The sequence below is a fragment of the Orbicella faveolata genome, unplaced genomic scaffold (assembly GCF_042242905.1).
Source record: "Orbicella faveolata isolate gen_17 unplaced genomic scaffold, um_ofav_v1 contig_34, whole genome shotgun sequence".
Lineage (NCBI taxonomy): Eukaryota > Metazoa > Cnidaria > Anthozoa > Scleractinia > Merulinidae > Orbicella > Orbicella faveolata.
This window is the reverse complement of record NW_028301563.1, coordinates 15,505,001-15,571,887: the sequence shown is the minus strand read 5'-3', so window position 1 is coordinate 15,571,887 and position 66,887 is coordinate 15,505,001. Positions and strand designations below refer to the sequence as shown.

At 39.9% G+C, this 66,887-nt stretch overlaps 4 protein-coding genes across 8 annotated transcripts in view; all 4 read right to left on the bottom strand.

Moving 5' to 3' along the window:
• Positions 1 to 2,396, bottom strand: part of LOC110062857 (interferon regulatory factor 5-like) — a 5,523-nt gene extending 3,127 nt beyond the window's left edge. The window contains exon 1 of the mRNA XM_020769806.2: positions 1,714 to 2,396. Coding sequence (XP_020625465.1) covers positions 1,714 to 2,125 — 412 coding nt within the window. The 5' untranslated portion in view covers positions 2,126 to 2,396. The remainder of the gene's footprint in view (positions 1 to 1,713) is intronic.
• A 7,350-nt stretch (positions 2,397 to 9,746) lies between these two features.
• Positions 9,747 to 33,135, bottom strand: LOC110062863 (uncharacterized). Of its 2 annotated transcripts, XM_020769810.2 has the most exons (12): positions 32,465 to 32,567; positions 16,332 to 16,461; positions 15,520 to 15,660; positions 15,122 to 15,228; positions 14,735 to 14,810; positions 13,997 to 14,031; positions 13,386 to 13,461; positions 13,191 to 13,225; positions 12,598 to 12,673; positions 12,468 to 12,502; positions 11,939 to 11,997; positions 9,747 to 11,275 (listed from the first exon to the last, which is right to left on the bottom strand). In XM_020769810.2, the coding sequence occupies exons 1-11, from the start codon at positions 32,564 to 32,566 to the stop codon at positions 11,974 to 11,976; spliced, it is 837 nt and encodes a 278-aa protein (XP_020625469.2). In that variant the 5' UTR covers position 32,567; the 3' UTR covers positions 9,747 to 11,275; positions 11,939 to 11,973. The 2 variants fall into 2 exon arrangements, 1 of the variants encoding a protein (XP_020625469.2); XR_016210095.1 differs by lacking the exons at positions 9,747 to 11,275; positions 11,939 to 11,997; positions 12,468 to 12,502; ... (2 more) ...; positions 13,386 to 13,461; positions 13,997 to 14,031 and having other exon boundaries at positions 15,556 to 15,660; positions 32,465 to 33,135.
• Positions 33,136 to 34,771: 1,636 nt separating this feature from the next.
• Positions 34,772 to 43,900, bottom strand: LOC110062856 (uncharacterized). The gene is made up of 8 exons (XM_020769804.2): positions 43,111 to 43,900; positions 40,283 to 40,404; positions 38,543 to 38,693; positions 38,307 to 38,407; positions 37,842 to 37,878; positions 37,695 to 37,729; positions 37,071 to 37,146; positions 34,772 to 36,202 (listed from the first exon to the last, which is right to left on the bottom strand). Exons 1-8 carry the CDS (start codon positions 43,490 to 43,492, stop codon positions 36,045 to 36,047), a joined length of 1,062 nt encoding a protein of 353 aa, XP_020625463.1. The 5' UTR covers positions 43,493 to 43,900; the 3' UTR covers positions 34,772 to 36,044.
• Positions 43,901 to 54,754: 10,854 nt separating this feature from the next.
• Positions 54,755 to 66,887, bottom strand: part of LOC110062855 (uncharacterized) — a 31,637-nt gene continuing 19,504 nt past the window's right edge. For all 4 annotated transcript variants that reach the window (XM_089298920.1, XM_020769801.2, XM_020769802.2 and 1 more), the window contains 6 exons: positions 65,855 to 66,028; positions 64,735 to 64,862; positions 64,106 to 64,197; positions 63,095 to 63,204; positions 62,478 to 62,550; positions 54,755 to 61,228 (listed from right to left, as the gene is read on the bottom strand). In XM_089298920.1, the coding sequence (XP_089155046.1) occupies positions 56,652 to 61,228; positions 62,478 to 62,550; positions 63,095 to 63,204; positions 64,106 to 64,197; positions 64,735 to 64,862; positions 65,855 to 66,028 (5,154 nt within the window). In that variant the 3' untranslated portion in view covers positions 54,755 to 56,651. The remainder of the gene's footprint in view (positions 61,229 to 62,477; positions 62,551 to 63,094; positions 63,205 to 64,105; positions 64,198 to 64,734; positions 64,863 to 65,854; positions 66,029 to 66,887) is intronic.

The window sequence follows — 66,887 nt, the reverse complement described above, 5'->3', positions numbered from 1 at the left end:
GAGAGAGAGAGAGAGAGAGAGAGAGAGAGAGAGAGAGACGACGTGACGTGACGTCAGAGTTTGTGGAAGCGATAAGTCTGTCTAAGATGTTGATTGTGTAGCATTTCTTGGAAGGATTTGACATCCAGTTTAGGGAAGTGATCCAGGCCATCTGACTTTACTTTCTATTGAAAATTTTAGGAGAAAGTTGCTTCCAATTCTTGCTGTTGCCATACTTTCGTCGTCGTTGTCATTTTTTTTTTTTACCCTGGTCCCAGAGGTTTTTCTTGATTTTTCTCCGCATAAGATGTGATAGCCGCGAAGCGGCGAACACGAGTCGCGCAGCGGCGACTCGTGTTCGCCGCTTTGCGGCTCTGCTGTCTCATCTCATGCTGAGAAAAATCAAGGAAAACCTCCGGGACCAGTTTACATTTTTTTTAAGCCTTGGCGGTTGACGAGGAAACGATCAAAAATAGAATATGCTTTCATCTCTTTAATTTTGCATATTTTCAAAGACAATATACTAATCCTCTTATTTTAATTCGGCTTCTTAAGAAGCAGTGTCAAAGATCGTAAATATTTTGTCGCAGAAAATTTATTTTGGGGTTTTCTTGAAAATCGCTTTTAGCAGCAAACTTGAAATAATTCTGTGACGATCCCCAGGTCTTCGTGGTTGGTGGTGCAGACATCTGTCAATGGACAAAACCTTCTTATCATTTCCTGTAGGATGTTTATTCACACAAACATGATGAGATAAAAAATCGATGCGAATTTCTCTTTGTCCAGTAAATATAAGAAAAGTATTGATTTTAACGTGAATTAAAATTTGCACCAAGAGACTAACTTAAACTGAGAAGGAGAGAGAAAATTAATCTTCGACGACACTTGCGCGAATTTTCTAGGAATTTAATATATCCTGTTTGGCTGCTAGCTGGTCACAAGACCCATCAACAAAACAAAGATATAAATATAATCAGGGTGTGGAGGGTGGGACATCAACTTGTCATTCGTTTAAAAACGCTCGGTTTGCAATTTTTTCGGTAAACAACTAAATTTACCAAGTAAGCATTTTTTGGATTTTGTCAGGTACTTTCCCTGTGATGGGTTCAAACAAATAGTGGCCCTACCTCTATACGACGGCGACGGCAAAGACGACGCCTCTTATAAAATGTATGAATATTTTACTTCAAATTCTCGATCTATCTAGAGTGTCTGTCTAGCTGTAAAAAACTTTCTCCTGCCAAATACGACGCGAATGCTTTCAGTTCCGTATAGAAATGCGAAAAATTAGGAGTAGCGGGCCATGCACGCGGTCTTAAAAACACTCGAACATTGGTCGCATTTCAAGAGGACGGTGACGAAATGTACAAAGGCGCACTGTGCTCGTGACGATCCATGGTTCTTCTCATGAAGCTTCTCCGTGAAAGTGCTTTTGTTGTAGTTACCGTTGTATTTTGAGTAAAGTCCCTTATGTCGACGATACTTTTAGCATAAGAAAGCGCAAGAAAGGCTTCGAAGCGGATTTCTCCCAACAGTGTGCTATGCGTCATTTTATAAATGTATTCCTGAGAATTCTGCTACTTTTATTTTCTTTGTTACTGAGACCGACCCCTCCCCCCCGTCGCCCTTAATTAGTTACCTCTTGTGATCACGGTTTTCCAAGAAAATCAGTCTGTTTTTAATACCGAAAAGTGTGGAATCTCAATCAGCTGTGAATATGTTTTTCAAACTTACTTTTTTCTTCCTTTCCAAGCTCGTTCTGCCCCTTCTTTACCTTGCCTTTGTTTTTCAAACTGTAGATCTTATACCTCTTGGGTCCTCGAGGGGAGCTTTCTTCGCGAACTTCGATTTCTTTGAAATCGGGAAGAGCATTCAACGTGCATCTAAAGTTCGTTTTCCACTTGATAGCATCAGGTCTCCGGTCTGTCGGATTGTATTTTCCAGAGTAAATAGCCCACTGACGAAATATTTCAACATCATTTAGGTTCCAGTTTTTGTGAGATCCGTGCACCCAGGGTATTTTGAACAATCCTCGTTCTCGATCAATCCACTGCACCCCTCTAATTTCGCCGGTGTCAAGCCTCTCAATCAACCAATCTTTGAAGCGCAATCGCTTTTTTCCCGAAGGTTTACTGTAATCGTGCATGATGTGTCGTCGTTCTTTGCCTTGTGGAAATTATATCCAGCCAGTCAACTGAAAAATCGAATTCTTTAATGAGTCAAGTCTCGATGTTCATAAAGTATCTTGGCGCCCCCTCAGATAAAACCGGAAGTTCACTCTGTTTAATCCAAAACTGAAAGTTAGATATAACTTCGCTTTCGTTTTTAGTGGTGAATTGAATCGCGGACTGGATGTTGTGCGCACTTGGCGATGTAGACAGTGCTTTATAAGTCTGACAAACATCTGCTGATGATAATAATAACAATAATATAAGTGACGGGAAAAATCCCATCTTAAAGAGGGGTTTTTCCCTTGTGTTTCGGATTTCATATGTCTGTCGTCTAAATCATTTGAATGTTTGTTATAAAGCAGAAAAGTAGATATTTAAATTTAACATATTTACCCGAAACTCTATGCACTTTATTTTGCTTCACATGGAGATATTTAACAGCGAATCCCGTTTTCAAATTTAAGGCCATACTGATATTTTCTCTCCTCTTACAACCAGCTGTTTATATATTATCACGACATACATCGTTGCATACATGCGTTATACCTGCAAGGGGTTTTTCCCTTTTTTTTTCCCCTAAAAACTCGTTTATTCAAGTCGACCCGCAGTGACATAATATAGACAGAAAATAAGATGAATTGTTTTCGAAATGCTAGGGTTGGTTTCACGTTTCCCTGTGGAGCCTTTAATTTTGGTTATTTTTCATAATATCTGTAAAATTCAGTTTTCAGCAATTCGGCTAAAATTGAAACAGACTGCAAGAATTTTTGTATATGCAAACGCAAGCTCTTTTGTTGATTCACCAAATGTCTAAGGTGATTCAGGTGTTTTATTTCGTCGGAAACTGTTCATCGCACACGCTCAAAATCTCCATCGTATCCATTTTTGATGATAGAAAAGCGCCTTACTTTAGTCGAGGAGTAAAAGATGTCCTCCGAAGAACAAATTTACATAAACTTTGTCAATGTAAAATGCAAATAGGAAGTTATCATAGGAGCGACAAGCTGTGGCTGAACTAGTGGCCAACCCCAACTTAAAATCCGGGGGAATCCCCGAGAAATCGAAAGTTTACACACGCCAATGGTATTCTCTCAGCTTTACGTCGCTAGACAAATGCTTTTAATGATATCGCACCTCTAAATCCCCGTGGTAGAGCGACGTTTTTCCACGCCATCGAGACTTTTGTATCTTCGATGAACGATTAGATCCACACCAACGATTTGGCTCAATGCCCATATTTACAATCTATCACGCTGACTTATTTTTAGTTATTTTGACCTCTTGTGGTCACGCGAACCCTCCCATTTCGTTTTGTTTTTTAATCACCCACTTTAGATAGCTTGTATCTGCCTCAGCAGATCAGTTTCTCACAATTTATGTGGTCAGCAAGACAGACCATTTAAAAAAGTATCAAATGATAATAGCGAATTGGATTGTTGCGTGAAAATAAAATGCAGATTAAAAATTAGAAATCCAGAATGATTTTTGCTCAGATTTAAATTTAATATCCCTCTTTCCGTTCGTGTATTCGACTGATTAAGCCTACAGTAGTCGACCTTTCATCTTTTTGGTTGAATATTAAAATAAACATGCATATGCCCTGGCGTTGGTTTTCAACAGGGCTTAATTAATACCCAGGATTGTGTTGGCATGAATTTAGCAAAACACTTTCAATCTAATAGGCGATATCTGTATTTTCAGCATTGAACAGAGCTTAACATTGTCACAAAACACATTTTCGACATTCCAGTTTTTTTCAGCGGTACACATGAGGATGATTTTTGTTTAGAGAGTGGGGTGCGAGAGGGGGGAAGGGGACAGACCCCTTTAAAACGCACCGGATTGGGAGGTCTTCATATTTTCAATATGTTATTGAACTGAATGTGAATGTCACAAAATTATTCAATCTCAAAGTGGCTCGCTATGGTTTTACAACCGCACGCGCGCTGAGGACGAAAGCTTTAGTAATCTGCGCGCGCTCAGGGGAAAACATCAGTGTTTTTCAATACATGACAACAAAAAGCAACACTGGCAAAGAATTTTCTCGCGTTTCCTCCGGTGAAATTCCGTGAAATTTTGCAGACTAGTAATAGGTATTTACTTTAGTCGGGGCACGCATTTGTTTGGACATTTTTAAAGCCACAATTTTAACAGAGAATGATTGTAATAACACACTATTTCATGGCTGCTTTATGCACTTGATACGTTTAAGAGAATTGGGTGTGAAAGCGAATGCAAAACAAGCTTTCCAAAATATAACACTAGCCCACACAACGATAAATGATTTCTTACGTGGAAGGAGCCACCCCGAGGAATTTGACTGCTACTAAAAAATAATTATAATAACAATTTTTCCCAACAAAATAAACCAAAGAGAAAAACGTAACGTTTTTTTTATCAATCAACATTGGAAAAAATTTAATTCCTTTAAGCTGCAAAATATTGATGTTGTTGTGGGATTGGGGGCAATCCCCTAGTTAAATTGATGATATTTATACTGCTACGTGTACGCAGACAAATTCAGAAATTGATTAGTTCCCGTGAGAACTTGCTTCGTCTGCACATTGTTTTAAGATATATTTTGTTCAATAATTTTAATTAAACCTTAAAAATGCATAAAATATTCCATAGTTTCGCTTAAAGTTTCTACAATAATTATACCCAAGAATATTGCTGATTGATTTGCCGAGCGACTCAGCCGATGCGTCTTATCTCGGGTTTTACGTTTATATTTCAAAAAAAGCTTCCATAAGGCACCTCATAGTGGCTTTCAATAGTGATAGATTGATTCGCTGAACGAGAGGAATAGTGGGTAGAAAAGCAACTGTAGTCAAAAGTTCTACAGGAAATTGTTTCTCTTGAGAAAGGATCAACTTAAATATGCAAATAATTCTTTAGTTGTATATTGACTTAAAGGTTCATTTTTTGCTGACAAAGCACTTTCTTACAATATGGCGGAAACCCACCGATCGGAGACGATTTTGCTCAACTTTAAACCCAAATGCACATCGTTTGCCGTTGAGCTAGGATCTAGGAGCTCATTTCAACTTAACTAGTTCAAGGTCGCCGAGCATTTGTAATCCAGTTTTGCTTTTTGTGCTCATGTTGACGTCATAAAACCGAAAAACACTAACGTTTTCCTTTGAGCGCGCGCAGTTTACTTGAGCTTTCGTCCTATACGCGCGTGCAATCATGAAACTATAGGGAGCCACCTTAAACAATAAAAATACAAAGCCAGAATGCATTTTATGTATTTATCTATTCGTCATTCAATTATTAATTAATTTAAATCGTTGTTAAATTATTAAAGGAAAGCTTGTTTTGAGGGCAGGATATTATAATCGTGAGATATTTCAGGGTAGTAGAAAAAGAGCTTCTTGGTTTTCTATTTCAGTACTGATCAAATTCTACATTCTACTTACATTAGGCAGCCTATACTTTAGAAGGGAAACTAAAGTTTATTCATAATTTTATTGAGAACATCATTTTCGGGACTTTTCCAGCTGTATTTACCGTTACCTTGGTCACTCTTGGTCACTCTTCGTCAATCGAGATAATGAAGTAAAATCGATGTCTAATTTTTAAAATCACCATTCGTGGAAATAGCCATTCTAGATTCCATAACTTATCAGGATTTTGTTGTCTAATTTTTCAGTTAATTCTTGTTCATTTCGTCGAAATTCGGCTGTTTAATTGAAATTCATATCTCGTTCACACTTCGCACAAAAGTGGAAAGAAATGTGTACATTTTACAAATAACACTATGGTGTCTCCTTGGATATGTTTAAACTTGAGAGCACGTACAGATAAATGATATTGAACTAGTCTTGTTTAGAATTTGGGAAAGGCCCACCCACGAAATCTTTTTCTTGTAACACTTATGTCGTAAGAAATATTTAACAACAACTTTAATCTTTAAACTTAGAGTGATCCTTAAGTTTTAATTGATGGAAACAAACATTGTAATTTTTATATTTCTCGCGTCGCTTTATCTTGGTCAACCACTTGAAAATTGATAGTTAATATCTAGGACGAAAATCTTTTAGTCACTGCGTATAGCTTTGAAGGAAAATATGCTAAGTAGCTTTGCGCGTAATGGCAGTGGTACTTTATGCGAATTGCGCATGTCGTGACGTTAGCATAAAATTAATGAATTGACGGTTTGACAGTGATCTGATGCATCATGTGGTTGTTCCCATAAAAGAAACGTGAGAAGGGAACTCGTGGTAGTTATTGTAAACAGTCAAGAGCAACAGTAGAAAGATGTTGTAATTACCGTACTGGAAGATTATGGTTGGCCATTCGTTTCAAAATTACGACAGGGTATACGCGGGTTTTTCTGCCTCGTTTACTTGTTTACATACGTTACGTATGGGCTTTAAGCTCATATATACGACCATTTAGATGGCGTATATACGCATTTATAACATAACTAAAGCAAAGCGCGCGCTCTGATTGGTTAATTTAGCGTCTACTATTTGCCCATGGGTGTACGCTGCTGACGTGCGTGCTAATGTTCACAAAGCAAATCTTTTGACAGACATTGTTTCCAAAGTAATGGCCGACGTCCTTCTCCCAGAAATGCGAAACTGTCTTCACAGTTGTGTGAAGATGAAACTTTATCGAGTTATTGGTGTGCAGTCGGTTGTCATGAATGAATTTTTGCGCGCTTGTTTTCTCTTGTCATGTAAGACTACAATTTTTTGTGATGTAGCTCAATAAAAGGACTTCTGTTGTTCCAATGTTATGTTATAAAACAAATGGTAAACGCCATAGCGTGTACTATTGAGTTATGGATGCACTTGGGAGGTTTGCTAAGCACTCAAGAAGCTAGAGTCGCACTCGGCTATCGCCTCGTGCGACTCTTACGCTTCTTTCGTGCTTAGCAACCTCCCGCGTACATCCATAACTCAATAGTACACGCTATGGCGTTTACCATTTGTTAATTTTAAAGGGCCACATATTTGCGTAAATTCAAGCGCGGGGATATGCGAAATAAATGCCCAAATATACGCGCCCTACAAGGACCCATATATACGCGTGCTAAAATGCGCGTATATGCGGGTCTCGTAAATTACGTTGTATATGTCAGCACGAAATGTGCCTTTTAAGAGAATGACTGTTCGTGTATGATAGCAATGAAAATTACTTTAACTAGAAATCGCCAATATGGCGGCAGTGGCAAAATGCCTAGTCTTGGTCTATCTGCTATTTAATGTTTCTTACTGCAGCTCTCTCACATTAATTGATGTGTCTTGTCTTTTATTTTTGAACGTGTCAGTGACCAACACGATAGCATATGCTTCTTTGGTCACTGAGCACATTTTGTTTTGGTTTTATTATTATTATATTTTCCTTATTTTAATTAATGAATTTTTTGTAATAGTGTGCGATAGTGAAATATGTCTGTAAATAGTGTCAATTAATAAAAAATCTGAAATCTGAATCTCCCTTGAATGAACTTCTAGAAACAGTTATGCTTCTTTTGAATGACTGTTCAAGATTTTATCCTAACGCTAGGAAAACGACGAAGCCGTGATAACAAGCGCCAAATGCGGCGTAGCCACGAGGAGCCTGGGGGTTCTTGCTGGTTTTCGCGGTTTTGTCGCTTTGTGCGCTCGCGCTCAAATTGCTTTAAAAAATTGCTAAACCGCCAAGCTACGCAGGCAAATCCTTTAGTTGACTCATTGGACAGAGGTACCAAGGCAAATGCTGAGAGGATACGGGCTCTAGAATCGCTGGTGAGACAAATGCAATATTTACTACTTAGATGGGAAATGTTTGCATTAAGAGCAGTTTCATGCACCTCAGCGTATTCCCATTAGGGCTTTGCCAACTGTATCAGCTTCTAATGGAAGAGTGGGTCCTACAGCCTATGATATATCAATACCTCAAGGGGAGTTTTAGGAAACAGACTGTGATTTTAGTGTGTGTCCTTTTGGGTCTTCACCAGTTAATTCATCTGGTTGGGTGTTATCATCAAATGTATCCCTGACAGCTAGTATTTCCAGTATTACATATATCTTGTAAAATCATTGCGTTCACCCATATTGGTTGTGCGTACAGCATGGTTATTCCATGCCTCAACCAGGAGGTTTAACTGTTGTTAATTCTGGAAAGAAATATGTAATACAAACAGAACAGATCGATTATGCTGGTCGATTCCAGGATGCCATTTTCTTCCATCTGGTAGAACAGAGTGTAGTAGAACCGACCGACTTCAATAAAGACTTCTCTCCAGAGAAGCTCAATTCACTGGTTGTGTACAGACAACCCAGCAATTTTGCTTCCCCTATTAAATCTCCTGTGCCATAGCATAGCTCTTCCTACCTCTAAATTTTCATCCCCTTCGTCTGAACACACTCTAGGGGGCAATCCATAACTTTGCACAGCAGCTAAGAATAGAGCGAGCCCAGTCGCAGCAGAATTGTTTGTTGCACAACTTAAAGTCTAAAGCCCTGTCAAAACTACCAGGTATTACGAACCTTCAACTGATAAGGCAGTGTAGTCCATCAATGTGCCAGAGGGAATTAGGTCCCCTGACGCTGTCAACACGCCTTGTGATGGTATTGAACCCCCTCAAATCAGACACTGCTGGGTCAGTTTGGAAAAAAACTTTCCCTTACACGCCGACGCTGAACATTGATATTTCTACTTCGCAAATGACCCAGCATGATACTGATACCAGAATTGAAAAACCCACTTTAGTCTTATTTCTCGAATCGTCAGGGCCGGGTTGTTCGAAAGCCGGCTAACGTAACCCAGGATTAAAAGTTAACCCAAATATAAATTTTTGTCTATAAGAATGTTTTCCACTGCTTATGCTTTGTGTAGTTTGAGATTACTCAAGTTCAAAACTTAGCTACAAACATTTCCCGTCTATGCAGTAAGTATTGAATTTGTCTCACCAACAATTCAAGAGGCAGAATTCTCTCAGCATTTGCTTGGGCACCTATGTCCTAAACGGTGAACAGAATCCAAAGCAACTTCACGACGAACGATCAAGTTCTCTGCCATGTTACGATTACCGTAAGGATAAAATCTTGAACAGTCATTCAAAAGACGCATAACTGTTTCTAGAAGTTCAGTCACTGGGGGAGCTGCAGTAACAAACATTAAATAGCAGATAGACCAAGACAAGGCATTTCACCACTGCCGCCATATTGACGATTTCTAGTTAAAGTAATTTTCATTGCTTTCATACACGAACAGCCATACTCTTAAAAGGCACATTTCGTGCTGGCATATACGACGTAATTTACGAGACCCGCATATACGCGCATTTTAGCACGCGTATATATGGGTCCTTGTAGGGCGCGTATATTTGGGCATTTATTTCGCATATCCCCGCGCTTGAATTTACGCAAATATATGGCCCTTTAAAAATGCGTATATACGCGATCTAAATGGTCGTACATATGAGCTTAAAGCCCATACGTAACGTATGTAAACAAGTATACGCGGCAGAAAAAGCCGCGTATACCCAGTCGTAATTTTGAAACGAATGGCCAACCATAGAAGATCATTGGAAAGAAAAAAAAATGTAGTAACCAAAGTAATGAGAGTACTGGAGTGAGCTGCTAATTCACCCAAAGGTGGCTTCAACATTTTCCGACTTTTTTTATTCAAACAAAAAACAGTAAACCAGTCATCGCTCGATTTTTCATGCCGAATTGAGTAATATACAAAGTGTCATAAAAATCTGTTGCAAACTCATGAAAATTATTTAAAATATACACCTTCTACATTCAAAGTGAGGGGGGATCAGCTTTGGTCATGTAAACTATTTCGTTGTATTACACATAAGAAAATTCTGATCGATAGCTTTCATTTGAATGATCACACACAGCTTGGGTTATGTGCAGAGTCCAGCACGCATTTACTGACCCTGAGAGTGATACGGTTGACTGTTTTTGACCTGACAGGCTTTGAAAGCCAGTCAGGCGAATGAACTCTAACCAAAATCTCACGATATAACATTACTTTATCTTTCTTTAAGAAAGCTAAGAGTCCAACGTTTGTAAAACAAACACTGTCTCCAATAAGAGACTGTTGAGCTTTGGTTCTGGCTACACATAAACAGTACTACATGTGTAGCTGTCGTAATAAGCACGTCATTTATGCCGTTTTTGAAGGACTCAAGTCAGCCTCCGTCATTTTCGATGCCATCGAAATTATTGATATTGCATGCATGGTCAAGCGAAATCTTGTAAAAATTGTTTTACTGCAAGTTGTGTTCCTGACAGCATATTTAATTATCTTTAGTATAGTGTCATAATAATTTCCTTCGTTTCGAGACGCTCCGAACAAAATATCACATCCAAACTATCGCAAAAACAAAGGTGTGGCTGACTAGGGCCCTTTAAGGTGTCCTCTTGTGGGAGGTTAGGAGGAAGCTAAATCGATTCTTTGACCTAAGCTTACTAGTCTTAAGATGTATGAACATAAGTTCGTATAGTGTGATCGTACGGGTGAGTGTAGTTCTGAAAAGAACTGTTGTTGGTGACTGACGTTTCGACAACCTGAGCGGAAGTCATCTTCAGAGTCAAGTGAATAGTGTTTGTCAGTCGATGATCTTATAAGTCTGGTCCGTTGAACGTGATTGGTCAGTATAGCCATGATGGTATTGGCTGAAAGACTCGTGTAAAGTTTGTCATCAGTCATTGGTGGGTTTCGATCCGTCTATTGTCTACAATAGACAAACACTATTCACTTGACTCTGAAGATGACTTCCGCTCAGGTTGTCGAAACGTCAGTCACCAACAACAGTTCTTTTCAGAACTACACTCACCCGGACGATCACACTATACGAACTACTGATACTCCTGGGTTCAAACCATTTACTATGTATGAACATAAGTTTCCTTTGATTGATGAGGTTGACTGTACTTGATTAATCCTCCTTAAGAGTTCTTTACAGCGACGTTTTCAAACTCAACACGTGAGCACGTGAGAGTTCCTTATCGTTGCTTAAAATCTGTCAGTGATGTCATCTCCCTAGTGGAGACGGTTCAAGCGAAGCGAAGCTACCTACTCATTCCCATTATAAGATTAATTAGACAAGCCTTCAGGATCAGCCGTAGTTGCATTTTTCTCTGTTGGAGTGGAAGCATCGTCTGATTAATCTATGAGAGAGAAAAAGCAACATGTTTTCTTGTGAAATAGGATTCAGCTATCGCTCCGTGTACAAGTACTCACTCTTTGCAGAAAACCTAGATGGAACGTATATTAACTCGAACAATGGCACGAATTTCTGAAACATTAGCTAATTTAACCGAATTAAGAGCAGCACTTGAAAGATAAATTCTGAATATTTCAGATGACTCGTTCCAATTAGGAAATGTGCAGCATTCCGGCCAAGAAAGCCTGTAAACAGGCTCCCTCTGGTAGGGTCTGACAGCGGCTAGAATGGGGTCAAGAAGGAACTGGCGCCTATCGTGTACTTAACCCAAATATACACCATTACTCACTCTGTGTTTCATTTGGCTATTCAAGAAGAAAACATAATGTGAAAGAATTCTTCGCCTCATCCTCGACTAGAGAGCCTGCTCACAGGCTGACCAAGACTGCCGTTAGGATTGAGAATCATTTCTAAGATTTCCACATTTTCAGCTAAATAACAAACGCCTTAAAGAAACTACAAGATATTACAAACTTATAACTTGATGCCAAAAAGGTTGGGAGTCTAATTATTCGCGCGGTTACTCTTACACTGAGCGTTAATCAATTTTAACAAGTAATAAAGTGTAATTCAAGATAATTATTTTGCTCATTTTTCTTTAATTTACCTTCCTCATTTGATTCCTCCGTGTCGCCCAACTCTTCAGTCTGACATTTTATCCACCAGCTAGAGAAGGGAGGGAAGATACTATGGTTATTGAAAGGCGTGTCAGGCTATTGGAAACGGGTTCGAAAAGGCATATGAATAAGGCTGGTGGCAAAACATTGAATTAGTTAGGCACTTTGTCATGTTATCTTATTGTCAATGTTCATAAATGAAACATGATCGCGTTTTAATTAAAAGACCATCAAACAAACAAGTTCCACTAGAAATTACAACAAAACGACAACAGCAAACTATGGTAATAAAGGGTGCGTTCCTTTGAGATGATCTGGATCAGGATGAATAATCTAAGATTACTCAGATCATGGTACATCAAAGGAACCGATGAATCCAAGACCAGAGTGGCTTAATCGGTTCCTTTGATGTACCATGACTTGAATGATCCTGATACAGATCACACCAAAGGGACGCACCAAAAGACAACAACAACGACAGTTCATCAACAATAAGACCAAATTAGGGCTTCGTCTTACATCGATAATTTCTTGATCGCTGGGCATCTCGTCTTCTGCAAAAGTCATTTCAAAATGTTTTAAGTTTATGGTTACAGATTTATTAAGTGTATTTCAACATAATTATCTTGATCATTCTTCTTTTATTTACCTTCATCTTTTGATCGTTCCTTGCCGTCCAGCTCCTCACTTGAAGAGCTATTCTGGTCTGACATTTGATCTACCAGCTAGAGAGGAGAGGGGAAGACATTATGGTTATCGACAGGCGAGTCATGATACTTGAAAAGGGTCAGGGAAAGGCATATGAATAAAGCTGGTGGCAAAACAGTGAATAAGGTGGGCACTTTCTCACGTTATCTATTGCCGATGTTCTTAAATGAAACGTGGTCCCGTTTTGGTAAGAAAACCAATAAACTAGCAAACAAAAATTAATCAAAACCTCCTCCCAATGGTAGCGAATAAAAAAGTTCTACTAGTAATTACAACAAAAACGATAACAATAACAGCAACAAACTATAGCAATAAAGGGCGCGTTCATCTGGGGTGATCTGGATCAGGATCAGTGATGCAAGATTACTCAGATCATGGTGCATCAAATGAAGGAACCGATGAACCCTAGACCAGAGTGGATTCATCGGTTCCTTTGATGTAGCATGATTTGAGAGATCTTGATCCAGATCACACCAAAGGAACGCATCAAAAAACAACAACACAATAAAAGAACAAATTAGAGCACTATCTTACATCGATGATTTCTTGATCGTTGGGCTCCTCGACTTCTGCAAAAGTCATTTCAAATTATCAAAAGTAAGTTTATGGTTATGGATAAATACGTTACAAATTAATTCATCATAATTCCTCTTCTAAGGGTCAATCAATTTAAACAACCAGTAAAGTGTAATTCAAGATAATTATTTTGATCATTTTTCTGTTATTTACCTGCCTCATTTGATCCCTCTATGCCGTTCAACTCTTCAAATGAGGAGCTACTCTGGTCTGACATTTGATCTACCAGCTAGAGAGGAGAGAGGAAAGCATTGTGGTTATAGACAAGTGAATTGACACTTGAAATGGGTTAGGGAAAGGCATATGAATAAAGCTAGTGGAAAACAGTGAATTAGGCGGCGCTTTTTCAGGTTATCCCTTGTCGATCATTGTTCTTAAATGAAACATGGTCCCGTTTTGATTAGAAAACCAATAAACTAGCAAACAAAACTTAATCAAAACCTCTTCCCAGAGACAACGAATAAACAAGTTCCACTAGAAATTACTACAAAACAACAACAACAAACTGTAGCAATAAAGCGTGCATTTATTTGGGGTAATCTAGATCAGGATCTGTGGGCAAGATCACTCAGATCATGGTGCATTACAGGAACCGATGAATCCTTGATCAGAGTGGATTCATCGGTTCCTTTGATGTACTATGATCTGACTGATCTGGAATCACTGATCCTGATTCAGATCACACCGAAAGAACGCACCAAAAGGCAACAACGTAAACAACGACAGGCCAACAACAATAAGACCAAATCAAGGCATCATCTTACATCAATGATTTCTTGATCGCTGGGCATCTCGTCTTCTGCAAAAGTCATTTCAAAATGTTTTAAGTTTATGGTTACAGATTTCTCTGATTTCTTGCTTTTTCAACACTCTTTCCTTCCTTACCCCTGTTCCCCGAGAGACATCAAAATCTGAACAATAATTAAATAATGATAATGAAAAGATTTTCCTTAACATCAGTTAATTAACCAAATTAAGAGAAGTACTCAGTTCAAATTCGCACACACGAGTGGGAACAGGAAGAATTGCTAAATGGAACGGAATATTTCTGATGACTCGTTCAAGCTAGGAAAAGTGCAGGACTTCAAAATAGCGGCCTGCGGACAGGTCCCGGCTCGCAGGGTCTGGCCGCGGCGGCGCGGCTGGAAGAGCCAAGATGCAACTGGCGCCTATCGTGACTTCGTACTTGGCCAATAACTCATATATACATCATTACTCACTATGTGGTTCATTTCGCCGCTTGAGAAGAAAACATAATGTGAAAGAATTCTTCGCCCATCCTCGACTACAGAGCCTCTTCACATGCTATCTAAGACCGCCTCCAGCTAAATGATGAGCGCTCAGTTTTAAGAAACTACAAGCTTATAACTTGAAACGAAAAACGAAGGAGCGTCCTAATATTTGCACGTTTACTTTTTACACTAAGCATTTACTTATTAAATTTTTACTAACAATCAAGAACAATTCAAGATAATCATTTTGATCATTTTTCTTCTATTTACCCTCCTCATTTGATTCTTCCATGCCGTCCAGCTCCTCAGGTGAAGGTCGAGAGTCTGCAGCCATTCGATCTACCAGCTAAAGAGGAGAAGGAGAGACATTGTGGTTACAGACAGGCGAATTGGCGCTGGAAAGGGGTTAGGGCAAACAGTGAGGTGGGTACATATAGGTCAGCTCTCAGGTTATTTAGTGTTTATTGCAACGTAGGGCGGTTTTAATAGGAAAACCGATAAGCAAAAATTAATCTTAACATATTCCCAGTGGCAGCGAATAAATAATTTGCACTAGAAATTGCTATAAAAACGACAACAACAACAAAAAACTATAGTAATAAAGAGGACAACAACGACGAGTCAATGACAATAAGACCAAATTAGCCATCATCTTACATCGGTGATTTCTTGAGCGTTGGCCAGCTCCTCTGCTGTAATTGTCCTTTTATGGTTACAGATTTCTCTGCTTTCTTGCTTTTTCACCAGTCTCTTCGACTGCACCCCTGTTTCCCGAGAGACAACAAAATTTGAATTCTAACCACACCATGATGAATACAATATTTTCTAGTCTACCTCTGCGCTATTTGCGCTATATAGCAAAAAGAAAAAAAATCTGCCCTATATAGAGCAGCTGGCGTGTAAATTACGATGATGCATAGGGAGAATCACTATAATGATCTTTGTCAAGCTTTCAAGCTATTAAGTGACAATCCCGAAACGCAGTGGACTTCCACTTAATGCATATAATGGCGACTGTACTGTTAGTCTTCAATCAACTTCTTCCTAATTATTACCCTCGGCTCTGCCTTCAGTTCCACTTTCTTCTGCACCTTCGTCTGCGAATTTTTCCAGTTCGGGTTTCTCGACATGTTGGTCTACTGCCATAGCATTCCAAGCCGCCAAGAACCAGTGTGTATGAGGAAAAGGGAACATCCCTGTAAAATAAAGTAGAAGACACTGTATGTAAGCTCGGGCTAAAAGGCATTAGTTATGTAACTCGAAAAAGTTGCCGAAACACTCGTCCTTGGCTCCAGTTCCACAGTATTTCTCGCGTTCTCCCAAACCTGCTTTCACTCGTTCTTTCAAAACTATACGAAACATGGTTTTTATTTATCGACGCCAACACAGGTGGCAGCAGAGAATACAACAGAGACGCGGCAGCCGATCGAAAAAAAAAAAAAAAAAGACAAAAGTCGAACAAGAGTTCAATAAGGGAAAAATAAATGAAGTGTGTTTGAATCAAAATATCAAACGCGTGAGACCCTTTTTACCACATTTCCAAACATCGAGAAGAGAGTTACGACAAAATACGGCGCAAAGCAGAGTAAGTAAATTAAAATGGATTGAGAAAGGTCATTTGGGGCGAGAGGAAGAGCAAATTCACTGTGCCTGCGAGATAGAGGGTTACACATGACGTTGAGGAGCTCAACGATTTCTTAACATGCCTTCAAAACGTAAGCTTGCCATCAGACTGTACAACATGTATTTAGGCGACGTGACCGAAGCATCGGTCCAAGCAGTTGTTCCTTCCACCGAATGGACTTCACCAGTACCACTAGAGGCCACTTCCTTCCCCGGAATTCACCCTACGAGGTTGGCTCCCTACCTGTTGATTTTCCCAGCACAAGTGTCTCGAATGCAGGGTAGGCTGAGTTTGGACGAGCTCGAGTAACCAACGAAGACTTCTGTAATGCAGGTTTTGTGATAGGTCCAGGATCCATCATTTCGTCTACCATCTGAAATAAATAGAATCAGAATGAGTAATATGACTTTAAATCTTTAATTGTTAACACGGAGGGAGGAAAATCCCAGCATTAGAAAGATCCTATGATACTATGGGCGTTCAGCTGATAAACCTTGTTTATCACTGTTATTTGTGTTATATTTTAGTTAATCCAGCTTCAGTTAAGAAAAAGAGTTTTTGATACACCGAATGTTGTTTTGCGATACGTTCAGATCAGAAAATGACAAACGCTTAGGGATTCATAAGGGACAAATACATTCCGACATATAATTTTGCTTTGGTTTTCAGTAAAACCCTCTTTAATTTTATGTCAGTTGTTTTCTTTGAAAATTATTTAAGATAGCTGGCCTTTGTCGTAAGACCCTGAAAAAGTTTCAAAACCCATGTAACAGACTCACGACGAAATCTTGACACTTGTTGCCAAATCTGAGCGTCGATCAATTTGAAAATTCATTACTCAAAATTTAGATACACTCAAACCGCTCGTTATGGACACCTCTAAATTATGGATATTATGGTCAGTCCCAGCGAAACCAGAATTCATTTAATCTCTTCCTCTATAATACGACCACCTCTGTAACAAGGAAACTTCTATATTATGGATAATTATTATGGACAGTCCCAGAGAAACCAGAGTTCATTTAAGGTAATTCCCTCGAAATAAAACTGCACATAGATTTTTGCTCAAACTTTGTCCAATGAATATTTATCGTATGAGAACTTAAATTATAAAATAAAAAAGGGGGGGGTTGCCCATGCTCGTTAAGGAGCAGTGAGGCATTGAAAATGTCCCATTTTAGCGTTATTAAATGCTTATTACAAGAGCGCTTTCCAAGTTATTGTAAACTCTTTGTGAGCCCAGACTCATGAAAACACGCCTCAAACTACAGCCTGAATACTTGTGTCGGGCACAAATAAACTTTTTAAGTTTGATTTTGACAGACTGCTGAGTCTGTGTTAAAATATTTGAACCAAATTGCTTGACAAGGCTATCAAACTGCAAAATAGAAAAGACTACAGCGCAGCTGCTATTTTTCTTATTTATTCAATTTCGAAACATAGAAATCAGATCAGTCTTTTCGCACGCAAAGCTAGTGATTAGTTGATTAAACTGACGGGAAAAAAAAATTTGGGGTGCCCGGGCTCGTTAGTGAGCTATAGCCATTTTTCAACTGACAGAACTCAATATCAAGGCAAATAAGCCACGTTTTCAATGTGCTGGTGCACGAACGCGCGCTAATGACGCCATAAATTATGCGCAGTAAGGATGCGCAATGCAATACTGAGGAATGACCTTAATCTCTTCCTCTATAATACGACCACCTCTGTAATAAAGAAACCTCTATATTATGGATAATTATTATGGATAGTCCCAGAGAAACTGCCATGAATGGTTAAATAAATCCCAGAGAAAACAGAATTAATTTAATCTCTTCTTCTGTAATACGGCTTTCTCCATAATAAGGACACCTCTACATTATGAAAAATTAACGGAGTCCCAGAGAAACCAGAATTTACTTAAATTCTTCCTCTAAAATACAGACACCTCTATAATAAGGACACCCCTATAATAAGGACAACTCTATATTCTGGATAAGTTTTATGGACAGTCCCAGAGGAACCAGAATTCATTTAATCTCTTCCTCTATAATACGACATAATAAGGACACTCTTATAATAAGGACACCTCCATAATTAGGATACCTCCATAATAAGGACATCTCCATAATAAGGACACCTACATAATAAGCACACCTCCATAATAAGGACACCTCTATAATAAGGACACCTCCATAATAAGCACACCTCCATAATAAGGACACCTCTATAATAAGGACATCTCCATAATAAGCACACCTCCATAATAAGCACACCTCTATAATAAGGACACCTCCATAATAAGGACACCTCTATAATAAGGACACCTCCATAATAAGGACACCTCCATAATAAGGACACCTCCATAATAAGGACACCTCCATAATAAGCACACCTCCATAATAAGGACATCTCCATAATAAGCACACCTCCATAATAAGCACACCTCCATAATAAGGACACCTCCATAACAAGGACACCTCCATAATAAGGACACCTCCATAATAAGCACACCTCCATAACAAGGACACCTCCATAACAAGGACACCTCCATAATAAGGACACCTCCATAATAAGCACACCTCCATAATAAGCACACCTGTATAATAAGCACACCTCCAAAATAAGCACACCTCCTTAATAAGGACACCTCCATAATAAGCACACCTCCATAATAAGGACACCTCCATAACAAGGACACCTCCATAATAAGGACACCTCCATAATAAGGACACCTCCATAATAAGCACACCTCCATAATAAGCACACCTCTATAATAAGCACACCTCCATAATAAGGACATCTCCATAATAAGGACACCTCCATAAAAAGGACACCTCCATAATAAGGACTCCTCTATAATAAGGACACCTCCATAATAAGGACATCTCCATAATAAAGACACCTCCATAATAAGCACACCTCCATAATAAGGACACCTCTATAATAAGGACATCTCCATAATAAGCACACCTCCATAATAAGCACACCTCTATAATAAGGACACCTCCATAATAAGGACACCTCTATAATAAGGACACCTCTATAATAAGGACACCTCCATAATAAGGACACCTCCATAATAAGGACACCTCCATAATAAGGACATCTCCATAATAAGCACTCCTCCATAATAAGCACACCCCCATAATAAGGACACCTCCATAACAAGAACACCTCCATAATAAGGACACCTCCATAATAAGCACACCTCCATAATAAGGACACCTCCATAACAAGGACACCTCCACAATAAGAACACCTCCATAATAAGCACACCTCCATAATAAGCACACCTGTATAATAAGCACACCTCCAAAATAAGCACACCTCCTTAATAAGGACACCTCCATAATAAGCACACCTCCATAATAAGGACACCTCCATAATAAGGACACCTCCATAATAAGCACACCTCTATAATAAGCACACCTCTATAATAAGCACACCTCCATAATAAGGACATCTCCATAATAAGGACACCTCCATAAAAAGGACACCTCCATAATAAGCACACCTCTATAATAAGCACACCTCCATAATAAGGACATCTCCATAATAAGGACACCTCCATAAAAAGGACACCTCCATAATAAGGACTCCTCTATAATAAGCACACCTCCATAATAAGGACATCTCCATAATAAAGACACCTCCATAATAAGCACACCTCCATAATAAGGACACCTCCATAACAAGGACACCTCCATAATAAGGACACCTCCATAATAAGCACACCTCCATAATAAGGACACCTCCATAACAAGGACACCTCCATAATAAGGACACCTCCATAATAAGCACACCTCCATAATAAGCACACCTGTATAATAAGCACACCTCCAAAATAACCACACCTCCATAATAAAGACACCTCCATAATAAGCACACCTCCATAATAAGGACACCTCCATAACAAGGACACCTCCATAATAAGGACACCTCCATAATAAGCACACCTCCATAATAAGCACACCTCTATAATAAGCACACCTCCATAATAAGGACATCTCCATAATAAGGACACCTCCATAATAAGCACACCTCCATAATAAGGACACCTCCATAATAAGGACACCTCCATAATAAGGACACCTCTATAATAAGGACACCTCTATAATAAGGACACCTCTATAATAAGGACACCTCCATAATAAGCACACCTCCAAAATAAGGACACCTCCATAATAAGGACACCTCTATAATAAGGACACCTCCATAATAAGCACACCTCCATAATAAGGACACCTCCATAATAAGGACACCTCTATAATAAGGACACCTCCATAATAAGCACACCTCCAAAATAAGGACACCTCCATAATAAGGACACCTCTATAATAAGGACACCTCTATAATAAGGACACCTCTAAAATAAGGACACCTCCATAATAAGGACACCTCCATAATAAGCAAACCTCCATAATAAGGACCCCTCCATATTAAGGGCACCTCTATAATAAGGACACCTCCATAATAAGCACACCTCCATAATAAGGACACCTCCATAATAAGGACACCTCCATAATAAGGACACCTCTATAATAAGGACACCTCCATAATAAGCACACCTCCATAATAAGGACACCTCCATAATAAGGACACCTCGATAATAAGGACACCTCCATAATAAGGACACCTCCATAATAAGCACACCTCCATAATAAGCACACCTCTATAATAAGGACACCTCCATAATAAGCACACCTCGATAATAAGGACACCTCTATAATAAGGATACCTCCATAATAAGCACACCTCCATAATAAGCACACCTCCACAATAAGGACATCTCCATAATAAGCACACCTCCGTAATAAGCACACCTCCATAATAAGGACACCTCCATAAGGACAGCTCCATAATAAGGACACCTGCATAATAAGCACACCTCCATAATAAGGACACGTCCGTAACAAGGACACCTCCATAATAAGGACACCTGCATAATAAGCACACCTCCATAGTAAGCACACCTCTATAATAAGCACACCTCCATAAGAAGGACACCTCTATAATAAGGACACCTCCATAATAAGCACACCTCCATAATAAGGACACCTCCATAATAAGGACACCTGTATAATAAGGACACCTCCATAATAAGGACATCTCCATAATAAGGCACACCTCCATAATACGGACACCTCTATAATAAGGACACCTCCATAATAAGCACACCTCCATAATAACGACACCTCTATAATAAGGATACCTCCATAATAAGCACACCCCCATAATAAGGACACCTCCATAATAAGCACACCTCCATAATAAGGACACCTCCATAATGACACCTCCATAATAAGCACACCTCCATAATAACGACACCTCTATAATAAGGATACCTCCATAATAAGCACACCCCCATAATAAGGACACCTCCATAATAAGCACACATCCATAATAAGCACACCTCCATAATAAGGACACCTCCATAAGAAGGACACCTCCATAATAAGGACACCTCCATAATAAGGACACCTCGATAATAAGGACACCTCCATAATAAGGACACCTCCACAATAAGGACATCTCCATAATAAGAACACCTCCATAATAAGCACACCTCCATAATAAGGACACCTCCATAAGAAGGACAGCTCCATAATAAGGACACCTGCATAATAAGCACACCTCCATAATAAGGACACGTCCATAACAAGGACACCTCCATAATAAGGACACCTTCATAATAAGCACACCTCCATAGTAAGCACACCTCTATAATAAGCACACCTCCATAAGAAGGACACCTCTATAATAAGGACACCTCCATAATAAGCACACCTCCATAATAAGGACACCTCCATAATAAGGACACCTGTATAATAAGGACACCTCCATAATAAGGACACCTCCATAATAAGGCACACCTCCATAATACGGACACCTCTATAATAAGGACACCTCCATAATAAGCACACCTCCATAATAACGACACCTCTATAATAAGGATACCTCCATAATAAGCACACCCCCATAATAAGGACACCTCCATAATAAGCACACGTCCATAATAAGCACACCTCCATAATAAGGACACCTCCATAAGAAGCACCCCTCCATAATAAGGACACCTCCATAACAAGGACACCTTGATAAGAAGGACACCTCCATAATAAGCACACCTCCATAATAAGCACACCTGTATAATAAGCACACCTCCAAAATAAGCACACCTCCATAATAAGGACACCTCCATAATAAGCACACCTCCATAATAAGGACACCTCCATAACAAGGACACCTCCATAATAAGGACACCTCCATAATAAGCACACCTCCATAATAAGCACACCTCAATAATAAGCACACCTCCATAATAAGGACATCTCCATAATAAGGACACCTCCATAAAAAGGACACCTCCATAATAAGGACTACTCTATAATAACCACACCTCCATAATAAGGACATCTCCATAATAAGGACACCTCCATAATAAGCACACCTCCATAATAAGGAGACCTCCATAAAAAGGACACCTCCATAATAAGGACTCCTCTATAATAAGCACACCTCCATAATAAGGACATCTCCATAATAAGGACACCTCCATAATAAGGACACCTCCAGAATAAGGACACCTCCAGAATAAGGACACCTGCATAATAAGGACACCTCTATAATAAGGACACCTCCATAATAACTACATCTCCATAATAAGCACATCTCCATAATAAGGACATCTCCATAGTAAGGACACCTCCATAATAACGACACCTCCATAATAAGCACACCTCCATAATAAGGACACGTCCATAACAAGGACACCTCCATAATAAGGACACCTTCATAATAAGCACACCTCCATAGTAAGCACACCTCTATAATAAGCACACCTCCATAAGAAGGACACCTCTATAATAAGGACACCTCCATAATAAGCACACCTCCATAATAAGGACACCTCTATGATAAGGACACCTCTATAATAAGGACACCTCTATAATAAGGACACCTCCATAATAAGCACACCTCCAAAATAAGGACACCTCCATAATAAGGACACCTCTATAATAAGGACACCTCCATAATAAGCACACCTCCATAATAAGGACACCTCCATAATAAGGACACCTTCATAATAAGCACACCTCCATAGTAAGCACACCTCTATAATAAGCACACCTCCATAAGAAGGACACCTGCATAATAAGGACACCTCCATAATAAGGACACCTCCATAATAAGGACACCTCTATAATAAGGACACCTCTATAATAAGGACACCTCTATAATAAGGACACCTCCATAATAAGCACACCTCCAAAATAAGGACACCTCCATAATAAGGACACCTCTATAATAAGGACACCTCCATAATAAGCACACCTCCATAATAAGGACACCTCTATAATAAGGACACCTCCATAATAAGCACACCTCCAAAATAAGGACACCTCCATAATAAGGACACCTCTATAATAAGGACACCTCTATAATAAGGACACCTCTAAAATAAGGACACCTCCATAATAAGGACACCTCCATAATAAGCAAACCTCCATAATAAGGACACCTCCATATTAAGGGCACCTCTATAATAAGGACACCTCCATAATAAGCACACCTCCATAATAAGGACACCTCCATAATAAGGACACCTCCATAATAAGGACACCTCTATAATAAGGACACCTCCATAATAAGCACACCTCCATAATAAGGACACCTCCATAATAAGGACACCTCGATAATAAGGACACCTCCATAAGGACACCTCCATAATAAGCACACCTCTATAATAAGGACACCTCCATAATAAGCACACCTCGATAATAAGGACACCTCTATAATAAGGATACCTCCATAATAAGCACACCTCCATAATAAGCACACCTCCACAATAAGGACATCTCCATAATAAGCACACCTCCGTAATAAGCACACCTCCATAATAAGGACACCTCCATAAGAAGGACAGCTCCATAATAAGGACACCTGCATAATAAGCACACCTCCATAATAAGGACACGTCCGTAACAAGGACACCTCCATAATAAGGACACCTGCATAATAAGCACACCTCCATAGTAAGCACACCTCTATAATAAGCACACCTCCATAAGAAGGACACCTCTATAATAAGGACACCTCCATAATAAGCACACCTCCATAATAAGGACACCTCCATAATAAGGACACCTGTATAATAAGGACACCTCCATAATAAGGACACCTCCATAATAAGGCACACCTACATAATACGGACACCTCTATAATAAGGACACCTCCATAATAAGCACACCTCCATAATAACGACACCTCTATAATAAGGATACCTCCATAATAAGCACACCCCCATAATAAGGACACCTCCATAATAAGCACACCTCCATAATAAGGACACCTCCATAATGACACCTCCATAATAAGCACACCTCCATAATAACGACACCTCTATAATAAGGATACCTCCATAATAAGCACACCCCCATAATAAGGACACCTCCATAATAAGCACACATCCATAATAAGCACACCTCCATAATAAGGACACCTCCATAAGAAGGACACCTCCATAATAAGGACACCTGCATAATAAGGACACCTCGATAATAAGGACACCTCCATAATAAGGACACCTCCATAATAAGCACACCTCCATAATAAGCACACCTCTATAATAAGGACACCTCCATAATAAGCACACCTCGATAATAAGGACACCTCTATAATAAGGATACCTCCATAATAAGCACACCTCCATAATAAGCACACCTCCACAATAAGGACATCTCCATAATAAGAACACCTCCATAATAAGCACACCTCCATAATAAGGACACCTCCATAAGAAGGACAGCTCCATAATAAGGACACCTGCATAATAAGCACACCTCCATAATAAGGACACGTCCATAACAAGGACACCTCCATAATAAGGACACCTTCATAATAAGCACACCTCCATAGTAAGCACACCTCTATAATAAGCACACCTCCATAAGAAGGACACCTCTATAATAAGGACACCTCCATAATAAGCACACCTCCATAATAAGGACACCTCCATAATAAGGACACCTGTATAATAAGGACACCTCCATAATAAGGACACCTCCATAATAAGGCACACCTCCATAATACGGACACCTCTATAATAAGGACACCTCCATAATAAGGACACCTCCATAATAACGACACCTCTATAATAAGGATACCTCCATAATAAGCACACCCCCATAATAAGGACACCTCCATAATAAGCACACGTCCATAATAAGCACACCTCCATAATAAGGACACCTCCATAAGAAGCACCCCTCCATAATAAGGACACCTCCATAACAAGGACACCTTGATAAGAAGGACACCTCCATAATAAGCACACCTCCATAATAAGCACACCTGTATAATAAGCACACCTCCAAAATAAGCACACCTCCATAATAAGGACACCTCCATAATAAGCACACCTCCATAATAAGGACACCTCCATAACAAGGACACCTCCATAATAAGGACACCTCCATAATAAGCACACCTCCATAATAAGCACACCTCAATAATAAGCACACCTCCAGAATAAGGACACCTCCAGAATAAGGACACCTGCATAATAAGGACACCTCTATAATAAGGACACCTCCATAATAACCACATCTCCATAATAAGCACATCTCCATAATAAGGACATCTCCATAGTAAGGACACCTCCATAATAACGACACCTCCATAATAAGCACACCTCCATAATAAGGACACGTCCATAACAAGGACACCTCCATAATAAGGACACCTTCATAATAAGCACACCTCCATAGTAAGCACACCTCTATAATAAGCACACCTCCATAAGAAGGACACCTCTATAATAAGGACACCTCCATAATAAGCACACCTCCATAATAAGGACACCTGCATAATAAGAACACCTGTATAATAAGGACACCTCCATAATAAGGACACCTCCATAATAAGGCACACCTCCATAATACGAACACCTGTATAATAAGGACACCTCCATAATAAGGACACCTCCATAATAACGACACCTCTATAATAAGGATACCTCCATAATAAGCACACCCCCATAATAAGGACACCTCCATAATAAGCACACCTCCATAATAAGGACACCTCCATAATAGGGACACCTCCATAATAAGCACACCTCCATAATAACGACACCTCTATAATAAGGATACCTCCATAATAAGCACACCCCCATAATAAGGACACCTCCATAATAAGCACACGTCCATATTAAGCACACCTCCATAATAAGGACACCTCCATAAGAAGCACCCCTCCATAATAAGGACACCTCCATAACAAGGACACCTTGATAAGAAGGACACCTCCATAATAAGCACACCTCCATAATAAGCACACCTGTATAATAAGCACACCTCCAAAATAAGCACACCTCCATAATAAGGACACCTCCATAATAAGCACACCTCCATAATAAGGACACCTCCATAACAAGGACACCTCCATAATAAGGACACCTCCACAATAAGCACACCTCCATAATAAGCACACCTCAATAATAAGCACACCTCCATAATAAGGACATCTCCATAATAAGGACACCTCCATAAAAAGGACACCTCCATAATAAGGACTCCTCTATAATAACCACACCTCCATAATAAGGACATCTCCATAATAAGGACACCTCCATAATAAGCACACCTCCATAATAAGGAGACCTCCATAAAAAGGACACCTCCATAATAAGGACTCCTCTATAATAAGCACACCTCCATAATAAGGACATCTCCATAATAAGGACACCTCCATAATAAGGACACCTCCAGAATAAGGACACCTCCAGAATAAGGACACCTGCATAATAAGGACACCTCTATAATAAGGACACCTCCATAATAACCACATCTCCATAATAAGCACATCTCCATAATAAGGACATCTCCATAGTAAGGACACCTCCATAATAACGACACCTCCATAATAAGGACACCTCCATAATAAGGACACCTCCATAATAAGCACACCTCCATAATAAGGACACCTCCATAATAAGCACATGTCCATACTAAGGACACCTACATAATAAGGACACCTCTATAATAAGGACACCTCTATAATAAGGACACCTCCATAATAAGCACACGTCCATAATAAGGACACCTCCATAATAAGGACACCTCCAGAATAAGGACACCTCCATAATAAGCACACCTCCATAATAAGGACACCTCTATAATAAGGACACCTCCATAATAACCACATCTCCATAATAAGCACATCTCCATAATAAGGACATCTCCATAGTAAGGACACCTCCATAATAACGACACCTCCATAATAAGGACACCTCCATAATAAGGACACCTCCATAACAAGCACACCTCCATAATAAGGACACCTCCATAATAAGCACATCTCCATACTAAGGACACTTCCATAATAAGGACACCTCTATAATAAGGACACCTCTATAATAAGGACACCTCCATAATAAGGACACCTCTAAAATAAGCACACCTCCATAATAAGGACATCTCCATAATAAGGACACCTCCATAATAACGACACCTCTATAATAAGGACACCTCCATAATAAGGACACCTCTAAAATAAGCACATCTCCATAATAAGGACACCTCCATAATAAGCACACCTTCATAATAAGGACATCTTCATAATAAGGACACCTCCATAATAGCGACACCTCTATAATAAGGACACCTCCATAATAAGGACACCTCCATAATAAGGACACCTCTATAATAAGGACACCTCTATAATAAGGACACCTCCATAATAAGCACACCTCCATAATAAGGAGACCTCCATAATAAGCACACCTCCATAATAAGGACACCTCCATAATAAGGACACCTCTATAATAAGGACACCTCCATAATAAACACATCTCCATTATAAGCACATCTCCATAATAAGCACATCTCCATAATAAGGATACCTCCATAATAAGGACACCTCCATAATAAGCACATCTCCATAATAAGGACACCTCCATAATAAGGACACCTCCATAATAAGGATATCTCCATAATAAGGACACCTCGATAATAAGCACACCTCCATAATAAGCACATCTCCATAATAAGCACATCTCCATAATAAGGACACCTCCATAATAAGGAGACCTCCATAATAAGGACACCTCCATAATAAGGACACCTCCAATATAAGGACACCTCTATAATAAGCACACCTCCATAATAAGCACATCTCCATAATAAGCACATCTCCATAATAAGGACACCTCCATAATAAGGACACCTCCATAATAAGGACACCTCTATAATAAGCACACCTCCATAATAAGGACATCTCCATAATAAGGACACCTCCATAATAAGCACACCTCCATAATAAGCACATGTCCATAATAAGGACATCTCCATAATAAGGACACCTCCATAATAAGGACACCTCCATAATAAGGACACCTCCATAATAAGCACACCTCTATAATAAGCACACCTCCATAATAAGGACATCTCCATAATAAGGGCACCTCCATAATAAGGACACCTCCATAATAAGGACACCTTCATAAAAAGGACATCTCCATAATAAGGACACCTCTATAATAAGGACACCTCCATAATAAGCACACCTCCATAATAAGGACACCTCCATAATAAGCACACCTCCATAATAAGGACATCTCTATAATAAGGACACCTCCATAATAAGGACACCTCCATAATAAGGACACCTCCATAATAAGGACATCTCCATAATAAGGACACCTCCATAATAAGCACACCTCCATAATAAGGACACCTCCATAATAAGGACATCTCCATAATAAGAACACCTCCATAATAAGGACACCTCCATAATAAGGACACCTCCATAATAAGGACACCTCCATAATAAGCACACCTCCATAATAAGGACACCTCCATAATAAGGACACCTCTATAATAAGGACACCTCCATAATAAGCACACTTCCATAATAAGGACACCTCCATAATAAGCACACCTCCATAATAAGGACACCTCCATAATAAGGACACCTCCATAATAAGGAGATCTCTATAATAAGGACACCTCCATAATAAGGACACCTCCATAATAAGGACATCTCCATAATAAGGACACCTCCATAATAAGCACACCTCCATAATAAGCACATGTCCATAATAAGGACATCTCCATAATAAGGACACCTCCATAATAAGGACACCTTCATAATAAGGACACCTCCATAATAAGCACACCTCTATAATAAGCGCACCTCCATAATAAGGACATCTCCATAATAAGGGCACCTCCATAATAAGGACACCTCCATAATAAGGACACCTTCATAATAAGGACATCTCCATAATAAGGACACCTCTATAATAAGGACACCTCCATAATAAGCACACCTCCATAATAAGGACACCTCCATAATAAGCACACCTCCATAATAAGGACATCTCTATAATAAGGACACCTCCATAATAAGGACACGTCCATAATAAGGACATCTCCATAATAAGGACACCTCAATAATAAGCACACCTCCATAATAAGGACACCTCCATAATAAGGACATCTCCATAATAAGAACACCTCCATAATAAGGACACCTCCATAATAAGGACACCTCCATAATAAGCACACCTCCATAATAAGGACACCTCCATAATAAGGACACCTCTATAATAAGGACACCTCCATAATAAGCACACTTCCATAATAAGGACACCTCCATAATAAGCACACCTCCATAAGAAGGACACCTCCATAATAAGGACACCTCCATAATAAGGAGATCTCTATAATAAGGACACCTCCATAATAAGGACACCTCCATAATAAGGACATCTCCATAATAAGGACACCTCCATAACAAGCACACCTCCATAATAAGGACACCTCCATAATAAGGACATCTCCATAATAAGGACATCTCCATAATAAGGACACCTCCATAATAAGCACATCTCCATAATAAAGACATCTCTATAAGAAGCACATCTCCATAATAAGGACACCTCCATAATAAGGACATCTCCATAATAAGCACATCTCCATAATAAGGACACCTCCATAATAAGCACACCTCGATAATAAGGACACCTCTATAATAAGGACACCTCCATAATAAGCACACCTCCATAATAAGGACACCTCCATAATAAGCACACCTCCATAATAAGGACATCTCTATAATAAGGACACCTCCATAATAAGGACACCTCCATAATAAGGACATCTCGATAATAAGGACACCGCCATAACAAGCACACCTCCATAATAAGGACACCTCCATAATAAGGACATCTCCATAATAAGGACATCTCCATAAGAAGCACATCTCCATAATAAGGACACCTCCATAATAAGCACATCTCCATAATAAGCACATCTCCATAATAAGGACACCTCCATAATAAGCACACCTCTATAATAAGGACACCTCCATAATAAGCACACCTCCATAATAAGCACACCTCCATAATAAGGACACCTCCATAATAAGCACACCTCCATAATAAGGACACCTCCATAATAAGGACACCTCCATAATAAGGACACCTCCATAATAAGGAGATCTCCATAATAAGGACACCTCCATAATAAGGAGATCTCCATAATAAGGACACCTCCATAAGAAGGACACCTCTATAATAAGGACACCTCTATAATAAGGAGTCGGAGTCAGTAGCAAGCTATATGTCCATTAGCCCACAAACCTGAACTATTTATCTGTCAGATCAAATGCGCCAGCCTCTGTATAAAAGAAGAAAAAAAAAACATCTGCATCTAGCTCTTTTAAACAAAACAGTCAAAATGACGGCTATGAATACAAGAGAGCCAGGAACCTGCCTGCGCTCCGCACGAATAGAGCTTATCACTGTTTTGGGAGCCATCTTGACGGTTAGGCAACAAGTGTTATAAATTTCAGTGCTTGTATGGGAATCTAATGAATTCTGAACAATGTATGATTAGTTAAGTATAGATATACTAGGCAAAAATTGCAATAACCGAACTTCAGGGATGTTAGCTTCCCCCGGCGCGTTTTTGATTCGCCAAACATTGGTTTATATTTTCCCCCGAACTTGCAAAGCCACTTGCATATCAAAAACGCGGCTGAACGCTTTCTAGTTTGGTCAATTCGGTCGTGCTTCCTGTCCGCGAATATGGCTTCTAACACCCTGATAAGGTCTATGCACTCTCAGTCTACAAGTACTAAAATCTGCATGGCAGATTTGGTTACTCCTCGGAGTTCATGCTGTCAGTATGGTATCCCTGAGGTTAAGCGCTTGGGAGGAAGTGAAAAACAAGTTTTTCTGTTCTGGCCAGCGGTAGGAGGCTGACCAAAGGAATGAAGGTCAGTCTGTGAGATCACAGATTCATGGCGTCACAAGTAAAGAAAGATAAACCTGACTAACAGGTTTTCTTTCCGGATAATTTCTTGGAAAGATTTCATCTCCAGTTAGACAAGTTTTACCATCAGAATTATTGATTAACATGGCCGTCTTGGTATCGATATTTTCTCGAGAAAATTGATGCTGGTCATTGTAAAACAACACTAATCTAAAACTTTTGCCTTTTTTTCTTCTGTGTGGGGAAGAGGAAAAGATAAATTTAGACCCTTTGTTACTGGATATTTTCAAACCGAATAATATAAATTCTCTTATTTCAATTTTGCTTTCCTTCAGGAAAAGCATCTGCAGCTAATGTACAGAACCTCCGTCTTGTGTCCGGTAGGATGTTGAGTTGAACGTCAAATAAGAAAAGTCAGTGAAACATCGACGTGAATTTCTTGTTGGCGCCTAATGCGAGCAATGTTTTGCTGCCACTTTTATTAGAATTCGGATCAAGCGGCTGGTTTTTGTCAAGAAGCCGCTTGAGAATTGACCCTTGAGGACTTTGCGAAATTTCTAGGAATTGTCGAATCATTGACAAAACAATGACAAAAATATAATCAGGGTGTGGAGGGTGGGGCATGAAGTGGTCATCTTGCGACATGAGGATGTCACAAGAACGTCTGATGTTACATTTCGACTGGTGTGCATTTTTTTGTGGTAAATAAATTATTTCATCAAGTAAGCAAACTTTTTTCCCCTGGTACTTTCCCTTTCACGAGAACTTTATGGGAGCGACAAACTTGAAAAGTCAAACATTGAAAATTAAAAGGTAACAAGGGATTTAAAGATGAATTCTCTCAAGCTGCGTGCTGTAGATGCTTTCTTAGATATGTTTGTGAGAATTTCGAATGCATGTAAACAAAAATATATAATATAATAGAGTACTTTCCCTGCTTCATTTGTTCCTTTTTGCTAAGAAGCGTCCCCCTTCCCGTCCTGTCCCCCGTTAGTTACGTCTTATGAACACTTTTCTGAGAAATCCAGATGGGTTTTGTAAACAATGTAATACCGCCACGCGTGGAATTTCAATTATATTAGCTGCAAGGATGTTTTTCAAGTTGAAACTTACGTTCTTCCTCCTTCTCACACCCACTCCGCTCCTTCTTTCCCTTGGCGATGCTTTCCAAGCTGTAGATCTTGAACCTCCTGGGCCCTTGAGACGAGCTTCCATTGCGCACCTCTTTGAAATCGCGAAGAGCATTCAACGTGCATCTAAAGTTCGTTTTCCATTTTCTGGGATCTTGTGTATCTCTGGACGGTTCGTACTTTCCGGAGTAAATAGCCCACTGGCGAAATATTTCAACATCGTTTATATTCCATCTTTGGTGAGATCCGTGTACCCAGGGTATTGTGAATAGTCCTCGTTCTCGATCAATCCACTGCACTCCTTCGATTTCCTTGCTGTTAAGTCTATCGATCAACCAGTCCCTGAATCGCAATCGTTTCTTTCCCAAAGGTTTACTGTAATCATGCATGGTGCTTCTTTACCTCTACGCTGCGTGGAAAGCCGGCCAGACAACTGAAAAATGAAATCCTTGAAATTAATCAAGTCTTGATATTCTGAGAATCACTGGTGATATCGGATCCAACCGGAAGTTCATACGCTTTTTTCCTCAACTGACTGAATTGAAAATTCGGCTTATTGAAGGAAGCTAAATCGCACATAAGACCCTTTGCCGCGCTCCGTGCAACAGACTGTGTTTTATAAGGTCTACACGCGATATATTATATCGATATACATCTACTTTATGGGATTAGGGAAAAGTCCCTTTCTTTATAATAAAAGGGGTTTTTCCCGTCTCTGTTTGTCAAGAGTTAGTCTGCCATTTAAATTATTCATGTGCAGTAACGTAAAGTAAAGTAAGCTAAATATCTTTATCTGAATCCCCACAATTTTTATTTTGCTTTACATATACTATTTAACAGTAAACTCCGATTCAAAATTTGTGACCATACTGATATTTTTCGACTTCAAGTGCAGTTGTTTACGTGAGTAATATTGCATTCGTTATGCATAATTAATTAACATTTTAAGAACAAGTTTATTCAGGGCACGAAAACAAAACATATTTAACTCTAGAATAAGATTTTTTTTTTTTTTATACAATGCAAGGAGGGATTTCGATTTTTTCTGTCTGCAAGCCATAAATTTTGTGAATAGAAAATTTTAATGCCCTAAATTTCAGGTCTCTGCTTTTCATTGAGACATAAATCAGCACTGTAAAAGATTTCAGTCTCAAATCACCAAAATAGTTTTCCCGTTATTTGTTGTCTCGAAAATTGTTCCCCACAAACGCTCGATTTCCCGCCTTCTTCTATTTTTGTCGAGTGTAAAGCGCCTTAATTTAGTCGACGAGTAAATGTTGACTTTCGATGTACAAATTTGAATATCCATTCCTAAAAATGCAAATGAATTATCACAGCAGCGACTGGCTGACAGGTGGCGGAAAAGCACACTTAATCCGGGGAATCCCCTAGATTTGTATACATTTACGTAGGTCGATAAAAAGTTTAGTAAAGCGACTTTATTGCTCGTGTTCGAGGTTTTACATCTTAAATGTGATGCAGGCTTGATCTACATGAATGATTTTGAACAATGTTTATATATTTACTCAATTTGACGCGCTGACGTGATTTTAGTTATATTGACCTTTTGTGGTCACAAAGCCTCCCACGCACCGCGACCTCATCCACTGACTCAAAAGTAAGAACCACACTGTACAGCATAACAAACAGTACCACGTGAACGTACTCCTCCGTAGCTTTCACTTGAATGGTTACACACTGCGGCTTCATCCACTGACTCAGAAGTTAGAACCACCTTGCACGCCATAATAAACAGTACCACATGAAAGTACAGCTCAGGAGCTCTCATTTGAATGGTCACACACTGGGTTTCATCCACTGACTTAGAAGTTAAACCCACCCTGTACAGCATAATAAGCAGTACCACATGAAAGTACAGCTCTGTAGCTCTCATTTGAATGGTCACTCACTGGGTTTCATCCACTGACTCAGAAGTTAAACCCACCCTGTACAGCATAATAAACAGTACCACATGAAAGTACAGCTCAGTAGCTTTCATTTGAATGGCCACGCACTGTGTTTTTATCCACTGACTCAGAAGTTAAACCCACCCTGTACAGCATAATAAACAGTACCACATGGAAGTACTGCTCAATAGCTTTCATTTGAATGGTCATATAGTAGGGTTTCAATTTGATTTAAAAGATAGACCACTGTTTCATGATTGGACTGAATTGAAGCTCGACATTAGCTGAGTACTAGTTTTTTCAACGATTGTAAGTAAATTGTATATTTGACTTGATGTAACTGTCGACACTTCTACGAAATTAAAGCTACGTCAGTCATGATGTAAATTAAAACAAAATCACTTTATTTCATAAGACTTATACTCCTTAAAATAGAGTTGATTACTTTATTCCTATTGTCACGTTTGAAAATTTGCACCGATAAAACTTCAACAAAACATGTCAGACTGATATCGAGGTTAAGAAGAAGCGATATCTTCTACGCTGATTCGGTCATCGCAACATCAACAAAATAGTGAACAGTTAAAATCATTTCTACGCTAACTTCTAAAGAAAAAATGACTTTTGTTACGCACACTTTTGACCCTACAGCATAAAAGCTTCTTAAAAAACTAACACGCACAAAATATAGATTCGTTTTTTATATTTTTAAAAGTACTAACCACTCGTTTTAAAACAGGTTTTGTAAAAACGATTTATTTCTGTCAATATGCATAGCATGTATGGTTCTTTGATGGAAAATTAATTATGGATGCCCAGAGACGAGTTTCCAAATGATTTTTGCTTCTGAATGCCAATTCATTGGCATTCAGGAGTGTTGTTGATGTAAGATTACGTTTTGCGTCAAATTGTGAACAAAACCTGATTGCTAGTACTCTAGAGTGATCCCATAGATCAGTTTATTATGTTTTACCTTCCATCTTTACTTCCAGGAGTGACCAGATTCATAATGTGAGATAAAGTGTTAGTTTTATAATAGTAGTACCAAATAAAAGTACTGTTCAGCGGCTTTCATTTGAATGGTCACCCACTAGAGTTACATCTACAGACTTAAGAATTGGATCTACAGTTGTGCAGTATAATAAACAGTACTAAATGAATGTACTCCTCAATAACTTTCATTTGATTGGTTGAACACTAAGGTTTCATCCACAGACTTCATAGATCGACACATATTTACTGACCCTGGAAGAGGTAGGTGTAAGCCTACAACTTAAGCGAATGAACTCTACTAACAATGTTACATTACTTTTTCTTTCTTTACCACTATTTATCTTACATGATACAATAAAATTTGTGCAAAAGAAACACCACCTCCTGATAAGAGGAAGGTTAGCTATAGTTCTGGTCACGTGAAAACTCTACTCGTTTAAACGTCCAAAGAGGTACGTGCAGTTTGTAATTAAGGTGTCCTCTTAAGGCAGGTTAGGCAGACTTGAAGTCCAATAGTTCTTTGACCGAAGCTCATTGCATCGGTCTTAGACAGTGTGAAAATACGTTTCCTTCGATTGCTGAACTTGACTACACGTGTATAATTCCCTGTAAGAGTTCTTCACTGGGACGTCTTCAAACCTTGCAGAGTTTGTTATCGTTTTTTCATGACCTGTTGATGACACTTAAAATCTCCCTAGTGGAGTCTGGAGTCAAGGGAAGGGAACTTGTGTACTCATTCCCATAATCAGATGAGCCTTCAGTCTTCAAAACCAGCCGTAGAGGGGGACGCTCTGTTGGAGGAGAAGCATCTTCCGAAAAATCTATAAAAGAGCAAAATGAATATGTTTTCTTGAGAAACAGGCTAGAACAGTCACCCCGTTTATATCACGGGTGCTCACTAGTTGCAGAAAATCCAGTTAACGCGTAACGGCTTTTACGTACGCATACAACAGCATACAAATGGAACTCATGATTTGTTTCAACCAGGAAAAGGGCATCACCCCAAAATTGGCGCAAAGCTTCCAAGCCCTTGCCAAAATATCCACATTTTGGGGCTAAATGAGAAGACCTTGAAGGCACCTTGGAGCACCTTGGAGGCGCATAACTTGAACCCAAAAAAATGGCGTGCAGTTTTTTGAAATCTGTTTACTCTTTATATTTTTATTGTAGCGTCATTCATCCCTAATGACAAGTAATTCGATATATATATATATATGTATATATATATATATGTGTCTGAATTTATGAAAACTGTGTCAAATTTGGGGCAAAAATTTCGCGCCTGCCTGCCGGCGATAGCGGTGCTTGAAAAGCCAGGGAGGCTTCCTTCAAGGAGGGTTGGGGAAGATAGCTGGGACCTGGCTACCAGCTGATACCAAGCGGGACCGCCACGCCCTTACCCCAGGGTGGTGGGGTGGGTCACAGAGAGAGGCATTTTCCCCAGTTAAAACTGCTCATTTTCTTTGCAGAACAGCCTTGGCCAGCAATGCCCTGCAGCCTTAGGGGCCGGCAGCCAGCCAACCAGACACAAGCAAGATGGGTGAGTAGGCTGTGTGTTGACAGAGTACCTGTGGTTGATTGAGTGAAAAAGCCTGTGTATTTTCTTGGAAAAGTGTCAGGGCGGTTGTGTTGAAATTAGCACGGTTTTCATAAATCCAGACATATATATGTTAATTATTTTACACGTACCCTCCTCATTTGATCCCTCCATGCCGTCCAAATCCTCAAGTGAGGAGCTACTCTGATCTGACATTTGATCTACCAGCTAGGGAGGAGAGGGAAACACACTTCGGTTATATCCAGGCAAATTGAAATTGGTAGCGGGAAGGGCATACAGAGGAAGAGTACGAATAACAGTTGACGTTTCATAAGTAGAGGCACGGTGGCCTCATAGTTGTTGCGCTCGCCTCCGTATCGAGTAGTCCCTGGCCGGGGACATTGCGTTGTATTTCTGGGCGAGACACTTTACTCTCCCAGGACCTCTCTCCACCCAGGTGTATAAATGGGCATCGGCAAATTAAATGCTGGAGGGTAACCCTGCAATGGACTACCATCCAATCCTGGGAGGAGTAGAAATACCCGTACTCGCTTCATGCTACTGAACCCGCGGACACAAGCACCGGCCTGATGGAACACTTGGCTCGTATGCAGACTTCACACTTATTTTTTATTGGTATAGCGTATAGGAGGCCAGTTCAAACACGTCAAAAAGGGCATAAAATTACTCAGTGACAGAGTCTCCGAAAATCACACTAATACATGCAGACTATAAAACAGCAACAATAACATCAATAAACCAGAGCATTAACTTACATCGATGATTTCTTGATCGCTGGGTACCTCATCTTCTGCAAAATTCATTTCAAAGCAGGATAAGTATATGGTTAAAGATCCTAACGTTTCAAAGAACAAGACTTGCAGTTCAAAGAACCTATAAGGCAAGCTTAATCAGTATCTCACCTTCTTTCACGATGACCTTGGCACCTGCTGGGGAACTCTGAAAAATACATTTAAAAACCATCTCACATTTATATGATATACCTTGCGACCATTTCCAAGTAAAACACACAGTTTTCATGAGTGTTTCGTATTTGAACCGAAATGCCTTGATTTTTGTAATTTTGTGATTTCAAACTCCTTTTAGAATTAAATATTGTCTTATCAGCTAACTAGTCTTCACAGAGGAAACACGTCCTTTCCAGGAACAATTAGAATGCCAGGTAGCCGAGAAAAACTATTTAGCATTAGAAAACTCTCCCACTCAGTCCTTCAGTAGTACAAGTAAATGTACAGCTCTGGTGCTTTTTGACAAGAGAACCCTGGAAACGATTTTAGGCATTTCACGTGACTTCAGTCAGTAAATACCCATTTTTTTCACTAGATGTTTGACGATTTTTAACGAATCATTTTTAATAAGTACAATACCTCTTCTAAGTCAACAAGTTCCCGAGAACATGATGCCATCATGTTATCGCCTGGAGACAAAGGTTCTTGCTTAATTCCTGGTTGAGTCATAACTCCAATGTCTGAGAAAAATACGAGACAAGAAGACGCTTCATTAGTATTTTAACTACTTTGATTCCATTTCAAACTTCTAAAATTCCACTTACTGGCTAGGTACTCAGTACAATAGACAATTAAAGGCTTAGTGCATGACGTACCTTTCATCTCGGGTCTTGGGTCGAACCACGTATTCATGTAGTCATGATCAAGCAGATGTGGCCAGGCGTGGAATGTTGGCCAGAATCCAAAGCCACTGAATGGTGGTTTACTACCCGGCAGGGGGTAGTATGGAGCCTTTCTAGGCTGTTCCTAAACAACGAGAAAAAGATTAGCGCCTCTGCTAGGCTGCTACAGGAAGTCTGAACCGCCAACTTCTTTTCATTACCTAAAGGACTGTTGTTGCGAACAAGGCGTACGCCTCACTTCTTTATTGAATCTTTTCACATAGCAGAACGAGAGACCTGACTACACTTGATCAACGCCTTTTAACAAAGCGTGAAATTTCGTTTGCGGTGAAGCGATGAAACTTTCCGCTGATTCTTGTACCTACTCGCTAATTTCGTGTTGTGACAGAAAAGTAGAGAGTGCAAGGTGGCAGTCAAAGAAGAAATAACAAAAAAAGTTAACAAAAACAAGTGTTCTTTAATAGGTGGACGATTTCTAAGAACGACATGGCATGTGCCGCAATAGCTATATATATACTGACTGCCAGCTTTGATTGACAGCTATGATTGATAGGAATGGATCAAACTTACATAGATCGAAAGCTCTAGATTGTGCTTATTGTTCCTATAACAACCAAGACAGGTTTCCAGTCGCGAAAAATTAGCCCAAATATCGATCCATTGCTAGTTTTAATCTTTGTTTCTCCTTCGTAAGAAGCGATCTTCCTCCTGTCATTGTTCTGACCTCGGTTAAGGAAACTAAGTATCCTTTCGATTGATAACGAAATAGTTTCGAATGTTGCAAAACTGGCAGCTTGACAGTCTTGACTGACACGTGTCTGTTGACTCAACACCTAAAAGAAACTGAAACGGTCTGAAACACGACTTACGCTATAAGCATTGTGGTTGCATTTTCGCATTGCTAAGACTGACACAAACAAACCTCGGCTAAAGGAAGCGAAACTAGTTTTGCGTTCGAACCCCGAAACGTCAAGCTTTCGTTTTCTTCTTTCAGTTTTACCCACCTTTGTCTTGAACAGTGATCTTCAGCAAACATTTAATCCAATTCTTTTAGCACTCGTTCAAGAAATCTTCGGTTAAATTAGAAGTCAAAAGCAATTTCTCATTGCCAAACTGTGAACAGATTCAAGAGTCTGCTTTGACTCCTTCAGACGCAAATTCCGTACCCCCAATGGTAAAGTTTCTTGGAAATCAATCCGTAAAATTGAACGGAAGTTGCCGCAGGTTGTTTACTCGGGCAAAACTGACAATTCCTTGAGAGATAATCATTGCTCTTTTAGTTTGTTGAGTAAAACTTACTCAGATTTAGTTACCTTAGAGAACGCTTGCCTGGAAGTTCGGTTGTTTCAACCCAAATTCATTGAACGTTTTACGATCTTTCGGACATATACTGTACTTTTTTCGATTTGCCTAAATAGGATTTTCTTCCTTCATTATTTTTGGTCGCCCCATCAGTAAAGATTAAACGATTATTATCGATAATTTTACATATACACTTGTTAGAAAGGTTCATAAAACCTCGGATATATCAGGCAAAAATTAACATGATACGAAATGGTAATGCGGCTCAGGTATTTCACTATCTCGGGCGCCCAATTCACAGCTTTCCGAGTATACAATACATACAAAAGCTACTGTAAATTTAATTTTAATATGCAGTCTCTTGAATTTCTTCGTTTGTCCCCACTTTGTTTTAAGAGTGGTATCACCTACCCCTGGAGTTGCTCTCTTCAATCTCGCTGGCTCTGGTTCCCTCCTCGCTCTTTTCGCAGCTGTGTGATCTCTGGATGGTGGCGTTACGTTTGTGTTGGTAACCGCACTGGTAGAGGCGCTTGCTGCAAATTAAAGAGCAGCAAATTACTGATAGAAAGATATCAGAAATTTTCCAAACTCTTTTGCGCAACCCACAGATGCTTCGCAATCCATGTGCAACATTCATAGCCAAAACCCGACTCAACCCAGATTGTGGAAAAGTTAGAAGATTGAGAACATCTACGAAATGAAACAAGGAGACAACATGTCCATTCACTTTCACATTCGTGTGTTGTTCAACTCTATTCCATCACCGGATCCATGATTAGTACTCGATATGTAACCTGATCCCTCCTTAAGCCCTCGTTTGAATTTTTTCTTTTACTTTAACTCATTCGTCATTCTACCCTTTACAATGTTAAAAAGAAGTATGAAAGTAACTTTCAGGCCAGACTACACATAAATTCAAACATAACACTGTCCATATAACACTCAATGCTTCAAGCAGCCGTGAATAAGGCAAAGCCCTCGTAGATGTGATGTGCTTTACGGATGTTCAGCGAGGCTGATATGCATGCATGTTCACTTGAATTTTATCCTAAATAGAGACAACTAATTCCTAGGTCCGACAAAGGAAGTGGTCAAAGAATACTCAGAGGGTCCCGTTTCGTTTGTTAGTGTATTCTGGTCGTTCCAGCTTCACGCTTGCTTGACAAGCTAAGGTAGCGCTCCTATAGTCAACAATTCATGACAAGTGGTGAACTCTAAACATAATTTGCCGACAAATGATAAAGGACTGCTCGTGTTATATTCCGGCATGGACAATGGGGTGTCTGGTTTTCCGGTCTTTTTCTGCAAATTTCATTCGCACTTGAAGCAGGTCATAAGCCTTTGTAATCTAGTCTGAAATACCCAATTCCGCATTACAAGAGCTATTCCCGATATCATGATTCCATAATCATTTGATAAACAGGAACAGTTCAAAGCATTTAGCGTACCGCGCCAAAAAAAAATTATTACCATGGAAGTCTCACCGTCAGCACATTAGTAAAATCATTGGAATCACCTAAAGTGGAGCTGCATACACTTAAAGTAGTTCAACTTAATATATTTTTCCGCATTCTCCGACTTCAAATGGAGGTCGCAGTATAGCGAAATGATTCTTCCCTCGTGTTCCTTAGAACTCGAGGCAAAATTCTTGTAAAGGTATCTCAAACGGAATTTCTGTAATGAAATCTCGCAAATATTTGAACTGCTTTTGCTTAAAGTAAAACGATGCGACTTGTCTTCGAAGATTCAACTGTGGGGTTTGATACGGACTTCTTACACTTGCACTCCACCTCTCTCAAAGCAAGATCGATCTCCTTATAACATACAGATATGACTACTTTTAAGCTTCTGGAAGAGAGAATGTGGATATTTGTAACGCGTTTCTCTTTGGACTAGTGCAGAATGTGGTTTTACTTGAAAACCTGTCTGTCTGGTGTTTAAGTTGAGCCATCATGATGACCTTATATTAGTGGCCCTCTGTGCGTTGTATCTATATTATTTTTACAATATGTGTTTGAGAGCAGCTAGGGCAAAGCATCTCATATTTATTCTCAATTTTCACAGGAAACTTATTAGTCGATGCATTTTTTACCCGCCATTTCTTGGTAAGCTCAAAGAACAACAAATGCCGAATAAATAAGTCATTGACCGCCTGACGCCAAACCGGATCGAATCCCGGTATTGCATGCTGATATCGAAAGAGTCTTCAAGACTTTCGAACCTTTCGGTTTCAAATTAAATTCTCATCACGGCCTATTTGCATCGTCAAACTATGCACGAAAATTGTCTCCAAAGGACGGTCTGTTCGTCAAACTGTGACGCTTTCCGAGAATATTCCCACACCAAACAAAAAAAACTTCCCTAAACTAGACAAAAGCCCCTTTTTCTTCAGCTTTCAGCATATTGTGCTAAAACTGCCGAACATTACTCGTTGAAATTTAGAGTCAGAATGCTTGCTAAAACCTGATTTCATCAGAAACCGAAGTCTGTAGCTCTCTCGTGTTTGCTGAACTGGTCCGCGGGTTAACTGTGCTTGATCAGTTTTTTTAGGGCGTCACCGATGACGCCCTGATCAAGTTTTTTTTTTCGCGGAATCGATATAACGAGGATGTTCACAAACTCCGAATAAACTAACGATGATAAAACTCCCTTGATCTTAACACTTTAGCAAAATTCCCCCCTTCAAATTATTACGGTTTCGTTTAAACGACTTCACCAGTGCTTTAACGATATGCAAATTACGTAATTCGAAGCTTTTTCTCGGAAATGCTATCGTAAACGGGTTTTTGCCTATTTCTGGGAATTGGCCATGCTTTGTTGACTTCGATTTATTCTTTTCGCAGCGTTCTCACAAAAATAAGCCTCGAATCCTTGCTAAGATTAAACTCATGATTGTAGCATGTTGTAATTTAGTCGTTCTGAGAACTTCCGCTAAGGATAAACACTAAAATTGGCGGAAATTTGTCGAGAAGTCGGTTTACAGGTCACGGGTTCCAGATCTGCACAAGAGCGCGCACAAATTCTATTGACGTTTTTGTTTTCGACAATGATTTCCTTCGGTTTAAACACACAATCTCTAAAATGAAACATTTGTCTCATAGAACTGCCACAACATCCGTGAATAAACAGGTTAAAATTTTGATTCGGTAAGCACTCTTCGCCTTCTTATTGATTCGTGTGCACATATTGAGCCGTCAAGGCCGCCGTTGTCTGGCCTCAAAACCACGCAATATACTTACATTTGCTTTGCCGTTTATTGTGGCCGTCTTTCTTCACCGATTTCCTGACTATCTGATAGACTTTATAAGCATCTTGGCCCCGCGCAATGCCCTGGTTTGGAAGTTCAATGATATCCGGAAGAGCGTTGAGAGCACATCGAAAATTCGCTTTCCATCTTCGCGGATCGGGGCGGTCGTAACCTTTCCTGTACCGTCCACTGTGGATTGCCCAGCCTTCGAAAACACAGGCGTCCTTAGGAAACGACCAGCACTGTCTCGAAGCATGCTTCCAGGAGACTTTAAAGATGCCTTTGTCACGGTCCTCCCACTCAAGACCCGGTAGCCTGCCGCCGTCTGCTTCTTTCTCGATCCACGCTCGAAGACGAAGTCTCTCCGCGGGCATTGCGAAATATTTCTTAAACAGTAGCCTGCGTGAGTAACTCCTAGAAGAGTATTATAATCTTCGTTTCAAAGTCCGAGGGCGTTTCGATCCGTTCGCTTCAGTGTCTGAGCTCTAATGCTACAAACTTCTGGGGAATAAGGGTTTTATATTTTTAGAATTCACATGATGCGCGGGGAGTCCCCTCAACTTTCCAAGAAATGACGTCATTTGTTTTTCAGCCAATCACTATGTCACATGCTCGCTCTATTTACAGCAGTTGACGACTCGTCTGTCTCGAATAAAGCAAGGAAATATTCCTTAATAAAACAATTAAATAGGTAAACTATAACGAAAGAAATTGTACATTAAAATATTTTGTTCTTTCTGTCGGGCGTAATGTCCAAGTTAATAAAATCAACATAAATTTCTGGCAAGAAAATCAATTTGAATTGATTTCATTTTTTGGATGAGTGAATGGCTCAAAAAGCGAAAGAACTGAACAGGAAATCACCGGCCTGGTTTAAGAAACGAAAGAAAGGATTTGCGAAACCTAGAAGAGAGATGCAACCGAAAGATTTCCATTTCGGTATGAGGTGTTTGTACATGAGCATCTTCGTGCACATAGGGCTGTAATGAGGTGCCTTATGCGTTTTTAATTTGTGAAAACTGACTTGAGTCACAAACTTAATCCAGCTACGGAATCAAAGCTCTGACTGTATCAGTCTGAAAGTAAGACGAAGACATCAAGTAACTTGCAAGATGAGGTTCTCATTTTTTTCCGGCGTCATAGTTATGATATGCTAATATATTCATGTGTCATCTGCCCGATGCAGGACAGAAGTAAAGGGATTAAAAAGGCTTGCGTGAGAGATATCTCATATATAGAGCATAATGAAAGGAGAAATTAAGAAAGAAAAGATTATAAGTTGTTTCGAAAGGTCCTCAAAGTATACATCAAGAAATTGTGAGCTTGCATGACATCCAAACATTTGCAAATAAATCGACAGGCCGCGAATTCACCAAAGCGGAACGGGATGTTTCTGAGGTAAAAGTTTCAATTACACCCAAAGAGCAAAAGAAAATCCCGTTTCGACTGAAGCAGTACGTTTTCACAGCTGGCAAACATTCTGTTTTTTACTATTCTTCAGCTTTCGACCATTTAAATACTAGAAAATTTGATTGCCGAGGCTTTTAAAATATTCCACGTGGGTAATTTAACTTCGACTTCCGGAGCAAGACCCGTGATAGAAGGGTATTATATTCTGTTTTCAAAGTTTACACGCTTTTTTCTTTTTTCTTTTAATCGTTAATGCAGGCGCTGGCTGATGCCCCCTCGTTACTCCTTCCTGCAATGAGCTAAGCTAACTTCTAAGCAAAAGTTAAGAGTTCTCGTTAAGTTTCAAGTCTCTGTTGTTTACGCCAGTTATATCACATGACTAGGTGCGTAATGTCAGTGAGATCAAAAGTAATTCAAGTGATTTCTTTCATGAAGTCTCAAAGAATTCGGTCACACCTTTGGGACACGCCAATGTTATTTCAATCAAAATAGCTATAGTCGCAACTTCCGTGGGAAAATTTGGTTTATATTTTGTCCAGCACTGAGAACGCATGCAGAATATGTATCAAGAAATTGAAAGAAGAATGTGCATCGTAAATATAAACGAAAGAGTTCGCCAATCGGAAATCGTCTAATTAAATGAATTAATCAAATTCTCACGACTGTGGCAGCAGAACTTATGGAAACCGGTAATGAGAATTCCTATGTTAAGTTAAATAAACCGTTCGCAAGATCTCTTGTTTTCACCTCTCTCCTCAATGTCGAATTGTTGCAACACTTGAGCGAAATAAATTTCGTAAGAATTTAGCCATCAGACAAAAATCAATGCGCCGAGCTTGAATAGAGTAATAGACAAAATAGGGATAAATCCCGGGCAATTGGGATGAGTGATTAATTGTTTCATAAACTTCCGCGTGTTAAAACGTCCTGTGCCAGAGGCTAACTGAAATGTGCTTAATATTTGAAATAGCAATCCTACTTATTAGCAACTGGATTTTGATCCGACCCTTTTAGGAAATGGTTAATTAACTCACCGGGCATTCTGTAAGCTGTTTTTTATTAGCTAGTTCATTATTTACTTGCTCTCGTGCACTGGTATAGACCGCTCTATTTCGATGTATCGATACATCAGTGCCAAATCAGTGAGACTGATCAAAATGAAATCAAATCAAAGCAACTGATGATGTTAAACGCTTCAAAATGTCGATATAGTCGAAAACATATTAGTCTTTGAGCCGAAAAAAATAACTAAATCTGAAGAAAATGATTCATTTCTTTCAGTTTGAAAGCAGCTTTTGCGTATATCACTTTTATGTCAGTTCTATTTTAATATACAATGGAGAATTAAGCCATTGTTTTGCTGCGAATCTCAAGGGGACAAGTATGGGAGCTGCATAAACTCGACAAATGCTGCAGTGTTTGGAATGTACACGTCGTTAAAAATCTGATTTCTAAACTATTTTCGGCTTGCAAACTTAGAAATCTACCACTTAATTTGAGCGATGAAGTTAAGATAGACATGTGCAGTCCCATTTTCAGATGTACCTGAAAACATCCCCGTGGAGTTTTGATTTTAACCGTGAAGGAAAATTAATGCATAGAAACTGAAAACATGACGAGAGGCTTCTCAGCACGTCTACATCAATGGACCTCACAAAAATCATTAAACAACCAATAACCAAACACACTCTTTATTTTAATTAGCTCCGGTGGCGATAAAACGGGAATCATTGTGTGCTGTGATTACTTTGCTAAGGCTGAAACCCGGGGAGGGGGTAGGGGCACCCCTTTATATGGGCTATATGTATGTGCAGCCCCAAAGGGCACGGTTTTTGAACGGTTTTGATCTGAAAAATGGGTATAGATTTTGTCTATTTTGGTCTAGAAAAGGGTACGCTTTTCACTCTGGTTTTGCTTTGGGTATTTTGTTTACAAAGAATTTACGCCTCAACATTGGCAAATTTGTAGCCCTTCTCGAATCTACGCAACTGGAAGCCAATTCTGGTTAGCTGCGGTCATGCACTCGAGTAGGGGGGTGAATAGGGGTATGCAAATTCGCCGATCCGTGCCTTTTTTTCGCCAAATCCGTCGATCCGCCAATATTTTTGTTCAAATCCGAAACCACAAGCAATCCGGAAACAGAAGTATAAAAGTTCAAAAGGTAAACTGGTAAATGTGAATGCCATTGTTAATTTCGCACGGATAATAAAAAAGACGACACACCTGAGTTTAAATGAACTTCGTTCGAAAAAGAAATAATTTGGATGAACTCATTAACTTACCGACCAAGGTTGAAGAAAGATCTATAATCCAAATTTCGTTTAGGACCCAAGATCCGAAATCAAGACAGGCACAATCCGGAATCCGCGCCAAAATTTACAGCTGATCCACAATCCACTGTGTTTTCGAAATCCGCGAATCCGCTTGATTTTACCACAAAAATCCACAAGCAGTGCATTTTTTAAGGCCAGATCCGTCGATCCGAAAACCTATTCACCACCACCCTCCTCAAGCCCTGGGCTAATTTTAGAGGTCTGAAGTGAGGTAGCAATTTTTCGCGCAGGTCTGAAATAGGGTATGGAAAATCACAGATTTTGGCTTAGAACAGGGTGCAGGTTTCAAGAGTCGGGCTGCTCATCCCCACCAAAAACTTTGGGAAGTAGCCCCACCTCCCCCATCCCCCCGGTTCTGAAACCACCGCGTATTTCTGAAAGAACAAAAAAATCTTCATCGTTTGTTTCATTGGTTACCCCTGTGAAAGGGAAAAAGAATAACAGAAAATAACTTCGGTAACGAAGATAAAATGGTCCATCACAGCTAATTGAGAGCCTTTAAAATGGGAACAAATATGTCGTGCCTACTTCTCAGTCCGCATGTTTTGGTAACTTCTGTACTCCAGCTTGTAACGGGTTTTATAAAAATCATGTCTTCCGGTTCAAAGTTCTAGAAGCTGGAAAGCACACAGGAACACGACTGAGTAACTGGTGATGAAAAGCGGAACAAGCAGTAACGATTTGATCAAGCCTTGAGCTGAATACGGCGTGTGACAACTCTCGCATCCTGGTTCGGTCGAAGGAATTGGAGTTGTTCCAACCTTAATTCATTAAATTTAGTTTTCGTCTGTGAATCGCACAGAAAAAAGTAAACAATCAAACAAAACGAAATAAGCTGCTTCGTTTCTGAGAGTATGAGAGGAGCAACTAAAAGGTTTTGGATCGAATCTTTTGATTTTCAATGGACACTCCCATATAATTTATCAACTAAACGGACAAGCCTTCATTTGCCTTCAGCTTCAAATTGGGTGTTCGAGGCGATAAAAATGCAAGTAGATTCAAAGAATCATATGTTAATTTTGGTACTTAAGATCCTTGACAAGCCATCTTCTAGTTACTTAACGGGAAGATTAGCTTTATTGAATCCATTGCTGTTTTATTTCGGTTGAGTGGAGCCAAATTATGCGAGCAGATATCCGCTAAAAGACTTACAAGTAAAAGTTTGAAGTTTTGTTAAAAGTGAAAATCTCCGTGGGAAGTGTTCCGGTGGTCTGATCTTAAATTAAAGGACGCGGGAATATTTTTCATGTCACAGCACTTAACCTGTACTATATTTATAACGATATTCGTCCGGTCTCGATTTATACCATACATGGTTGCTCTGTTTAATTTCCTACTTTTCTGCAATGAACTCGTTAACTGGCTTAACTGTTAACGTTATCTCGTTGTCTTTTGAATTGGGCGCAAACCGATGCGAGGAGGTCTTTCGGTTGAAGCTAGCTCTAGACTGTGGGTGTGGCGAATATCACACTTTACCAACTAAAGGGATTAAATCAATCTTCAACAATAGTGATTCAATAAACTGAACAGTAATTACTACCTTATATAGTGAAAACCTTACGACTTCCCTATCAGACCAGCTGTATTCTAAAAGTTGAAGCGGGGGTAAAGGTCAGCGATTAGTGCCCGAACAATTGAACAGGGCCTGAGGCGCCATTTAGTTGGTCGGTAATAGACAGTTTCGATACTGATTGAATGCCTCGTCGACACTTTCGATGCCTAAAATGGCTTAATTAAACGGGAAGATTAGCTTTATTGAATCCATTCCTGTTTTATTTCGGTTGAGTGGAGCCAAATTATGCGAGCAGATATCCGCTAAAAGACTTACAAGTAAATATATTAAGATGTTGCCATGGTCGTCAATATGTTCAATATACCCTTCACCATATCTGCACGCTAAACAATCAGCGCGCAACTTAGTCTATGCTGATGGTTTTCAATAAAACTTTTTTCCACGAGCCCCTATTTTTCCTTCGTAAGCCTACGGGGAGGGGATGAGGGCTTTATGTGCATTCCCTTTGTACACTAAAAGCATTTATTTAATAGAAATGAGCCTAATATAGTTTGTAAGTCATCACGTGTTTTACTTTAGTGGTAAAGGCGTTTCAACCATGACGTCACACGCACGCGTGCATTAATGAATCATATCTAAAAATATCCGTCATCTTAGATCCACTATCTTAGACTTCAAACCTTAAAGCAATTTAGAAATTGACTAAAAAAATCACAAAAAAAAAAAAAAAGATCATGAAAAATATAAAGATAGAAGAAATGTAAAGAATTTGCAATAACGTCATAAAATCTTAATTGTTGCATCCGATAACAAGGTATTGGTATCGCCACCTCAAAGAATGAGGGTATGGTTTAAGCTGTAGTTTTTTCGCAAATTGATTACGAACTTACTTATCCTTAGAACACTTGTTGCTATGGGCGTTACACTTCAGGCTTTAACAGTAAGTCCCTGTAGTAATACGTTTGTAATACACCTTTTCACAGATTTTGACGCCATCTTGTTCGGGGGAGGGGTGAGGGGCAAACACTAACCCAAACACAAGATTAGTTCCTTTGACCAACTTTCTACTCCAAGAGCAAAAGAACTTAAAGTAAATACCTAGCTATGGTCCAGAGAATTGTCTCCACTATTGCCACGATGCTTTTTTGATTTGGCTAAGTACTGTTGTACATCAGAAAATAACCCAAAGAAAATACGCGCGCTGATTGGTTTAAAATAAAAACTAACACGGAAACACAAAACTAGCACTAGCTGTTGACGTAATGAAGGCACGATCAAAGGTAATTTACGTTTTGATGATCAAGGTAAACAAGTTGTTTTCCTTTTTTTCGTCCCGGTATTTTCTAAAAGAAACAGAAAACACGTTCTCCATGTTTCCATCGAGTTTCAGTAAAAATCTACTAGCGTTCTATCACGGATGCCGTTTAACAAGTGGACGTCAGTTTTTTTATGCGCCTGTCCTCTTATTGATGATAAATTGCGTCATAACATTGTCCAAATTGTCAATTTGTTTTTACAATAACAAAACCCCCAAATGGCCAGATGCCGGGATAAATGAGGGGAAAACACGCCGTAAACTTGCCGTAAACAAAGATAAGTGAATTTTATTCCAAATAAGCGAACATTGTCAATAGCTTTTTTCGCTTTTTGACTGGCTACTTAAAAAAAATTCATAAAATATCATTGGTTAAAAAGTTGACAATTTGACTGTTGAAAATTTATAAATTAAAATTTTATCCATCTGTACTCTTCTTGACGATAAAAATGAGCCAATCAGCGCGCGGGAATTAGACAGTTATTGTAAAATCTCTGATTGGCTACACTACTCACTATGTATTCTGTGATAGATAGTGAGCAGCGTAGCAGTGTACCCTTGTTAACAAAATGACGGCCGCTCTTGGTGTTTTCGAAGTGTCTGTGAAGAGGATTTTGATAAAGTTATGAACGACGAGTGGATTTATACTCAAACAATTAAATTATTCGTTCTCGATTTCTATGGGTGATAGTTGACTCAGGCTGCGCCTCTCAAATGTTACGCAAATGAAAGCCAATTCTGGTTATAGCTGCGGCAATGTATTGGAGCCCTGTGCCAAATTTAGAGGTCTGAAGTGGGGTATCAATTTTTCGTACAGGTCTGAAACAGGGTATGGAAAATCACAGATTTTAGCTTTAAACAGGTGCAAGTTTCAAGGGTTGGGCTGCACATCCCCACCAAAAACTTTGGGAAGTAGCCCCACCTCCCCCATCCCCCCCGGTTCTGAAACAATCGCGTATTTCTGAAAGAATGTTCATCGTTTGTTTCATTGGTTACCCCTGTGAAAGGGGAAAAGAATAACAGAAAATGATTTCAGTAACGAAGATATAATAAAAGATAAAATGGTCCATCACAGTTAATTGTGAGCCTTTAAAATGACAACAAATATGTCTTGTTTACTTCTTAATCAGCATGTATTAGTAACTTCTGTACTTCAGCTTGTAACGGGTTTGATGGAATGGGTTTTATCGAATTATCTGTCTTCCGGGTTCAAAGTTCTGGAGGCTGGAAAGTACACAGGAACAAGATTAAGTAACTGGTGATGAAAAGCGGAACAAGCAGCAACGATTTGATCAAGCCTTCGGCTGAATACGGTGAATGACAACTCTCGCATCCTGGTTCGGTCCAAGCAGAAATTGAAGTTGCTCCAACCTTAATTCATTAAATTTAGTTTTCGTCTGTGGATCGCACGGAAAAAAAAATAAACAAACAAAACGAAATGAGCTGCGTCGTTTCTGAGAGTATGAGAGGAGCAAATGAAAGGTTTTGGATAGAATCGTTTGGTTCTCGGTGGACACTCCCATTTAATTAATCAACTAAGCAGACAAGCCTTCATTTGCCTTGAACTTCAAATTGGGTGTTCGACGCGATCAAAATGAAAGTAGATTCAGAGAATCACATGTCAATTTCGGTACTTCATATTCTTGACAAGCCGTCTTCTAATTCGTTAAAGAGTTCGGTTGGCCAAATATCTCAATTTGCTTGCATCATTGGAGCAGCCACAGAGGGTAACTCACGCGCACTCCTTATTTGGCGCGGCACGTGCACTTCACGTGATTCATCGACAGTAACACTGGAAAATTAAGCAGTAGCTCTGTAAAAAGACAGCTACAAAATGAGTTGAAATGGTCATACGGATCACTCCACTACATTTAAGAGATTTCCACTGCAAATTCTCAGTGCTTTGTTCCTCTTTGTGAACTTCTCGCTACAAAGAGGAGCAAAGGCTAAACCTGTTACTACGGAAGTTTGAAGTTTTGTTAAAAAACGAAAATCTCCGTGGGAAGTGTTCCGGTGATCTTAACTTAAATTAAAGGACGCGGGAAAATTCTTCATGTCACAGTACTTAGCCTGTACTGTATTTATAACGATATTCGTCCGGTCTCGATTTATACCATACACGGTTGCTCTGTTTAATTTCGTACTTTTCCGCAATGGATATCGACGAAGCTTAACAATAACTCGTTGACTGCCATAACTGTTAACTTTATCTCGTTGTATTTTGAATTGTGTGCAAACCGATGTGAGGAGGTCTTTCGGTTGAAGCTAGCTCTAGACTGTAGGTGCGGCGAATATCACACTTTACCAACTAAAGGGATTAAATCAATCTTCAACAATAGTGATTCAATAAACTGAACAGTAATTACTACCTTATATAGTGAAAACCTTACGACTTCCCTATCAGACCAGCTGTATTCTAAAAGTTGAAGCGCGGGTAAAGGTCAGCGATTAGTGCCCGAACAATTGAACAGGGCCTGAGGCGCCATTTAGTTGGTCGGTAATAGACAGTTTCGATACTGATTGAATGCCTCGTCGACACTTTCGATGCCTAAAATGGCTTAATTAAACGGAAAAATTAGCTTTATTGAATCCATTCCTGTTTTATTTCGGGTGAATGGAGCCAAATTTTGCTGGCAGATATCCGCTAAAAGACTTACAAGTAATTGTATTACGATATTGCCAAGGTCATCAGTGTTCAATATATACCCTTCACCATATCCGCACGGTAAACAATCAGCGCGCAAACTTAGTCTATGCTGATGGTTTTCCATAGAACATTTTTCCACGAGCCCCTATTTTTCCTTCGTGAGCCTGCGGGGAGGGCAGGAGGGTTTTATGAGCGTCCCCTTTGTATACTAAAGGCATTTATGTAATAGAAATGAGCCTAATATAGCTTGTAAGGCATCTCGTGTTTTACTTTTGTGGTAAAGGCGTTTCAACCATGACGTCATACGCACGCGTGCATTAATGAATCATATCTAAAAATATCCGTCATGTTAGATCCACTATCTTAGATTTCAAACCTTAAAACAATTCAGAAATTGACTAAAAAAAATCACATAAAAAATCATGAAAAATATAAAGATAGAAGAAGGGTGAAGAATTTGTAATAACCGTCATAAAATCTTAATTGTTGTATCCGATAACAAGGTATAGGTATATGTTACCTCAAAGAACGAGGGTACGGTTTAAGCTGTAGTCCTTTCGCAAATTTACTTAACTTTAGAACACTTTTTGCTATGGGCGTTACACTTAAGGCTTTAACATTAAGTCCCTGTAGTAATACGTTCGTACTACACCTTTTCACGGTTTTTGACGCCATCTTGCTCGGGGGGAGGGGGAGGGGCAAACACTAACCCAAACAAAAGATTAGTTCCTTTGGCTCACATTTCTCCTCAGAGAGCAAAAGAACTTAAAGCAAATACCTAGCTATGGTCCGGAGAGTTGTCTCCTCTATTGTCACGATGCCTTTTTGATTCGGCTAAGTGCTGTTGTACATTAGAAAATAGCCCAAAGAAAATACGCGCTGATTGGTTTAAAATCAGAACTAGCACGGAAACACAGAACTAGCACGATCGAGCTGTTGACGTAATGATGGCGCGACCAAAGATCATTTACATTTTGATGATCAAGGTAAACAAGTTGTTTTCGTTGTTTCGTCCCGGTATTTTCTAGAAAACATGTTCTCCTTGTTTCTATCGAGTTTTAGTGTAAATCTGTTAGAATCTGCTACGCTACTCACTATGTATTCTGTTATAGATAGTGAGTAGCGTAGCAGTCTGTTCTTGTTAACAAAACGACGGCCACTTCTTGGCGTTTTCGAAGTGTCTCTGAAGAGGATCTAGATGAAGTTAAGTTTTAGAACGACTAGTAGATTTATACTAAAATAGTTAGCTTATTCGCTTTCGATTTCTATGTGTGATAGTTGACGAGGGCGCACGATTGAAATCGAGAGCGAAAAATTTAGTTGCTTAATCGAAACACGAGTGAAAGTTTGGGAGAACTCGAAAACGCTGTGGAAACACTCGCCTGTCAGCTCGTGTTCCCACAACATTTCTCGTTCTCCCAAACTTCCACTCGTGTTTCTGTTAAACAATTAGGATTATGAGCTCGAGTTCTATCTAAGTATTATCGTCCTTGTTGCTCAAAGTATTATCATCCTTTCTGGTCAAAGTCACTTTGTGAGGAAGGAAAAATATGCGTATGCAGCTTATTGTACAGAGTCTTGAAATCACGGAGGAAAAAAATAAATAAATGAAATGTTAGAGAGGAAACACTCCCGAGTTGGCAAGAGATTGATCGTTTTGGTGTAAGCCGCGGCGAGGGGGGGGGGGGGGGGGGGGGTTGGCTCATTTTAAGGTATAGTTGTCGACGGTGGTAGGGTGGGGAAATTATTTTGAAAGGGTCTTTGGGGTCTTACTTCGGAGTGGTTATTTCCTACTTTTGCCTAAAACGTCGGAAATGATTCTCACAGCGCTGGGTGTGGCGGCACAATACGTGTCCAAGTCAGTTGAAGGGCATAAGGAGAAGAATAACGGAGGATTTGGAACCAAGATTGAGGAAAAAAACTACTACTTATCACTGCACATGTCACCTCGATATTACGATCAAGAGTGATCAAAATGACAAGCACTGACTCAACTGTTCGACTTCGCAGCATCATGATACCTTCAATAAGTGACAGTAAAACAAACATTAATTTAATATACATAATCGCTTTTTAATTTTAATTTTTCACTCTTTAAACTCTCAATAAAATCAATGTAATTTTTGTACTGAAGTTTTATATAACTTAGTTTCTTTTTATATGGAAAACACGATACATCTATATATATTTGAATTTTTATAACACAACAGGAAAATGTCGAACTGAAAGTACAAAACTTTAACCAAACTTCGATCTAATTCAATGACATATATGGATATGTAAAATTTTCAAATGTGTACTTAAATATAATTTATAATATTAATTACATTTAATAATCCAATTCTGCAATGCAAGTATCTTACAAATAATCCAAACGAGGGAATAAACGGCCTTTAAGGGCGACAAAAACTGTCTTGATTCTTTTTTTTTTTTTTTTTTTTTTTTGACATTTTTAGCACGACATGTTTGCGCTTTTTCTTGCATCACCTCAGAGGATCAACAGCAATTAAAATACAATTCTGTTTTCTTTCTAACAAAAGATCGCAATAGGTCACGTTCGATATATCACTATTCAAACATGGCTCCGAGGCTTTCAGGACAAGCTTCTATATTTGGCGCTGTTTTCTTTGTGTTCAAGTCTCTTTTGGGAATTGAGAGACAAAAGAAAATTTACAATTTTGGCCCGAAAGCCTCGGAGCTATGTTAGAATATTGATATGTCGAACGTGGCCTATTGACCAATTTAAAATTGTCTTTTCAGTAGCCTGGCCTTTGAATGGCAGCGAGGCTGCAGGTGACCCTGTTTTGATAAAGATCTCACTGCTTTTGTTGTGTAAATCATGTTGTTCTTGGGCTCACTAATTGGCGAATGTGAAAATGCGAAAAGCAGAGAGGTCTGGATCTTACCAAGGTCACCTCCAACCTCGCTTGCATTCACAGGCCAAGTAACTATGCACATGACTGTAAAATGGCCCACTATAAATACTTTAAAGATTGGGATTGGCAGGCAGAACTAGTGTCATTTTAGAGTTCTAAGTCTTCTCAATTAACCAAAGTGCAAAAACTGCATGATCACGGCCCCTAATCATAAAATCACAGTGACACGCCCTGTTACCATAAATTTTGTGCAAAATTCGGACTCAGAATTTTAGCGGAATTTTAGCCAAAATAATGTTACTCTCCCGATTCATTCGAGTGTATCCCCCATATCTTTATATTTTGCCCAAGTGGACCTCGCGTGACTAATTTATGGTGACTGTTAGGTGGCTAAGTGTGACAGAGAAAATCACTGATGCAGTAATCCCCGAGAGATGAGAAAGTCAACTGAACACATCACAGTTTTAATCATTATCAGGAAGAAAACGCTTTTAAGTTACTGTAGTTTACAATTTAAAAGCTACCCTGTTAAGATGACTAAAAAAGCGCCACGCTCCGTGCCCCAGTCACGTAAAATAAGTCACGCTCTAAGTTAACCCGGGAGTGGTTAGCGCCCGTTATTTCGGTACTGCGTGACAGTTCAAACAATGGTTCTAACGAGTGGTGATAACAACAACATTCAGCAAGCACCTTCTCTCGAATGCCTAACATAGATTATTTCCGTCCGTTTCAAAGCAAATCTTGATGCAATACCTTTCCTATGAAAATAAATTAAGTACCCACAACTTCATTTTCATGCCAATCAAACTTGTTTTAATTTGAATGGTTTCGCACCAAGGCTTGCTTTAAACCACGAGCACAAGAGACTTGTAATACTTTCACTCCCAGTTCTCCTCGATGATTGCCATAATTCGTTGTTCATGTTAATTCCAAGAATTCCGTGAAACACCTTTTCATTATTTCATTTGTCTCATTCGCCAAATTCTTGGCAAAGTACTTTGGAGCGCGCGCGCTTGAGGTACTGACTGCACAGCAGCTTGCTATACTTAAGTCCCGTCCACACTACGGCGGAAATTTGAAAACGCAGCTTTATTACTACGGTTAGGCCTACCGTCCACACTAATCCGTCACGAAAATGGAGCTTTTCAAACGCTCTTCAAACTGAGGAATTTAAAAACGCCGGCTTTGCGTTTTATTTTGGAAGGAAAACATTTAAGAAACGAAGCTTTTTGATAATGATTTTGACAAGGTGATTTCCTTACGGGAGTTTTTCTCAAACGCAAATCCAAAATGACCGGTAATTGTTGCGTTTTCAAATTCCTCCGGCGTCGTGTGGACGGAAAACATTTGACGCGTTTTCAGAGTGAAAACGTCCTTTTTCAAATTTCTCCAGCGTAGTGTGGACTGGGCTGTAAACTATGATTCTATTTCTTGACCGATTATCGTCGTCCAAGCAAGGGATAAGTCACGTGACACGAATTCCCAGGAAGTTGCCAAGTGCCTGGTACGGTACCAGGTGGCGAGAACATGGGACGTGCACGGTACATTATGGGAGCAAAAATAGCCCTACCAAAATCTGCTGAACTGGGATACACGCCTTCAAAGCGGTTTTGGTTTGTAACTCCTCCTGGTGGGTACCAGGGCGGATCACTTGGAACCACACGGGGCAGTCCTCCCCACTCTCCGTTGCGCACGGGTAGATGTGCCGGCAAGGACGGTGCCATCCAATAAGGACTAGGATACTGTCCACCGTATTCGGCCTGTCTGTACTCAGATCGTCCTCTTTCCGTGTAATGTCGGTAGAGACGATTGTCTCCGAAGTCGACTTCTTGCGATTTTAAAGACACCCATGGAGGCTCTGGACTCCACTTCAGCTGTTTAGCCATATTTTCAGGCTCTGTTACAAGTTTCCTTTTCCCATTTAGCACCCTGTGGTCTCTTTGCAGATCGTTAATGTCCTTCAGAGGTTCATTCTTACCTCGACAATCCCGATCACAGTGGCGTTCTCCGGTTTTGCCTCTTTGGCTATCAATCTCTGGGTTGCTGTACAAACGAGGCTGACTCACAGTAACGCCAGAACATTGAACTGTCCTGATAGTCTCCTCAACCGGCTTGCCGTCCGTAACTATTTTAGCATTTGACTCTACAGGCTTTAGAGGCAAATGTTTCGTTGAGGTATAGTCTGTGGGTTCATTTACTCCACTGCACTGAAGTTTGCTGCTGCTTTGTGGTGGTGATGGATAACTAAGCGTTGTGGATGTTACTCCTTCGTTCAAAGCAGCTGTGCTTTGAGTTTTGTCACTTGATCGTTTCACCTCACCATTATCAGTGATGCGGGTCTTTGGTAATGTTATCGGTTCCTCGCAGCCAGGAAGCTTTTTTTCTTGTTGTGGATCTACTCTAGTGTCTGGCAAACCGTTCGGAATGTTCAATGCTTGTACTCTTTCAATCGAATTGTCACGATGTGTCTTCCCATGAACAACTTCTGGAAAATCTGTTGGATACAACAACGTTTCTTTTTCACCTCTTTCTGTCCTGTTTCCACCGAGCCTGTTGCTCATGTTAACTTCTGCTGCACAGGTTAATTTGCCCGGACGTTTCACTGTTTCCAATCTTTGCTTTTCTTCATTTCCAGGGCTTGTCTTTACCCCTCGCGTTTCTGATGAATGGTCCCCTTCGCATGGAGGCTCCTCCAACTGCGGTACCGTTTTCGGTATAGACAGGTTCTCTACACTTTTCATGCAGCCGCTTAACGTGGTGTTCAATTTCTCGGGACAGGGGATCTCTGTCTCCGGAACTTCAGGTGATGCATCACCTCCTTTCACTGGGTCCACCTCTTGAGATACTACCGACTGCTCTGACTGGATCAAAGGTTCGTCTTTGGATAAGCTTTGGGACGCTAGAGATTGTGACAGCTTCTCTGAGCACCCTTCCATGCAGCTTTCTGTTCGTGCACACTGCCTGTCAACAGGTCGCGAGCATTCTGCTATATTTAAATCCTCACCCTCAAATCCTTTGGTTTTCAATTCCTCTCTTGAAGTCGCCTCATCGTTGTTCTTTTCAGGAGGAAATGCTGCCGACTCCAGTTCTTCCGAAGGTGTCACGATCGCTTCCGTGTTCCCATCCGAGCAAATAACGACTTCTGGTCCCATAAAGAAACCTAGAAATCTCTCCTCGACAAGAATCGTTTCTTCCTCGGTTGTCTTCGTTTCCCTCGGGATTACCTCGTCCTCGTCTTCATCAAACCCAGATTCTCCTGGAAATCTAAACGTGAATGTTTCTATTGAATTCAGTGGTGAACAAACAACAATTTCCGGATCTGGAAAATCACCATCGTCAATCACGGGCCATGTTTCAATCGGTTCTACGGGTTGGTCTGCTTGCGACACAAAATCATAAACTTCAGTAGATCCGTCATGGTCTGCGCTAATCAGAGAGTCTTCTGTGACTCCCCAGTCTTGAAATAATGACGTTTCGATAACACCCCCCAAGTGTGAACCTGCATGCTCGGGGAAATCCGTGTCGTCTCTTTCAAAAGCTGTACAACTCACAGCCAATGGTTTGCAGTCTCTACTTTCGTCCATAGTTGCAAAGTCATCAGAATTTATTCTGCTGATACAGTCATTGCTTTGATCGGTGGTCGATTTAAGAGGTGAAGACTTAACAGAAGAAAGTTCAGTACTTCTTAAGTCGTTGGATTTACAAAGAGAAGGTTGATCACAATTCGTCTTGACCGCAAAGGTGTTTTGTAGTGTTTTCAACAAGCGCGCAATAACCTTTGTGGATTTCTTTGGTGACAGAGAAAATCCAATAGCTTTACGGTTAGTGATCGAGCACGTTGAAGGGTTTTTCTTACTTGGTAATGGTGAACAAGTCATCTGAGTCGCATCTTCCGATGAAACGTGTTTTGGTTTCTGCTGCAAAGGGTTGAGAACCCTAGCATCAATATCTTGCTCGGATGACGAGGTCAGGCTAGAATAAGATCGTTTATTACTCGTCAATTTGTCATTAGAATGGTCAGTGGTGATCCCTGACGCTGCGTTCTCTACAACCTCTAGTACCCTGTCTTCGCTTGTCCCAGAAACATGCTGCTTACTGAGATAACAACCAGTACCCAGACTACCTTTATTTTCAATAGGATCGTTTGCCAATTCTTTTGGCGAAAACCTTTCCACACCGCTATTTGCATTGTAATCATCGAGTACCCCTGCTGTTTTCTTAGTTGTAGGTCGGTCATCTTCGAACTCGAAAGTGTTAGACAACAGTTCCACGTCATCGGTAATATCCATATCAACGGGTTCTACAATGTCACCTGATTCCGAGGCTTTGGGGTACATATGCACGTTTAGTGTTATGCTGCCCATTGCAAATGCCCTTTCGTTAGGCGCAAGGGACATTTCGTTATCGACCTCGTCGTGCTCCAAGGAGTTTCTAACGTCTTCTTTCCTTGAGTTCCCAGAATCGTTGAATGCTGACAACGATAGCTCTGAGATCTTTGCGGTATTTGATGGCAAAGAACTCTCCAGAGAATCATGCGCATGTTTGGTAATGGAGCCACCTGAATGTAGACCTCCCGCAACTGGTGTAATACCACTGGCTAACTGTATTGGATAGCTCGACGAACAATCGTGAAGTGGCACCGAGGGGGCGCACGAAAACGCGTGACTTAAAATAATGGGACATTCTGATGGCTCGGATATTTCCATATCGACAGTTTGTAGATCATCGTGCACTTGAAGGAGTCTTGAACGCATAGCCACTTTGTCCAAGCTATCATCAGCTCCCATGTTTGTCAGGTTTGATGAGTCTGTGTTCGACGGCTCAGAGATTTCCATGTCAATGGTTTGCAGATCATCGCGGGACTCTGTGCTGTTATGGAGTTTAGAGCCTTTCTGAAGAGCAGCTGCCTTCCTCAAGCTGTGCAAGGCTTGTTTGTCACTCAAGAATGACGAGGTTGTGTTCCAGTTCTCCAGATGTAATTTTGTACCGTCAGGAGTTTTCTCTTCCGACGCTCGAAAAGGTCTTCCCATTAACATCCTAGGAGTGGAATCAGCTTCTTCGTCTCTTTTTGTCAACTGCCGCGTCATTTTTCCGGATAGTTCATCTCTTGACTGTGACAGATTGACGCGCCAGTTATCTCCACTGTTCGCTGGCAATCTTCTCTTACCTTCAGTTCTTTCGTCTTTTTTCGAAGGCGCATCATATAAGAATGGACTCTTATCGGAACCAGAGGAAAACACAATTGGGGAATCAGGCCAAAAGGGCGACAAACCGCCACTACTGGGGCTTGGAATAACGCAAGCAGCTGGTGACTTTACCGGAGATTCATTCTTTGTCAGAGAAATGCTGGAAAATGATGCATCGTATTTCCCTCCACCAGTTACAGAGCTTGAGAGTTTCTTTTCCGTACACGAGTTTTCATGGCACGCCTCTTTGGCAGTTGGTGGAGTTAGCTGGGATTGTTTCATGGCCACATTCTTCTTACTTGCGTCATGCGTCGACATCGATAATTTTAATTGAGATCCCGGGCAGGAATATTGTTCAAACTCTCGCGCTCTTGATGAACCGTTACAGTTGGTTTGTAACTCAAGAAATCTGTCTGGTGTAGGAGGCTTGAGTTCTGAATTGCCATCCCGGAAACCGTCTCTTGCAGAAGTACTTGCACTCCTCGAAATCCTGAGCGAACGTTTGTTGTAATCTTTCACAGGGCTAAATGGAAACGAAAGGGATCTCTTGGCGATATGGCGTGGATGTGTGCGCTTAGGAAAGTTATTCTCTGGTGAAGATACTACGATCTTTGCTTTGTGTTGTGCTTTTAAATCCAACGACGCTGGTCTTACGGCGGCCGTAACCGTCTCTGCAGTAATACCTGTATGTGAAGCAGGGGCTGATCGACTGCCCGGTGGTGAGGTCGCAGGACTTGCTTGAGGCAAAGCGGAGGTTGGGAAGAGTAAACTTGAATGCCGGCGACACACAATACAAAACATTCGAGGTGGCTTCTCAGCTGTGCAGAATCCTACGAGTATGCGAACAGAACTAGTTACTACCTCAGTCTAAGGCAACTTTCTAATGGTCACTGAGAATATTACGAGATCAATTCATTCAGTACAGTTGACTATAAAAATCAGCGTAAAAAAAAAAAAAAAAACCCCGAACGACGGTTCGGTGTCATCTCGGCACCATTATCAAGTGAAGAATTCAACAGAAATGATAATTTATACTGAAAGTAAAGGTGTGAGATAAACTATACAATAAACATAACTGTTCCCTGTCAATCCAGTGAGGTGTTATAAAGCCATTTTCTGTTGCATTCTTTGCTTGATAATGGTGCCAAGATGACACCAAAACGTCGTTTCGTTTTTTCGCTTATTTTTATAGTCAACTGTATTTCCAACTTTAAAACTAGTTGCATTTCCTGATTGGTTTTTATTTTATGCTAGCTTACATTGATTGAAAAGGACAGTTGCAGCAAGAAAGAAACAACACGCAAAAGCATAATAATTTTCGATTTAGGAGACATATGAGCAATCACTTGAAATCAAATAAAGGAATTAAAGTGGAATCAAAAGTACAAAGGCTAAGTTGTACCAATCAGAAAGACATTCTTTGGTGGTGTGCTTACACGTTCCATAAATTAAAAAGTAGATTCCATGTTGCCTTGCGTCTGTTCAGTAATAGATCACAGATGACGTCAAAAATGTTGACAGAACAAAAACGTTGCACACGAGCCGTTAGGCGAGTGTCCCACTAATGTTCTTACCACATTTTGGCGTCAACTGTGATCTATTACTGAACAGAAGCACGGCAACATGGAATATATTTGTTTTCTATAAAAAAAGAGACCAAGAAATGTTAATAACGTATGTAACCTGTACGTATCTCCTCCAATAGATCATAAGTAAGAACCAATGCGAGGATAATTTGAGTTATATAACGTTTAATTTCTAATAAGGTTAGTGCAAGAAATAGCCCTGCCCTTCCTTTGTAAACGAATACTTTCAACAGGCAGGTGACGAGGATGAACGTCAAATCGAACTTAATTTGAATTCATTTAAGTACCAAAAATCGCATTGAAAAAAGTTTTTTGCAAACTAGAACTTACCTGTGAAGGTATTTCCCAATCACCTGCTTGTAATTGATAGGAAAACACTGCGCGCTTATTTTATGCAGACGACGAAATTGAATTTGATTGTCTTGTCAATTTGGAGTTGCGTTTCCCAGTTAGTACAAGCTCAAAACAAGAAAAGGGACAAAAATACACCTACCAAGACGTATGGCCAGTTTACTAGAAGGAACAAGAAACAAGCTAGTGAATGAATCGATGCACAGTACACCAGCCTGTGAAAAAGAAAGCAAGAATAAAATTAATCACTTACTAAAAACGCCCGCGTCATCTGAAGTAATTTACAAAAGAATCTTCGATAAAAATTAAAGACGACAAATGTATAAAAGGTATAAAAAACACATTTATTTAGAACTCTTCCAAGAGAGTGGACACTCGTATTGCCAAAATCTCTGTTTCTTGAATATCACAGATCAATTAGGGCTTTATTTCGAAAATAAATGAAAAAGACTTTTGGATGTGTTTTTACAGCGTTTTAGAAAATTTTCGCCATAAATTACGCGCTTTGCTTCGCAGTGTATTTATCTTGTGTAACCACGTTTCATAGCATATTAACAATTTGATTACACTTTGTAAGATATAAAGAAAGGCCATCCCCCAATGCAAACTCTCGCGGAAACAATCGCCATAATTATAAGTAGTATTTCTTGTTAGCTCGGACTTTCAGTCGCATTTACATTTACGTTCTTAGGCCACGAGAAAAGGCCTGGCCTTCATGTTTGACAGGCCGTTTTCAGTTCTATTCAGCTGACAACTTACCGCTTTGGCTTTAATGGCCAAGTGTCTCGTGAAGTTTGTGAACTTTTCATTGGGTTGCCTTGGCGCCGGCTTCATTGTGCAAAGACTGAGGACGTGGTTTCGGTACAACACTATCGAAAAGGTAAAATGGATCGTCATCAAGGCAGGATTTTTAAAAGATAAAGACTATCAGTATCAATATAATTAAACTTGTTACTTCTGTCCACAGTCCACTGTGATTTGACTTGCGGCCTCGCAGTCGTTTCTCTGGACATTTCGGAAAAAAGAAAGAAAAAAAAAAAAAAAAAAAAAAAGACAAGAATGATATTTTGTTGTTATCTCCAAAGTCTCCGAATCTGGTACAGGTTGATAACGTGCCCTAACAAATCTCAAATCATTTAAACCACCATAAACTGTCACTACAAGCGTCAGTGGGCCCAACCTTCACCAGGCCGCTCATTTCATAATGGTCCTTTCAGTTCTGGTACTCATTATCCGTACCCAGGGATATCACTTTAAATAAAATAAAAATAGATAAACAAAGGTCTTAATTGACCACTCCTGGATGAGGCTTTTCTGGGCCAACGTCAACAAATTCTGAATCTAATACTACAAATAAACATAACACAGTTTAACATCCCAAATGGCAGGAGGCGGACCAGTTAACTTTTTACTTGCTGGGCCAAGGAATTGAACCCGAGACCAACGCGAACAAATCGAGCTGGTGGCAAGAGGGAGGGGCTTGAATCCGGGACCTCCAGGTAACGAGGACAGCGCGCTAAACTAACCTGACCTTGAGTAGAAGTTAACGGTACAGAGGCCTATCTGCACCACTCATATTAGTTTCAACTTTTCGAACCCCATAATTCAGACCAAAAAAAAATGCCGTTTTGGGACTTAATTACTTGTGCTGTGGTACTGTGGTTACATGTGTAACAAGCTTGTTCACCGGTCTCCGTGCCTACCCTCTCGTCTAAAAGTGGCAGGGTAAATATAGACCCTGGGAACGAGACTGAAGCCTTCAATACTCACGAGGTGACTTCCAAGCGCTTTTTGCATCTCCAGGTAGCATCAAACTCAACTGTTTTAAAGGCATTTTTCTGGAGACGTCAAGATAAGATTTCCTGAAACAAAGAAGGACACAATGCAACTCATAATCCTTATTTTGGCTGCCACTCGTATTGTCGATGCCAAGGTTACGTGCGATTTCAGAAATAGAGACTTTAAATAGTTACACAGAAAACATTTTGATCTTTGAAATGTGGTCACTTACCACTGAAAGGCGCGGATCGCTAATGGGGCTACATGTATAGTCTTTCGGGGGATAATCAAAAATCTCAATAACGAAACATAACTAATAGCGACAACACTGAACTCACTTACTCAAGTCACAGTTGGTTCATGTAATTTTCACTGCATAAAGCATCCACCATAATCCATAAAGACATTGTAAAAAAAATGAAAGCTTCCTCGCGGAAATTGTCATGCCCGCTAAGCGAATGTCAATGAGAGCAGGGCTATTTTAAATCTCAGATAGTTTAAGGAAGATCTTCGTAACAACGGTGGATTATTCATCTTCTCGTCAGTAATGATACACATAGAAAGCTCAGTTACAGCTTTAGCACGCACAAAAACAAGGCGCGTCCGCCATTACTACTCACCAAAAGTTGAGGCCCAGTTTGTGCCCCGTCAATAACGACACGCAACCCAAGCTCTTTTCGTTACTCGTTACTAAGCCTCTCCATGCCAGAATGCCATCTTCGTCACTAAAGGAAGGAGTCTTCATGCCCTGTGAGAGAAAACGGTTAAAAATTTTGAATCGAATTAATATTATCCCGAGAAGCTCAAGGTATACAAGAAAGGCTACACGTGACGTATTAATCACTTGGGTTTCTACGGTAAAACTGGACTGTAGACCAAAACGTTATCTGATTACCTACACAAGTGTCTCTCTGCTCGCCAACTTTCAGTATGTATTATTGCCAGAAAGTATGAAACAAAACCGTCAACGTCTCATTTTTTTATTGACATGACTGCATGCCAAACAGTTCAGTCTCCGGGATATATTAAACAATTAGACCATTTGCTCTCTGTTTGTTCCCGAATGATAGACTTGACCCTCGACAGAAACCGCAAGCTTTAAGTTTCAGGCCGTGTTCTACTGATATCAACCGTTTCTGGTTGGTTGGGTATTTTCGCGTTCTATTGGGGAAAAACCGTTTTCGGCTGGTTTGATCACAGGGAGCACACAATCTTGTGGAGTAACATCTCTTACGCGAATAAGTCGCGCAAAAATTAGTGCGCTTAACTAGTAACTAGGCCTTTTCTCGCTGTGCAAAAATTTTCTGGTTTACATATAATTCTAATGACGTAAATTTTTGCACAACGCGAAAAGGCCTACAAGGTACGAGTTTAGCGCTACAGTGTTTTGCAGGATACATGTATGTTTGTGCAAGAGATGATAACGGGAGACAAAGGTTTACTATTCATTCTTTTCATCCTTTATTTATCCTACTCAACAAGATTGTGTGCTCCATGTGGTTTGGTTGACCAACTTTTTCAACCGCCATCAAACCAAGTTGAAAAAGCATTTGCGTGATCATGTCGCGCGATTGTAGCTCGCGTAAGGACTCTTTCCAGGAGTTACCGCGTTTTAAACGAAAACGGTTGCAAAATTGTTCTACTGAGAAACGTCAACTGTATCAACCCAAAACGGTTGTGGTTGAAACGGTTTAATAGAACACGACCTAACTGTCACACAGGCCCCCTACTTGAACGTACCTCAGTTAGTTTGTTAGATTCTTTAACAGGACTCGCAGGCTTCTCTGAAGGAGGCATGGGCTGTACTACACCAGCGGTACTTTCATTTCTCAACAAATGTATCACGGCGAAAGGAAGACAGTGCCGTGGACGTTTTGAGGGAAGTCCCTCGTCATCGTATTCATAGAGATAATACTGCAAAGAAGAAAGCCACTATGTCTATGAACATCACTAGCGGTTACAATCCTCTTTAGATCTTTAAAAGATATATTAGTTAAAACAACAACAACAACTTTATTTACCCACTAATAGTGCTTTTAGCGAAAGGCTCGTGGGGCCTAGCAATTACTAACTACTTAATAACCGAGAGTGAGGTCGTTACGGGAAAATCTCAAACTGAGGCCTTGCCGTATTGACCGAGCGATAGCGAGGTCAATACGGTAGGCCGAGGTTTGAGATTTTTCCGTTACGACCGAACGGTCGAGGTTATTAAGTTGTTTGTTATATGGCTCATGAATTAAAGAAAAGAAAAAATTATTCGAGCGGAAGTCGTCAATTTACATCCGGCGATGCGCGCGTTTACCGATTCATTCATCGTCTCAAACCCAGGGCAAAACTACACAGTCAGTGAACTTCACCACTGTATTACGTCTTCCGTTAAAAGTACATATTTCTTTACGGGAAAAATGGTTGTCCCAGCCTCAAAAAGGTATTTTAGTATCGTGGTGCCACAACTTGATGGGGGAGTTTTTCCAACTTTTGTGGCGAAACGTCAACGCACATCGAAAAGACAGAAAGTGCTTCAAAATAGTCCAAACCAACGGTCTTTCGGTGAAACAAAATACTAATGCTTCAGAATGCACTGCTTAAAATAACTCGATCTTCGCATTCGCTTTCGACATATCTTCGCCCTCTTCATTCTGGGATTTATGCATTAACTTTTCAAGCTTTGTGAACGTCTAAAACTTCCTGCAGTTATCAGAAACACTGCTACCGACAGAAACCGCCGATTGTTGACATCTGATGATCCTGGAAGCTGATTTACACTTGCTTG

Coding starts and splice junctions, on each gene's coding strand:
- LOC110062863 (XM_020769810.2), bottom strand. CDS start 32,566: ATGGAAGCTCGTCTCAAGGGCCCAGGAGGTTCAAGATCTACAGCTTGG. Junction 14,811..15,121: donor ACGCTCAAGAAATCACCGAT/GTAAGATGATGG, acceptor TCTCCTCTTTAG/CTGGTAGATCGAATGGCTGC. Junction 13,226..13,385: donor AGAGGGATCAAATGAGGCAG/GTAAATAACAGA, acceptor TGACTTTTGCAG/AAGTCGAGGAGCCCAACGAT.
- LOC110062856 (XM_020769804.2), bottom strand. CDS start 43,492: ATGCCCGCGGAGAGACTTCGTCTTCGAGCGTGGATCGAGAAAGAAGCA. Junction 37,730..37,841: donor CAAGGTCATCGTGAAAGAAG/GTGAGATACTGA, acceptor TGAATTTTGCAG/AAGATGAGGTACCCAGCGAT. Junction 36,203..37,070: donor GGAGGGATCAAATGAGGAGG/GTACGTGTAAAA, acceptor GCTCTTTTATAG/ATTTTTCGGAAGATGCTTCT.